This window comes from Pongo abelii, chromosome 11, assembly GCF_028885655.2.
Source record: "Pongo abelii isolate AG06213 chromosome 11, NHGRI_mPonAbe1-v2.0_pri, whole genome shotgun sequence".
Taxonomy (NCBI): Eukaryota; Metazoa; Chordata; class Mammalia; order Primates; family Hominidae; genus Pongo; species Pongo abelii.
Window position 1 is genome coordinate 58,520,909 of NC_071996.2, and position 72,089 is coordinate 58,592,997.

The following is a 72,089-nucleotide window of genomic DNA, read 5'->3' on the forward strand; positions in this document are numbered from 1 at the left end:
TTGGTACCTGCCTTAATGAGCTTACAAAGGTAAATAATATTTTAAATGCATAACTATGTGTAAAAAAGGGTAGATGGCAAAAACTACAAATGACTTTGGGATCCTGGGTAGGGCGGTAAAAGGGAACTGGTGCAGATAAATATTCAGGGAAGAGCAAAAATTTAACCTCAGCCTAGAATAATTGGATAGAATTGAAATGGGTAAAAAAGAAATGAAGAACACTCTCAATAAAGGGAACGAGATCTTCACAATTCTTATTTAGTGTCTAGAAAAAAGTAAGAGGCTGAATAAGAAGCCCTAAAGTGTTTAGGAGGGGGTGAGGAAATTACATTCCCTCTACTGAAAACTACAAATTGTTTTCTTCCAGGGAGGATGTGTGTCTTTTTATACTCTGCTTAGCAAGAAGGGAAGCATAGATAAATTTCATTAAAAATAAATATAAAAAGATATGTCTATATCAAAGGCATAATCAAGCATGGATCCAAAACATATTTGCTGTCTTTGAAACAAATGTTGAACAATTTACTTGTACAGAAAGGTTAAAAATTCTAGTTAACAGGTATCATTATGTGTGTAAAACAGCAGAGAAAACAGCAATACAAAATAACTAATATTTTTAAATGCCAGCAAAGATTAAAGATCTTTAAAAGGTATTTTCTAATAGATCTACTTTCGTCGACAAACAATTCATGTTTCATTAATGTTTATGTGGTTTGGATAAGACTTATGAAAGCCACCACTTAAAATTGGAATATAGATGTTTTTACATTTTTCTGACAAGTCATATATAGTGAATCAATATCAGTTCTCTCTTTTAGTGTTTGGAGTAAATCCTTAAATAAAGCAAAGGACCTTTAATTTTTATTACTTAAATGCTTAATGCATAGTTTAATTTTTAATGTGGACTTTTAGATGATGCCAATTTTTATTAAGGTTGACACACTCCCACTAGAATTAGCACAAATTAATATAAAAATCAATGAATCCCTTCTCTTATATTCCTGATGTGAATAAGATGCAGCATCCCCTCACATCATGAAATGAACAAAAACCATTCAATGAGAATGAGATACAAATAAGCATTATAGGCTGTTAAAACAGACAGTAGGGGTCTGAAGGTTATAATTTTGTTACATTTTTAGTATAATGTAACATCAAAGCTTGAATAATTTATTTCTTTTTTTCTTTCTCTTTTTCCTTATAGTCTTTTAAACCAACAGGATTAATGATAAATGGTATATGTCAAACTCTAATAACTAAAAAATCCCATGCCTTTCTGAAACAGTCTCCTATATCCAATGTCATTTGGGTATATGTGAGGTACACTGTACTCTTTGGATGGACTTTTAAAAAATATATATGCCACATTAAAAGAAAGAGACAAAATTGATGTGATATGTATGTGATAAAATATGACCAGAAAGAACCTCTCATTGCATTTATAGTGGATTGGCTTTAACTTGTATTTCTTTTCATGGTACATTTAAAGAAGTCTAACGTCTATTCTCTCTCCCTGAGCAATAAGCATTACCTATTTTACTTTTTGTAAGTGAATTACTTTGAGGATTTCAGTTGAGTACTTTACCTAAACCCCACAGATAGATGCCATATAATTGTTGCCACATTCTTGATTATCATCAAGATACATTGCCGTGATAACTTGAAATCCTTGGCAAATTTAATGGACATTTTATATAGTGCATCTTGGCTTGAAAATGTCAAGCAAAAAAAGTCAGAGCAACACCGTCTTTATAAGCTCTCCACTGAATGTGAAGGGCTGCCTAAGACACACAGCTCTGACTGCCAGGTTCCTAATCACAAAGCTAAATGACTCGGGTGTTATCAAACTTATTTCTTCCAGGTACTCAAGCACCAAAATGACAAATCATAGGGGTGGCTGTTAGCCTGAAGACACTTCTGTTCTATTATTTAAAGTCTGTTTTTTTTTTAATGTCTGAGATTTCTATGTGGAAAAAATAATGAACTTTAAGAAATGTCACTTTTACTAACAGAAATTATGGCTTGAACACCTGAATATGAATATTAAATACAAAAAAGTACATTTAAATAATGTTAAGGTTGTGACACAAACTGACAAAAGCAGCAAAATTCAAAGTTAAGGATGACACTCCACCTTAACTCACCCTGTTAAGAGGGGGAAAAGGGCAGCAGAGTGTACAGCTGGGAACGCTATGTTGGCCTTCATTCTCTGTCGCCTGATTGTGTCAGACGGTGTTTTACCCTCCATAATATTTAATTGGTTTTTGGCATTTGATTCCCTCTCTTTTGCTTAAGAGAATTTTTGGTGCCCGTTTATAAAATGTCATTTGGAAACCTACACATATTGATACTATACTTTTGGGGGTGACTCTTGAGAGGGATATCATTAGAGTTGTTGGGGTGTGTGTGTGTGTGTGTGTGTGTGTGTGAAGGGAGAGGGATATTTATCAAACAATGTGAGCATCTGGTATAAGAATAATAATAAAAACTAACAATTTTTAAGTGTTTGCTCTGTGCCAAGCATTATTTTATGTGTTTACAGGTATTAATTTCTTCAAACTTCATTTTTTAAAAAATCTATAAGGAAGTTACCACTGTCATCATCATTATCATTATACTCATTTTACAGATGGGAAATTTGAGTCACAGTGACCTTGGCCAAGATCACAAAGTAAATAACTACCAAAGTCAAGATTCAAATCTGGACTCCAAACAAGTTCTTAACCATCATGGCCAACAAAAATAAAAGTGACCAGGAATGTCACCAAAATTGAGTCAACACATTCTATTACAACAGCTAGTGCATGGCTGTAGCCAATTAATATATTCTAGTATTAATCAAGCAGAAATTATACATTAAGCATCTATTATATATAATGCATCAGAGTATGTGCTTTGGATAAATGGAAGGAAGCAACAAGAACTAACATTTATAAGAAACCTGATACATGCCAAACACTTCACTGAGTACCATGCATATATCTCACCTAATTGTTTCAAAATCACACCAATATTTGAATTACAATTATGGTTTTAAAAACGAATAAACTAAAGCTCAAAAAGATTCAATAACTTGACCAAGTCCCCACACAGTTCCGGGTGTTGCCCTATGTTATCTGTGCAAATTTTTTCAAGATACCTACCTTCTCTGACCCTTTTTTTTTTCACTTAATATAGAGACAGGAAAACAAACCTCCTGGGTTTATTGTGGTTCAATCAATCTTGATTTTTCCAAAAGAAATCTATTGCCAATCTATAAAACAACAAATATTTGCTTGAAGCCAACAATGTGCCAACTACCTTTTTTGGGGATTGAACCTTTTAAGAATAAATTAATGCTGGTCATAGTATATCATATAAACTGTTGGTGAAAAAAAGGTGATCAGTGGAACTTAGCTCTATGTCACTTCCACTTCTATTAATATCTATCAAACAAGATGGATGTGACATAAAAACATCCTATTATATTACTGAAAAGAATCCTGGAGTTTATCTCAGCCCAACTTCTTTGTATTGGTGAATAAACTGAGTTTCTCGCACCATTACGTAGCCTGCCTGAACTAAACCACGAATTAATACTAAGGTCTCTGAAGCCCAGTTGAACACATTTCTATTTCACCATTCTTTACTTTGTCATCAGTTGTAGAAACTATCTTTACTTTAGAAATGCTACACTGTCTCTTGATCATTTTCATCTAAAAAGTCATTGATGATAAAGTCATTGATAATTCAAAAGTCATTGATGATAATAATTTATTAGCTGGTAATTCTGTTTGCCACCACTCCAGATCCAGCTTCCAGCCTTTTCTGCCCTGTTTGGAGCAGTGGACTGACCCATGCAGACACCAGATGTGTGTGGAAGTCTCTATTTCTGTGCCTCTCCTTCAGCAGCACTTTCACCCTCCATGTTTCCTCTCCTACTGAGTACCAGCACAGCTCCTGGCTCTAGGTTGTCCTGGCCTCCAGGAACTTTATTTCCTCCCATGGCTTCTTCTGGCCTAAGAGTGATGGAGTCAATAGTGTTATTTTTGACCCATACTCAGGGAACCTCATTGTAGATGAAACTCATATCCTGACACATTAAACTTAGACATGGCTATGTGACCAATTTGGCCAATGAAGAGCAAAACAATTTGTGTAATTTCTCACGAGAAATTTTAAAGCCAACCTTTACCATGTTCTTATTTTCTGCTGTCATAATTAGCAGTGTTCTTATAGAAGAAGCTGCATCATCAGCCTGTGTCCTAGAGGGAAGACAACAGGAAGCAGAACCACAGCTGACCCACAATAACATGTTCAAAATAGAGCATGAGTTGGAAATAAGTGTTTTTAATTCATTTATTTGGAGTTTTTATTACCATTGCATAACCTACCTCAGTAGTTTTTAATTTTTAGCATCTACCAGAATGAACTAGAATGCTCACTAGTCCCACGTGCAGAGTTTCTGATTCAGTGGGTCCAACATAAGAACTGAGAATCTGCATTCCTGACTGATGATATTGATGCTGCCGGTCCAGGGGCCAGACTCTGAGAATCACTGTCCTAGTTGCTCGTGACTGATACAGATGGGATGATTTCATGCTATTAGTCTCATGTAGCCTCCATTGCCTGCTTTTGCTTCTTTAATACTGCCCACGCCTCTCTACAGAATGATTTTTATTAGATTCTCTTCAGTTGAAACCATCCAGGTGGAAATTCTCCTTCATGCTAGGAACCCAATACCTTGAAATAAACTTGTTCCTGACATTGTCCAAAAACTATGAACATATGTTATTTTGTATGATCCACACAATCACCTTGAAAGTTGATAGCACAGATATAACTTAGTAAATGAGGAAAAAGAGTTTCAGATAGACTGAGACTGGTCCCTCTGTGTGGCTAATTTGCTTCAAATCTTAGAGTGAATTTAGATGGCTCCTACTTCATATTCTTTTTATAACACGCTATAGACAGTGTTGTAATATAACCTATGAGTTTTTGTGTGTGTGTTTCCTCTTAATAGTGCATTTCTAATTGCATTTTACTTTTAAAATGATAGAGACTAGTTTCAATCCCCAGAGGGAGCAAAAACCATACTCTAAGCTTTCTTAGAAAGGAACAAAATAACATATGTTCTAGGGACAAATTTAACTTGACCAATAGTGAACTCAGCAAAGAATGGCAAGGCACTTAGCCATAGGATTTAACGATACCTAAATTAGTTTTTGGTCCCTGATTACCACAAACTAGGCATCAGGAAAATGCAGGAGGGTGCTTGATATTGAATTAGAAATTTTAATTATTAGTACAATAATCTTGAAGTCTTTCCATCAGGACCACTATTCACATATATGAATATAATAAGTTATGCTCTTGAAAAAGAAATCTTGAAACAGTTCACTTTTATGAGAAAAAAATGTAAAGGTGGATAAGCTTACTGGATGTGCTTTATACTTTATTTTTATTCAAATTTCTTTTTATTCAAGTTTCAGTATCAAATACTTGGGCTTATTATTACACAAGTGTAAACATGTGTTTAAAAAGATTTCCATTGCAATGGAAGATAATCTAAATGTTAGTCAATAATAAATTATGATACTTCCATTTAATGGATTGCACACTATATATTTAAATGAAAGAGTATATTGCAAAACAGCATGTACTACATGAGTTCAGTTTTTCAAATGTGTATGTGTATATGGGTACATACACAATTATACAATAAATATTTGGAAAAAATTCTAGTATATTTAGCAAAAGGTAAATAATAGTCATCTTAGGATGAGTAGTATAGATGGAATTCATTTTCTATATTATAGTTACATATTTTCTGATTTTGCAAATTTCTGGAAAAAATTAGGTAAATTTCTGAATTTATAAGTTTTCTAAATTTTGGCAATAAACAGACATTGCCTTTAGAATACCTGTATGACAGATGAAATATAATAGTGGTATTTCAAAAAAAATGAAAGAAAGAGGCAGATGTTATAAGGAGCTAAAAGTAGACACGCAAGAATATATGTTGGTTCACAAGTTTAGAGAGTAGTCTAGAATAATAAAAAATTAAAAATAACAACGAACAGCATCAATAATTTTATATTTATTAGGTTATTTTATGATAAAAATTCTTAACAAACTAGATATAGAAAGAATGTACCTCGACATAATAGAGACCATGCATGACAAACCCACAGTTAATAACATACTCAGTGGTGGAAAACTGAAAGCTTTTTCTCTAAAATCAAGAGCAAGCAAGCATGCCCACTCTTACCACTTCTTTTCGATATGTATTACTTTTTGAATATTTAGAAATTATTTTACAGTGTGGAGATTTTGTAAAATACAAAAAAAGTTAAGTAAAATTAAAATTAAATTACAATTAGGATTGTGTTTTGTGTTTAGATGTATACTTTTAATTAATATTTATAAATGAATCTACCAGATCAAAAGACATAATTATAGAATTTAGGCATTTACATTGGAACAAATGTTCTTTAACATGTTGGAAAAAAAAGATGCTACCTGCATAATTGATAAACTATAATTAGAAGAAAAGATTAGAAATATAGAGAATTACATCTCCAGAAAACCAGAGGAAGAGGTGACTTGGATATCTCTTGAACATTCCTCTTAGTTATTGACAAACTATCAGATTAAAAACAAAAAAGTAAAATCAAAAGAATTTAGTCAATATGTAAAATCTATCTTTTACTTAGAGTTTAGGTTTACTGCCTTACCTAACGAGGGCCAAAAGCTGCCATTGCTTTATCAGTGAAAGAGGTAGGAAATTTCAGTCAGGGAACAAAAAGCAAGGAGCAGAGAGCTTCTAAACAAGACTCTGAGCTTTCTATTTTTTGCTGTGTGGTAAGTTCCCTTCCAGGGTGCTGAATGGAAGCAACTGGCTTGCTTGTGCAGAAGGATTATCAGTAGTAGACATAGCTGTGCAGGTCTGGCACACAGTGGTTTGGTTTGGTTTGGTTTTCTCAATTTGCCAGCTCTCTAACCTCCCTCACCCCGCAGATCTTGCTCAGAGTCCTCTAATCCTCCTCAGAGAACACAAGAACTAAGCCTGGAGCCTACCTCTACCACCCTTACCCCCAAGGGTAACCTGCCATCACAGATAGTAAGGTTATTTTCTCTTTGCTGTTTTGAAACAATGTTTGGAAAAAATTTGAGAAAGTGTACATAGTAAGAAAAATTTGATCTCCACTTATATGAAACCCATGTCTACTGCTGCCTTTTGAAATCTTAGCTTTCATTATGATTCATACAAGCTAATGCAATGTTGGAGGAAATATCTTCACCACACCTCAAGAAGGAAGAATGTTGGTTTCAGAGCCCTACAGCATTTATCCAGATGTCAGGTATTGGCATGAGATTAAAAAGCCCAACTCAAAAAACACAATGAATACCAAAATAATTTTTAACTACACAAAAACTTAATTTGTGAAAAATTTCCTATCTCTAGGACTTGACTAAATAGAAAACAATAAAACACCTGAGTTAATGCTAGATTTTTCTATTTTGTAAACCACTCGATTTGTTCATCAATGATAATAATAAAATATCTAGGTTGGTGAATATTTTTCATCAAATGAGTGGGAAATATTTTTCTTTGATTATCTTATCCACTCATTCATTTGATTTACAAATATTTGTTAACTACCTGCTATGTGTCAGCAAGGTTCTAGGTACTCAAGACACAATAATAATCAGAAGTTACCAAAACCTAAACAAACAAACATACAAAAACCCTTGGCCTCACTGAATTTAAATTCCAGCATGGGATGCATGTCATAAACAATGGACATAATAAATAAATAAACTATCAGGATTTTAGAAAATGATACATGCTATGAACAAAAATAAAGTGAGATATAGATTATAAGTTCTTGGGAGATTAGCAATTTGAATAGTTGGTGAAGGCAAGACTTATTGAGGAACTGATAATTTGATCAATGACTTTAAAGAGGTGAGGAAGTTAGCCATGTGCTGTTTTTTTCCATAAGTTATTGGGGTACAAGTGGTATTTGATTACATGAGTAAATTCTTTAGTGGTGATTTGTGAGATCCTGGTGCACCCATCACCCAAGCAGTATATACTGCACAGTATTTGTTGTCTTTTAACCCTCACCCCTCTCCCACTGTTCCCTGCAAGTCCACAAAGTCCATTGTATCATTCTTATGCCTTTGCTTCCTCATAGCTTAGCTCCCACATATCAGTGAGAACATATGATGTTTGGTTTTCCATTCCTGAGCTACTTCACTTAGAATAATAGTCTCCAATCTCATTCAGGTCATTGCAAATGCTGTTAATTCATTCTTTTTTATGGCTGAATAGTATTCCATCATATATATATATACCACAGTTTCTTTATCCACTCATGGATTGATGGGCATTTGGGTTGGTTCCATAATTTTGCAATTGCGAATTGTGCTGCTATAAACATATGTGTGCAAGTATCTTTTTTTGAATAATGTCTTCTTTTCCTCTGAGAAGATACCTAGTAGTAGGATTGCTGGATCAAAAGGTAGTTCTACTTTTAGTTCTATAAGGAATCTCCACACCGTTTTCCATAGTGGCTGTACTAGTTTACATTCCTACCAGCAGTGTAGAAGTGTTCCCTGATCACTGCATCCATGCCAACATCTACTGTTTTTTGATTCTTTGATTATTGCCATTCTTGCAAGAGTAAGGTGGTATCACGTTGTGATTTTTATTTGTATTTCCCTGATCTTTAGTGATGTTGAGCATTTTTTCATATGTTTGTTGGCCATTTGTATATCTTCTTTTGAGAATTGTCTATTCATGACCTATTTCTCTTTGTTTTTATTGCAATTGCATTTGGGTTTTTGGTCATGAAATCCTTGCCTAAGCCAATGTTTAGAAGAGTTTTTCCCATATTATCTTCTAGAATTTTATAGTTTCAGGTTCTAGAGTTTTTTTAGTTTAGGTTTAAGTACTTTATCTTCAGTTGATTTTTGTATAAGGTGAGAGATGAGGATTCAGTTTCATTCTTCTACATGTGGCTAGCCAACAGCACCATTTGTTGAAAAGGGTGTCCTTTTGCCACTTTATGTTTTTGTTAGCTTTGTTGAAGATCAGTTGGCTATAAGTATTTGGGTTTATTTCTGGGTTCTCTATTCTATTCCATTGGTCTATGTGCCTATTTTTATACCAGTACCATGCTGTTTGGGCAACTATGGCCTTGTAGTATAGCTTGAAATCAGTTACTGTGATGCCTCCAGTTTTGCACTTTTTGCTTACTCTTGCTTTGGTTATGAGGGCTCTTTTTTGGTACCATATGAATTTTAGAATTGTTTTTTCTAACTCTGTGTATTTTGATGGGGATCCTGTTGAATACGTAGATTGCTTTTGGCAGTATGGTCATTTTCACCATATTGATTCTACTCATCCATGAGCATGGGATGTGTTTCCATTTGCTTGTGTCATCTATGATTTCTTTCAGCAGGTTTTGTAGTTCTCCTTGTAGAGGTCTTTTGACTCCTTTGTTAGGTATATTCCTAAGTATTTTTTTTCAGCTATTGTAAAAGGGGTTAAGTTCTTGATTCGATTCTCTGCTTGGTCACCATTGGTATATAGAAGAGCTACTAATTTGTGTACATTAATCTTGTATCTGGAAACTTTGCTGAATTCTTTTATCAGTTCTAGGAACTTTCTGTAGGAGTCCTTAAGGTTTTCAAGGTAAACAGTGATATCATCAGCAAACAGGGACAGTTTGACTTCCTCTTTACTGATTTGGATGCCCTTTATTTCTGTCTCTTGTCTGGTTGCTCTGGCTAGGATGTTCAGTACTATGTCGAAGAGAAGTGGTGAGAGTGGGCATCTTTGTCTCATCCCTGTGCTCAGAGAGAATGTTTTCAACTTTTCCCTATTCAGTATAATGTTGGCTGTGGGTTTGTCATAGATGGCTTTTATTACATAAAGTTATGTCCCTTGTATGCCAATTTTGCTGACAGTTTTAATCATAAAGGGATGCTGGATTTTGTCAAATGTTTTTTTCTGTATCTATTGAGTTGATCTTGTGATTTTTGTTTTTAATTATGTTTATGTGGTGTATCACATTTATTGACTCGCATATGTTAAACCATCCCTGCATCCCTGGTATGAAACCCATTTGATCATGGTGGGTTATCTTTTTGATATGTTGTTTGATTTGGTTAGCTAGTATTTTGTTAAGGATTTTAGCATCTATGTTCATCAAGGATATTGGTCTGTAGTTTCCTTTCTTGGTTGTGTCCTTTCCTAGTTTTGTTACTAGGGTGATGCTGGCTTCATAGAATGAATTAGGGAGGGTTCCTTCCTCCTCTATCTTGTGGAATAGTGTCGAAAGGATTGATACCAATTCTTTGAATGTCTGGTAGAATTCTGCTGTGGATCCATCTAGTCCTGGACTTTTTTTTGTTGGTAATTTTTAAATTACCATTTCAATCTTGCTGCTTGTTATTAGTCTGTTCAGGGTACCTAATTCTTCCTGATTTAAGCTAGGAGGGTTGTATTTTTCCAGTAATTTATCCATCTTTCTAAATTTTCTAGTTTACGTGCCTAAAGGTCTTCACAGTACCCTTGAATGATCTTTTATATTTCAGTGGTGTCAGTTGTAATATCTCCTGTTTCATTTATCAGTGAGGTTATTTGGATTTTCTCTCTTCTTTTCTTAGCTAATCTTGCTAATGGTCTATCAATTTTATTTATCTTTTCAAAGAACCAGCTTGTTGTTTCATTTGTCTTTTGTATTTTTTTGTTTGTTTGTTTCAATTTTGTTTAGTTCTGCTCTGATCTTGGTTATTTCCTTTCTTCTGCTGGGTTTAGGTTTGGTTTGTTCTTGTTTCTCTAGTTCCTTGAGGTGTGACCTTAGATTGTCTGTTTGTGCTCTTTCAGACTTTTTAATGTAGATGTTTAAGGCTATGAACTTTCCTCTTAGCACTGCCTTAGCTGTATCCCAGAGGTTTTGACAGATTGTGTCATTATTGTCAGTCAGTTTGAAGAATTTTTAATTTCCATCTTGATTTCGTTTTCGACCCAATGCTCTTTCAGGAGCAGGTTATTTAATTTCCATGTATTTCCATGGTTTTGAAGGTTCCTTTTGGAGTTGATTTCCAGTTTTATTCCACTGTGGTCTGAGAAAGTGCTTGATATAATTTCAATTTTCTTAAATTTATTAAGGCATATTTTATGGCCTATTATATGGTCTATCTTGGAGAAAGTTCCATGTGCTGTTGAATAAAATGTGTATTCTGCCTTTGTTGAATGAAATGTTCTGTATATATCTGTTAAGTCCATTTGTTCCAGGGTATAGTTTAAATCCATTGTTTCTTTGTTGACTTTCTGTCTTGATGACCTGTCTAGTGCTGTCAGTGGAGTATTGAGGTCACCCACTATTATTGTGTTGCTGTCTGTCTCATTTCTTAGGTCTATTAGTAATTGATTTACAAATTTGGGAGTTCCAGTGTTAAGTGCATATATGTTTAAGATTGTGATTTTTTCTTTTGGACAAGGCCTTTTACCATTATGTAATGACCCTCTTTATCTGTTTTAACTGCTGTTGCTTTAAAGTTTGTTTTGTCTGATATAAAAATAGCTATCCCTACTTGCTTTTGGTGTCCATTTGCATGAAATGCCTTTTTCCACCACTTTACTTTAAGTTTATGTGAGTCCTTATGTGTTAGGTGAGTCTCCTGAAGGCAGTAGATAGTAGGTTGGTGAGTGTTTATCCATTCTGTGGTTCTGTATCTTTTAAGTGCCGCATTTAGGCCATTTACATTCAATGTTATAATGGAAATGTGAGGTACCATTGGATTCATTGTGCTTTTTGTTGACTGTGTACTTTGTTTTTGTTTTGTTTTGCTTTGTTTTTTAACATGTATTTTTCTTTTATAGGTCCTGTGATTTATGCTTTAAAGAGGTTCTGTTTTGATGTGTTTCCAGGATTTGTTTCAAGATTTAGAGCTCCTTTTAGCAGTTCTTGTAGTGGTGGCTTGGTAACGCTGAATTCTCATAGCATTTGTTTGTCTGAAAATGACTGTATCTTTCCTTCATATATGATGCTTAGTTTCTCTGGATACAAAATTCTTGGCTGATAATTGTTTTGTTTGAGGAGGATGAAGATAGGGCCCCAATCCCTTCTAGCTTGTAGGGTTTCTGCTGAGAAATCTTCTATTAATCCAATAGATTTTCCTTTATAGGTTACCTGGTGCTTCTCTCTCACAGCTCTTAAGATTCTTTCCTTTATCTTAACTTTGGATAGCCTGATGACACATACCTATGTAAAGATCTTTTTTGCAATGAATTTTCCAGGTGTCCTTTGTGCTTCCTGTATTTGAATTTCTAGGTCTCTAGCAAGGCTAGGGAAGTTTTCCTCAATTATTCCCTGGAATATGTTTTCCAAGCTTTTAGAATCCTCTTCTTCCTCAGGAACACTGATTATTCTTAGGGTTGGTCGTTTAACATAATCCCAGACTTCTTGGAGGCTTTGTTCATATTTTCTTATTCTTTTTTCTTTGTCTTTGTTGGATTGGGTTAATTTGAAGACCTTGTCTTTGGGCTCTGAATTTCTTTCTTCTACTTGTTCTATTGCTGACACTTTTCCAGAGCATTTCACATTTCTAAAAGTGTGTCCAAAGTTTACTGAATTTTGGATTGTTTTTTCTTTAAGCTATTTATTTCTTTGAATATTTCTCCCTTCATTTCTTGTTTCATTTTTTGGATTTCCTTGCATTGGGCTTCTCCTTTATCTGGTTCCTCCCTGATTAGCTTAATAGTTAACCTCCTGAATTCTTTCTCAGGTAAATCAGGGATTTCTTCTTGGTTTGGATCCATTGGTGGTGAACTAGTGTGATTTTGAGGGGGATGTTGATGAGCCTTGTTTTGTCATATTACCAACATTGGTTTTCTGGTTCCTTCTCATTTGGGTAGGCTCTGTCAGAGGGAAGGTCTATGGCTAAAGGCTGTTGTTCAGATTTTTTTGTCCCACAGGGTGTTCCCTTGATGTAGTACTCTCCCCCTTTTCCTATGGATGTGGCTCCCTATGAGCCAAACTGCAGTGATTGTTTCTCTTCTGGGTCTAGCCACCCAGCAAATCTACCTGGCTCTGGGCTGTTACTGGATGTTGTCTACACAGAGTCCTGTGATGTGAACCATCTATGGGTCTCTCAGCTGTGGATACCAGCGCCTGCACCAGTGGAGGTGGTGGAGGGTGCGACGGACTCCGTGAGGGTTCTTAGCTTTGCTGGTTTAATGCTCTATTTTTGTGCTGGTTGGCCTTCTGCCAGGAGGTGGTGCTTTCCAGAAAGTATCAGCTGTAGTAGTATGAAGAGGGACCGGCAGTGAGCAGGGCCCTAGAACTCCCAAGATTATATGTCTTTTGTCTTCTGCTACCAGGGTAGGTAGAGAAGGACCATCAGGTGGGGGCAGGGCTAGGCGTATCTGAGCTCAGACTCTCCTTGGGCAGGTCTTACTGGTACTGCTCAGGCGGATAAGGGTGAGATTCCCAGGTCACTGGAGTTGTGTACTTAGGAGGCTTATGGCTGCCTCTGCTGAGTCATGCAGGTTGTAAGGGAAGTGGGGGAAAGCCAGCAGTCACAGGCCTCACCCAGCTCCCACACAAACTGAAGGGCCGATCTCATTCCCACTGTGTCCCCTGCAACAGCCCCAAGTCTGTTTCCAGACAGAGGGCGAGTCAGGCTTGAAAACTTGCCCAAGGCTTTCCACCTCCCAGCTGTGAAAGAAAAGGGCTTTAGTTCTTCCCCCGCCTGTGAAGTCTGCAAGCCGGATTCACACCCTCCCCCAAGTTCTGGCCAGGAGGCTTCTCGCCCCGCTCAAATTGTTATAAAGTTCAGCTAGAGAAGATTTTCTTTCCATGGAGTTTTACCCCCTGCTCCACTGGCCTCCCTCCTGATGGATCCCTATGGTGTCAGGCAGGAATGGGCTGCTTGAGGATTCAGCGAGATCCCAGGGCCTCCCTGCTGCCTCCTCCACCCCTGTATTTCGCTGGGCTCAGCTCTCTAACTTGACTCAGCTCCAAGTAAAGTTGGGAACTTCACTGGCAAACAGACTTCAGCTTCTCCAGTCGTGGAGTGTGTTCAGAAGAGGAGGGTCTCCCTTTTCCACGTCCGCAGTTGAGGCACTCACAGTATTTGGAGTGTCTACTGGGTCCTGCAAGAGCAGTCCGCTTCCTTCAGAGGGTCTGTGGTCCTCTCAGAATTGCTGGTTTGTCCTTGCAGTCAATCTGGAGCTAAAATTCACAATGCAAGCCTCTGCATGCTGCTCTGTCTGGAGATGCAATCTAGTCCTGCCTCCCGTCCACCATGATCCTGAGATCACCTCCATGTGCTATTTTAGAAGACATTTTATTCAGAAATAATAGAAGGTAGGGAGGCCAGTGTCGATAAAGATGAGTAAGAGGAAGAGAGGTAGGAGATGAGAAGGAATGATGATCAGGCTATGTGAGCCTTTGTTGAATACATTGAGGACATGGCCTTTTTTTCTGAAATGGGAGCAATGTGAAGGTTGTTTCATAAGTGTCCTTTAGCTGTAAAATTCCTTGTGGCATGGGAGTATCAGCAGAAACACGGAGACCAGTTATGAGGCTTTTGCAGTAATTTGGATGAGATAATGGGTACCCTGCCACCAGGATAAAGGTAACTTAAAATATTTTTTGCTGAATGAAAAATTTTTGGCCAGATTTTTAAGTCAGCATTATAAAAAGATTATAATTATAAAAAGATTGTCAATTAAAATTCCTACCATGGAAGTCCTCAGAAAAGGGCAAGTTGGAGATGTAGGCCAAGTTGTCAACTGCACATGCATCCTGGTATTGGGGTTCTGAAATGTTTTATCTTCCCCCAAGTGTCCCTCTAATAGTTTGTCATGGTGACATGGTGACCCTACGCAGTCATTATAAATATGCTCAGTACCTGGCAGGGAAGATAGGAGCTTACTAACAATTTAGATCCTATGAGTACAATGGAAAACATTTTAAATTGTGTAGTCAGGGCCTTCTAAATCAGAAGCTGGAGAAACAATTATTGCAAACCTAACTATTTTGGTTACAAGGAGGCAATTATAATAAAAGGAAATCTCCACCTGGATCATTTGCTATGGCTGTCCATGTACAACACAGAGTTTCTGCCATGGGGAGCATCTGTAACTCGTACTAAACACAGGAAGTTAGGGTGGGAGAGAGGTCTGAATCAAGATAAAGAGGCTACTGCATTCCCACATTTCTCAGTCTGTTTCATAAAATAGAAACTGTTAGAGAAATAAACAGTCATTTCCAAAAAAAGAGTCCTGGGAAATGATGCCTTCAACAAATTTAAATAAGTTTATTTCCATCAAAGCTTGTCAGAGCCTTTAATATGGTAATTTTCATCACAAAAATTCAAGAGTTTAATATTAATATAATATGTTCAATTTCTTAATGTTATTTGACAGTGTTACTCTACAGTAAATTCTTTTCAATCTTCTTTGTATCTTTCACCATCTAGCACCTCGCATCGTGCTTTGAGTAGAAAATAACAGAGTGAATAAATCCATCTTCCTAATTCTACAATTAACTTATTTTCTAATGAAGACTCCAAAAGTGTATGACTCAACCCTAATATCTAAAATATCACAGAAAAGCAGCATTTTCAAATTTAAAAAAAAGGGGAAATAGATGTGGCTCTAATTATAATGCTTTCTCTTTCCGTAAAGATCTTGAATCATGTAATTTACAAAATCATTTTCAGTAGTCTATAAATACTAAATAATAGTTAGATACCCATATATGTATATCTCTACATACATATACACATAGTCTTACAATTGTAACACAGCTTATACAAATGTGAGCTTAACTTCAAGGTATGGTTGCTTCAATATGTCATTCTTCTAAATAATAAGTACTTGAAACAATCAGTATACTTGTCTTTTGTCATTTAATATGTAAGGTAAATTGAGTAAGAATTTAACTCAATGTGATCCTAAGTCAAAATCAATGTTTTATTTATCTACTCCTGACAAGTATAAAGACAGAATGTGAATTAACTAGATATTTATCTATTTTATAACACACTTGCAATAAGTAACCTGAAACTCTTATTTGTCTACATTCTCAGTCCATTAAGTAGCTTCATTTCAAATAACTAAATAACTATAGATATCATCAAAAATCTTTGAACCAGTCATTTGGAAGCTTTTGTATGCCAGGAATTCTATTCTTCAAAAACATATATTCGGGATTGCAATGGTAACTAATCAGTTTACATCTGTGAGTGTTGTCTTTGTACACACACATTCGCACACTATAAATGTAGGGTTTTCTTCCTGAATATCCTGTCTCCACTATGAATTGAAATGAATTGATAGTGAAATTTTATTTTTAAAATTGTAAAAAATTTCCTATGCATAAAATAACAGCAAACGTTCTTTCATCTACTCTGTCAGGTTCATTCTATAATGAATAGTAAAACACCTTTTATTATGTAATTAGAAACAGGTTATTTTCAAAAAGAATTTTTAATTAAAAACCTCTACCAAAAAATTTGCCTTCTAAAAAGAAAAAGAACATTTAAAAGTTTTAGAAGCTCTAGCTAGCCCATCTGGCCAATATAATGGTCACAGGTGGACTCAAGAATATGTATATAGCTATTCCCAGAAAGGCCCCTGGAAACCTCTCCTCTGAGAGCCTGTCCATCTCTCAGTGGGGCGGGGGCATCTTCCTCTAATACACAGAGGCAGTGCTATATTGCATCAATTGGTGTCTTAGTCTATTCAGTCTGCTATTAAAAAAACTCATAAATTGGGTGTCTTATAAAAACAGATATTTATTTTTCACAGTTCTAGAGTCTAGGGGATCCAAAATCAAGGTGTCAGCAAATTCTGTGTCTGCTGAGGGCCTGCTTTCTGGTTCATAGACAACACTTTCTTGCTGTGTCCTCATATGGTCTAAGAGGCCAGGGGTCTTCCTCGGGCATCCCTGTCTCCTAATACCATCACTTTGTGGGGAGGTAGGATTTTGACATCCGAATTTTGGGAGGACACGAACATTCAGACCATTGCAATAGGAGAAGCACTCAATTAGATAGGTTTGAATGTGCACAAAGAAAAAGCAATGACTATTTTGATATTCATGATACTTATTAATATAGTTGATAGTACTTGGCATATTGTGGGTTTAGATATGGAATTTAATAACTTTATAAGTCACCTATAATCATAATTCCCCAAACTCTTTGAGGTAAAAAGAATTAATGGAAAAAAAGAAAATGAAAGGCTTTCTTTTTTTCTGATTTTGAACAGATGCACTTCAGAAAAATGGTGGTAGTGTCCTTTTGGTAAATCAGAATGTCAGCTGAGTATTTTTAAAAGTAAAAAAAAAAATAAAATCCTGGACTTTCTCTGAAAGGTTAAAATGGTTTAAGTAAATTTAGTCAAAGTAAATGACATCTAGTGAAGAATACAAGGAAACTATATTTATTTATAAATGCTTTCACTTAAATTCTAAACAAGCAATTTACTAAGCTATAATTTCAAGGAATTGTGATGTGATTCTGACAAAGAATATCAAGAATTTTAAATGGTAAAGAAGTGATGGGTGGACAAAGGAACACAGCTTGATAAAAAGATTAATCTACAGTCTCAGGCATCTTAATGTTACAATCTATGGTTATGAGTAATCATTTGGAAACAAAACTCCTCTAAGTGGCTCTTGTCCTTTTCCTGCCCTCACAGTACCTAACCAGCTGTAGCTGACATCAACGCAGGAAGTAGCCACATTTCTGCAAATCAGAGGCAGTTAAGAGAGACATACATTGTCAGCCATTAAACCAGCTTTTGATGTAGTATCAGGGTACAAGCTTTATCACTCAACACGTACATGAGGTTAGTTTAGTCATAGTGTTAAAGAATTATTTCATTTAGCAGATACTGACATTTAACCGAATAAAGTAAAAGTAAAATGAAATGCAATAAGTTAAAATAACACTATAAGTAGGTTATTAAGAATTAACACTGAATGCATCCAAACCTGTTTGTCCCCAAACATGTCTGACATCATGTTTACATGGTTATCAATGCCACAAACAGCAGAGGTCTGGCCTGGTGTAGGTCAAATACTGATAACTATTCAGCATTTGTTTTAAGGTAAGTTTGATTCCTTGGTTATATTTCCATATTTATTTAATCCTTAGCAAAACATGCTTTGCCTTTTTATGTCATCTTAACAATAGTCAAGTTCAGATATTCAGGATACTTCAAAACTTCTGTGTACGGTAAAAGATGGATTGTTCTATCTCTCCTTTGTGTAGTCATTTACTAACACCAGAGTCACCCCCTTTCACTCCTTAATCACTTAGACAACAGGCTCATTGCCACTCTCCCCAGCATTACTCTGCTTGGTCTGAGTAATGTAAGTGTCCACATCGATGGCTCTGTCAACACTCAGGTCCCTCATTCCTTTACTTCCACTCCTAGGCCTGTCTGCCATCCTCCTCTGCTGACTCAGATTCATGGGCATTCCCTAGGGGTTGGCAAACTATCTCCATGGGCCAGCTACTTGTTTGTTTTGTTTGGTTTTGTTTTTTAATAGACATTATTTTTAGAGTAGTTTTGGATTCACAGCAAAATTGAGGGGAAGGTATAGAAATTTCCTACATACTCCCCAACCCCCATCTGTACATTTGTTACAATGATGAGCCTACATTGATACATCATTATCACCCAAATCATAGTTTACATTAAGGTTTATTCTTCCTATTGTAGATTTTATGGGGTTGGAAAAATGTATAATAACATGTATTCACCATTATATTATACAGAGCAGTTTCAGGTCCCTAAAACTGCTTTGTGCTCTTCCCATTCTTCCCTCCCTCCCCACTAACCCCTGGCAACCACTGATCTTTTTACTGTCTCCACAGTTTTGCCTTTCTCAGAATGTCATAGACTTGGAATTATACTGTAGGCAGCCTTTCCAGATTGATTTTTTTTTTTTACTTAGTAATGTGCAGTTAAGTTTCCTCCATGTCTTTTTAAGGCTTGATAGGTCTTTTCTTTTTATTACCAGATAAAAACATTGGATGTATCACAGTTTATTTATCCACTCACCTACTGAACGATATCTTGATTACTTCTAACTTTTGGCAATTATGAATACAACTACGATAAACATCTGTGTGTAGGTTTTTGAATGGACATAAGTTTTTTACTCCTTTGGGTAAATACCAAGAAACGTTCTATGAACTGCATATTGGTGTTCCTCCAAAGCTTATATGATGAAACCGAAACCTCCAAAGTGATGGTTTGGAAGATGGGGCCTTTGGAAGGTGATTAGGTCATGAGGATGGAGCTCTCATGAATGGGATTGATGGCCTTATAAAAGACTCTTCAGAGAATTCCTTTGGCCCTTCTGCCATGTGAGGACATATCAAAAAGATAGCCACCTATGAACCAAGAAGCAGAACCTCACTGGACACAGAATCTGCTAGTGCCTTGATCTTGAGCTTCCCAGCCTCTCAAACTATAAGAAATTAATTAAGCCACATTGTCTATGGTATTATTGTTGTAGTAGCCTGAATGAACTAAGACAGAGTACGATTGCTAGATTGTGTGTTAAGAGTATGTTTAGTTTTGTAGGAAACTGCCAGCCAGTCCTCCAATGTGGCTGTACCATTTTACATTCACACCAGCAATAAAGGGGGTTCCTGTTGCTCTACATTCTTGCCAGCATTTGGTGGTGTTGGTGTTCTGGACTTCAGCCATCCTAATAGCTGTGTACTCATATTTCATTGTCATTTTAATTTGCATTCCCATAATGATATTGAATATGTTCTCATATCTTTATTACTCATCGGTATATCTTCTTTTGTGATGTATCTATTAATGTCTTTGGTCTATTTTTTAACTTATTGTTGAGTTGTAAGGATTTTTATGTATATTTTGCACAACAGTCTTTTATCAGAAATGCCCTTTGAGGATATTTTCTCCCGGTCGGTGGTTTATCTTTTCATTCTCTTGACAGTGACTTTTCCAGAGCAGACATTTTTATTTATAATGAAGTCCAACTTATCAATTTTTTTAATGAACCATGCATTTGATGTTGTATCTAAAAAGTCATTACCATGCCCAATGTCATTTAGTTGGTTTTCTATATTACCTTTTAAGAGTTTTGCATTTTACGTGTAGGTCTATGAGACATTTAGATTTATTTGGGGGAAAAGTAAGGTTGGTGTCTACATTTTTTTTTTTTTTTTGCATGTGACTGTCCAGTTGTTCCAGCACCATTTGCTGAAAAGACTATCTTCTCTCCATTGTATCGCCTTTGCTGTTTTATCAAATGTCAATTAACTATATTTATGTGGGTCTATTTCTGGACTCTCTATTCTGTTCCATTAATCAATCTGTTCTCTGACCAATACCACACTGTCATGTTTAATGTTGCTTTGTCACTTTATAGTAAGGTTTAAGGTTTGGTGGTGTTCGTCCTCTGACTTTCCTATTTTCCTTCAATATTGTGTTGACTTTTCTGGGTCTTTTGCCTCTCCATATAAACTTTTGAGTCAGTTTATTGATAACACCATAATATGTTGCTTGGGTCTTGATTGGGATTGCATTGAAACTATAGATCAAGTTGGGAGGAATGGACTTCTTAGCAATGTTGAGTCTTCCTATCCATGAACATGGCATCTCTCTCCGTTTGCTTAGTTTTTCTTTGATTTCTTTCATCAGAGTTTTGTAGTTTTTCTCATATAGATCTTATACATTTTTTTAAATTTCTACCTAGGTATTTTATTTAGAGGTGGTGCTAAAGTAAATGGCATTGTGTTTTTAATTTCAAATTCCACTCATTCATTGCTGGTATATGGGAAAGTGAGTGCATTTTGTATATTAACCATGTATTTTGAAATCTTGCTTTAATTGCTTAGCTCCTTGTTTTTATAAATAAAGTTATACTGGAACACAACCATGTGCACTAGTATTGTCTGTGGCTGTTTTCTAGCTACAACAGCAGAACTGAGTAAATGCAACAGAGCTTCTATGGCCTCCAAGCCCGAAATATTTATGTTACTGATAATAATTTTATTCTTTTTCCATCATCTTAATTGCATGCATCTCACTCTCCTGACTCAACCTTCTATCCTTCCAGCTTAGTCCCTCTAGACTCCTAATTCCAGCAATTTTATCACCCCTTAGGGCTTTCAATACATCAATCCAACACCCAGCTTCATTTTCAGTGACTTCTTTCTTCCATTTCTTACCCAGCTTCTACTCCATGATTCATCTTTGTAATCATTCCTTTTCATACATTCTCTTTCTTTTCATAATATTTACTTGGAAAAAATTTCAAGCATGGATAAATGTAATTCTCCATCTGCTTTGTGCCTAAAACTCTGCAGTTGACTATAACTGGAGAAAAACACAGAACCATGTTCACTGGTTTCTCTTTCACTTCGTGATAGCAGAGCTTAAATAAATTTTAAGTTTAAAAAGAAACTATTTTATTTCTCTAACAAATTCATTCTCCTCAATGCCTACTTCATACTTTCTGCATCCTCTTCAAAGTATCATACCTCCCCCCATGTCTCAACAAATGAGTGAAAATAGAAGTAATCAGAAAAGACATTCCACATCCTCCTACCATATCTACCCACTTACCAAAATCTGAGCTCTTATACTGTTGTTTTTTTTTTTTTTTGCTCAACATATTAAACTGTCTATGCTCCTATGTGAAAACTTATCCACTCAATTCCTTTTCCTTCTAGACAACTCAAGTATGTCATTACAGAAATTGTCCTTTCTCCTTCCCCCACACTATTATTACTCCCTCTCTACTGGATCATCCCCATCAACAACCAAACATGCTGTAATGCTGTAATTCCTCTCATTTTAAAATAAAAGCATTATCTTGGCTACATATTACCTTTCCATTTTTCTGCTTCCTTCTATTAACACTCCCTAAGAGTAGTCTATAATCAATATCTCTACTTCATTGTTTTCTCTGTTTTCTTGAAGGCAAGCTAATAAATTTTATCCCAAACACTCTACTGAAACCAGTCTTCTCAAGGCCACTGATGCTAATTCCAATAGTCAAATACAGCCCTCATGTTGCTTAACTTTCAGGATAATTAGCTTGGGTTTTTCCTTTGCAGACCCTAAGACAAGAGTTCAAAGGCAGGTAGTTTACTTAGGAATCATAGGAAACACTAATAGGTGAGTGGGAAGTGGTACAGGAAAGAAAAGCCAGACGATGAAGAGTTTATTATTAAAACAGCTATCACTGGAATTAAGTTCCATGAGGAAACACATAGAAAGAGTATGAACACTCACCTCAGCATTATTTCCACCTAAGGATCTAGAGAGCTGGGGTACTTATACAGTGGCTCCCTCAAGTCATTGGTTAAGGCCTTCTGAATGGCAGAGTTATATTAATTAACCAGCATTTCTGGCCTGGTTTATGCTTAGGCAGAGTGAATTTCCTTGGTTTTGGAAACAATCCTTAGGTACAAAGATGTGGAAATCCTTAGGTACAAAGAAGCTGAAAGTTGGCAGGAATGCTCTGAATAGCAAGGTCCAAGGATGTGAGTGAAGCACCTACGGCATCTGTTAAAACATGCTCATACTCCCTCTTGAAATATTTTCTTCAGGTGGCTAGAAAGAACACAGACTCCTGGTTTCCCTTTTACCTTTCAGGTCTCTTTTTTTGGTCTCCTTTGTTTCTTTCTCCTCTTCTAGCCAACCACTGAATGTTCTCTCTGTTATCTATGCACACTCCCAAGGTAGTCATATCCAGTTTCTATACGTTGATGTCTTCAAAATGTACAACTTTAACCTCAAACTTTAATCTCAAAACTTTAACCTAGATCTTCTCCTTATTTGTCAAACTGTCTACCTGACATCTTCACTTGGTTGTCCAAGAGTTATCTCAAAGATACCATGTCTGGGACTTGGTCTCCCTATCATCTTCTTTATCTCAATGGCATTCCCATTTTTCAAATTCCTCAAGTCAAAAACCTTGGAAGCTAGATTAACTCATTTCTTTCCCTCATACTCACATCCAATGCATCCGTAAATTCTATTAGATAAACATTCCAAATATAACTTAGAATCTAACCACTTCTCACCATCCCCAACATTAACAACCCAGTCCCATATTCTGTCAACTAAATAATTATAATAAGCTTTTAATGTGTTTTTCTCTTTTCATCTTCACTTCTCCCTCCCGACACACACACACGTATGCACATACAAATACACAATCTATTTTCAATATAGCAGATACAGTGATCTTTTTAAAGCATTAGTTAGATCAAGCAATTACTCTCTTCAAAACTCAATTTTTCTTATCTCATTGAGAGTAAAAGTTTGTCTTTATACAATCCAGTTTCTACTGCCTTAATGATCTCATCAGCCACCACATCCTTCTCCCTTACTTTGCTCTGGCAATTGTGTCCCTAACTATTACTGAAACACTAGTTACACTCATAAGTCAAGACCTATAAACTTGCTGGTCTCTTTGCTGGTCTCTTTCCCCCCAGTGTTGCCATGGCTCATGCCTCACCTCCTTCAGATTTCTGCACAAATGTTTCTGTAACAGTAACCACCCTATAAAAAACAAAACAAATAAACAAAAAAAACCCTACCCCCACCAGTAGTCCCTCTCCTCTTTCTCTGCTTTAATTATTATCTGACATATTATAGTGTGTATTTTATTTGTTTACCTGTCTCTCCTCACCTGAACATAAGCTCCATAAAGACAAACATTTTTCTCTGTTATTCACCACTGTATCTTCAGACCCTAAAATAGTGCATGTCACAAGGTTGGCATTCAAATAACACTTGGTAAATATGTGAAGGAATGCATGAAGAATAATTGAAATTAACAGTTAGCATTATACAATGGAACATGCTCATATTATATAATTATAAACAAATTCAAATAAGAGGAGCCCTGTCTATAACAGGAAACTTATTCTCAGGGTGAAGAACTGAGAAGGGTCTAAGATTTTACCCTGCTAGAAAGATAAAAAGTTTTCTTGTCATTTTCCTCAATGCTGGGAGAAAGCACAAGGCTCTGGATTCAGAGACAAAGGACTTTATAACTGTCAGCATGGCAGGCAGCATAATCTTCACGTTTGTGTTGGTTCCCCTTGGCCTCTAAATCACATGACAATGTTATAGAAGGGAGCCCAGGTAGATGCTGTGCACACAGTGTGTTTGTGTCATAGCTGAGGAATCCTGAGCCTAGGAAACCCCATCTTACAAGGGAACTGTTAGCAAACTTGCCCAAAGCTCTGCCCAGAGGGAGACATTTTCTTTTTATTCTGGATAGAAAATCAATCTGCCCTCTGCTATGGTCAAAAACACTGTCTATTTTCCAAGTTTGTTCATTGTGCAAACACCTTTGACAAGATATCCTGGAATAAAAATTATCACAGAATGTGCAGAAATGTAAGGGAATTGCCTTCCAAGCACATGTTTTCATTGTTGTATTCTACCAAACATTTAAAAAAGAAATTATACCAATTCTACATAATTTCTCCAGAAAAATAGAAAAGGATGGACTAAAACCCAACACATTATAAGTAGCCAGAATAACACACAAAACTGACAAGTAGAGAACAAGACATAAAACTACTGGCCAATACCCATTATGAAATTCACCAACAAAAGTTATTAACAAAATATTAACTAATGAAAACCAGCAATAAATTTCAAAAATAACACATTATGACAAAGTTGGATTGACTCAGGAATGCAAGGTTAGTTCAATATTGAAAGCCAATTTTGGTAATTCATCATATTAATTGGTACAGTTATTAATTGTACCAATTATTATGATTGCCTAGTTTTTCTTCTTTAGTCTGTTAACGTGATGGAGGCTGACAAAATTTAACATCCATTCAGGACAAAAACTCTTAGCAAATGAGGAATAGAATGAAACTTCCCTAACCAGATAAAGGAAATGAAAAAACAAAAATTTTTTAAAAACGCATACACAGCTAACATCATAAAATCAGTCACAAGGCAAGGATGTCCATTCTCACAGCCTCTATTCAATGTTTTATTGGAAGGCCTAGCCAGTGAAGTAAGAAAAAATTAAGTAAAATGCATACAGTTTAAAAATGAAGAGATAAAGCTATTCCTATACAAACCTGTACTTGACTATTTATAACAATTTTACTAACATCAGCCCGAAACTTAAAAACAAGGTGAATGTCCTTTAACAAGTAAATGACATTCTTTGATACATCCATACAATAAAATAGTATTCGGCAATAGAAAGGAACAAGGTATAGTTTTACACAATAACATGGATGAATCTCAAAGGCAGTTTTCTGAATCACAGAAGCCAATCTCAAAAGGTTATAAACAATATGATTCTATTTATATGTTATCTTGATGTGTATGCATATATAAACCCACAGTCTATTTTCAATATAGCAGATAGAGTGATCTTTTTAAAGCAGTAGTTAGATCAAGTAATTCCTCTCTTCAAAACTCTTCAACGGTTTTTTATCTCATCTTGACTCTGAGGATGAAGAACACATCAGTGGTTCCCAAAGGTTAGAAAAGGAGGAAGTGTTTGACTACAAATGGGCATCAAAAAGGAGTATTTGGGAGTAATAAAACCATTCTATATCCTGAATATTGTGTTAAAATTCATAAAACTGCACACCAAAAAATAAAATTAACTTATACACATAAATTTTCAAATGAGTTTTTAAAGATTAAGCATACATCTCACCTATGACCCATCAATTGCACTCTTAGCTATTTACCATGATAAGTGAAAACATTATGCCGCCACAAAAGGCTTATACTTAATTGCCTTATTCATAGTAACCAGAAACTGAAAACAGAATGGATAAACAAATTGTGATGTTTTGTATAATGAAATACTACTAAGAAATAAAAAAGAACAACATGAATGAATCTTAAAATTCACTTAAAAATATTATTAAGTGAAAGAAGCCAGGCACAGAACATATGCATTTATAATTCATCTTATAAATCATTCCATTTATAAGAAATCCAAAATCAAACAAAACTTTATATACATACAAAACTAGAAATCAGAACATTGATTGACTTTGTGCATATGAAAAAGGGGGAGGAATCTGGAATTAATTTCAAAAAGGACATGAAGGAAATTTCAAGGTGATAGGTATGTTCTATATATTGCTCTGGGTAATGATAATGTGGGTATATATCATCAAAACTCATCACACTAAACATGTATACTTAGATATAAAATAAAATAAAGCTAGAGGAAAAAACCTACATAAATTTTGAAATTAAATGGGGGGCACTCTAACAGCTTTATCCTTGTATTGATCACAAACATAAAATTGAGCACATGTGGAGGGGTGGGGATCAAAAAGTCAGCATTCATCATGAATGCCCTAACAAGTTATTCATTCTTTAAATGAAGTTTATTAAAATTACTCACCTTAATTAATTTCAACTTCTTGAGCTAATAAGAGCTGAATCCTGTTTTGGACATCTAATGTTGCCTTCTAAATTATATGTGAGATAACGTCACTACATGCATATGCAGGTGATTGCTTATAAAACACGTGCTATTTGTTTTGGCTATAAGAGGGAAATCCTGCATGGATTATTTGAAAAATATTTCCTTTTTTCCCTCTCTCTCTCTCCTTGATTTAAGGGTATAAAAATCTTATACCCATAGGCATGAGATTTTAATTTCCTTTATGTTAACTACAGCTTTTCAAGGTACTTCCAGTTCGTTGGGTCAAAAAGGAAATGAGAAGTATTTGGAAATAATTCATCCCTGTAATGCCGGGTCCTCCAGTGAATGGGGTACCTGCCCCAGAGCACCACCAGCCTAGCTTTCCTTCTCAGTGATGTTAAGTTGCCAACACCATTGTTATGTCAGTGGAGACAATACGGCTGCTGCCAACCCAAGAAGTCACACCCCCTCAATACTACCTCCCTTTCCCAGCAGAAATTCCCCTTAACTGTGGAAAGTTCTGCTGAGACGAATGTGTGTCAAAGGGAAAAGTCAGAGAAGAGCAAAGATAAGAATTGTACAATACAAATTTAAACAAATAAAGATGACTTACATCCTTTTGAAAAAAACAAGTAGTTAAAAAATAGCAGCCCGTGGGCCATGAATTCCCCCACCTGGACTTGAGGCAGTTATGGCTAAAATCTCATTTGTTCCTGCTGTGCCTGGATAGAAACTCCGAATCATCCTCCTCTCACAATGTCGGGAAAACGCTACCAACTGGTTAAAATTAGTATGCAAGGAAAAATTTATTTACCATCCTATGAGAGATTTATGCTAACTTTACACAAAAAATTTCTGAAAGTTATTTGATACCAGTATTGTTTATTAAAATAAACTTTAGGAGGCATTTAAAGGATTGGTTCTCACATATTTGGGTTACATAACATATATCTCCTGCAAAGACCAGATCAGACCCATTTGAAACCTGAGAGTGCTGCCTTAAAAGGAATTCCCAAATTTCCATAAAATAATTAAACTACTCCCTATCTTCCACTCCCTAACCACACCACAAACCTCAAACCCCACCCACCACAAACCTCATGCACACTTTTCCAAGATTTCTGTATTTATGTCAGCACACTAAGGTAATGTGAAATATAGTGTGGCCTCTAAAGCTCGAAAAGTGAGTATTAATGAAACTGTTAATTTAACATCAAACTTCTGCTCATACAAATTGTTCCCAATTGCCTATGGAGCTGCTCTCATTGTCAGTAACGAAAGCTTTATATGTAACCAAAGAGCAATGCACATCCTAAGAAACTTCAATCGCTTTAAGTGAGCGTTTTAAATTATAAGACTCTTTTCCTAGTTCTGCAAACAAAACATCTACTATGGCTTATGTATTTGGGTTTCTCAGGAAAATTCAAATTGATATTATTTGTAAATGTTAAAATATTCTAATTTGAAGAAATCATGTAAGGCATCAATTGGATACGACGTAAGAAAGCAAATGTTAGGTTCAATGAAAGATACACAAATTACAGTTTTAACTTCCAAGCTATTACAAATCCATCGTGCAGCATTTTCGTCTCAGATATACTACAAAATTAAAGATTATTTTACTTGCTGCAATTACACAAAAGCACAGCCATTATGAAGGTATTGTTTTTCATGCATGTAGTCTAGTTTTAAAGATTTGTTTATTTTGTTTTGTATTTAAAGAAAAGGCATTATCTGCTCAATTGCCTAGCAAGAAGGTTTTACAAATTTCTTTCAAGTTCCCATAGAAATGCATTGATTAGAGAATAATTTCTGTTAATATTTTCTTCTGTTCCAGACTCCTCTGCTTGCTTAAACTAACAGGGCACCTGCCCCTTGCCATCATTTTCATCTTTTGTTCGGCTCAGTAGGTTACCTAACTGGTGGATTTTATTGAGTTAAATCAAGCTGTCACTTCATCTGCCTGAAGGATGACTCAAATACTACACATAATAATAAAAGAAAAGTAGGATAAAATAATCTTGTCAAGCCAGAAAAACTGATTGCTTGAAGTTGTAGCCTTCAATCAATACACTAATTCCACAATTTATACCTTTTTCAATTGGAGGGGAAAGAAACCCTGATATGGTATTTCTTGGCTCACTGACCAACTTTAACCTTCTATCTATGTGAATGTAGGATTAACAAGGATTTTTGCTTACTGAAATCACCTATGAAAATAAGAAAACAAATGTGCACATTTGGGGCTCCAAATAACTATTAATTTCAGAAATGCAAGAAGTGCCCAGTGTTTATTTACTATGTCTACTAAAATGAAGATTTTCTTTAGCTCGAGGTGGATGGCCTTTACTATTTAAAAATAATTTAAAGCTAGAATCGGTGCAACAAAACACCTGAAAATTTGGCATGATAAAATCTCCTAAAGATTTTTTTCATTTGATCTATTTATTAATAGCTTATGCAAAAGAATAGATAACTAAGCAATATACCACTCTTTCTTTCAAATTGTATACTTGTTTGGTTTCTTACAAAATCTGTCATCTATGATAAAATAGTCATACCATTCTACTGAGCTATAGTTATGATTTCATATGGAGGATAATGAACTATTTTTTCACCTGTTATTATTGCTTAAAATAATCTATCATTTTCAAAAGCTTATGTTTGTTTGTAAATTGTAATTAATTTGCATACCTTTAAAATCAATAAAAACACTTCATTTCGAAATTCTGGACTCTCTTTAACTGTCAGGTTTCTGCTTTCCTTTCATAATTTCTCCCCTGCAGGCACCATCCAGGAAATAAAATTCTTTGTTTAGCAAGCCTTTTATATCTCCCTAAGCCACCTGCTTACCTTGAATTGTGGCATGCAATCAAGCAGGATCCCAAAAACTAGTACTTTTTCTTCTAGCCTACATCTTAAATGTATATGCGTGTGTACACCACAAAGCAACCTATAAGCTGAGCCACTAACATTTTGACCAAAAACATTTTTAATTCCAAAAACTGAGATGTGCTTGCCCAAATACTTTTGGTTTTAAATAAGTTATCTTTTTACATTAGCAAGAAGTAATATTTTTATTAAAATGAGAGCAATAAATTATATACGTAGTCTATGTATATTGCATATGTACATATATCTTAAATACACGTATTTCTTGCTGAAATAAGCTCTTTTAAGCCCGGGCTGTTGTGGAAACACAAGACTATCTTTGTCCTTCCAATATGCTTAATCACATCTCACTGCCAGTTTCAGCTTCTTAAGCCCAGATTTGAACTTTTGAAAGAACTGTGTGAGACCGTTCCGTCATGTAAACCATATGAGCAGGATCGTCGAATGCAGTAGAACACAGCAGATCCCCAAATGCTGCTAGCCTTTAAGAGAATAAATCAGAGTTTGAGATCGGTGAACAAAGAGCTATTTTTTTCTTTACAGGAAACATAAAGATACTTGTCTGACCCAGAGCTTATCCCCTCAAACCAGACCATGTCCTCCTACTTCTGTGCCATTTAGATGTGTTAAAAGGGGGAAGAAGAGGAAAAAAGAAGACAAAGAAAAAGACTAGAAATTTGAAGTTCTTCTCCTCCCTACACACCTACACACACACACACACACACACACACAGAAAACACTATTTCTTACCTCCAGTAAAAAATAAGCCAAACCATCTCTTTGAAAAGCTTACATTTACACATACGGAAACATATGTTCATTTTCAAGTGCATTGAAACCAGTACCAAAATTATCTAGCAAGTAAATTCCAGGATGTAATTAAAGGTCACCAATGGCTTCCTGTTTGTGCAATCCAATGGACTTGACTAATTCTTCATTCTCCATGATATTTCAGTAAAATTTCATTCAGTTGGTTAATCTCTTCTTCATTAAAATATTAACTCTCCTGTATACACTTTCACCTTATATGTATATTTTACTCTCTTTATATTCTCTTTGTTCCTTCCTCTACTTTCAGCATTCCACAAGATTCCACCCAGGGACCTGTACTTATATTAATATATATCCTTCTCCCTTCGATAATTCATTTAACTGTAAAGGGTTCCATATTGTGACTGAACTATGGACAGTGGTCAATCTAGAGTTCAGGCCTCGGTTCCTAAGAGTCACAAAAAGGTCAATAATTAAACACAGAGTCAGGCCAAGGAGACAGTGTGGAACCAAGACAAGTACAGGAGTCAGCAGTCAAAGATCAATTGGAAGACCAGGCTGACTAAAATAAAAAGGAAAGGATCATGCCTCTGACAAATGTCAAGATGGTAGGGTGGGCTTCAAACCCAAACAAGTAGCAGAGACCAGAAGCATGCATAGTCTTATATACCAAATACCTTAAAGAGGAAAATCCTGCTTCTAAGACTCTTCATACCAGGCAGAAACCAGTGACTGGTTTCCTAGAGATGGACACTAAGAATACGGGTGTCCCTACTGTTGCCTTTAAGTTATTCGAAACAATGAAAAGGTCCCAAGAATTTTCTCTTCTGTGCCAATATGTACCAAAGCTCCATCTCTAATCAGACCTCTCTACGTTTTCAGATTTTCAAAAGCTAGCTCTCGCTAGAGGCTCTGTTGTCACTTCAATTTGACAGAAGCTAAACATATCTTCACTTGAATTCTCTATTTCTGTCCATCATTCATTTATTTAACCAAATGTGTTAAGTGACCACAATGTGATAGGCAGTATTCTGGGCAATAAATGAACAGCAGCAAAAAAGGTGACAGAAATCTCTCCCCAGGTAGAGTTTGCATTTTAGGGTGTAAGAAAGACAGACAACAAACAAAATAAATAAGAAAAGTATATAATATGTTCAATTAGAATATAATACATATATAATAAAGTGTGGATATGGCATCAAGATAGACAAATAAATCAGTGAAATATAATAAAAAGTCTAGAAATAGATCTATGTGTACATATAACGTCAACTGGTTTTTGACAAAAATGAGAACGCAATTTAGTAAAGAGAGAATTGTGTCTCCAATAGATGGAGCTGGAAGAGTTAAATATTCATATGCAAAAAAGAACTTTAATCCATACCTCGCACCATGTATAAAAATTAGCTCAAAATAGACCGTCTGAATAGGATTATATTAAGAAATTGAATTAATAATTAGTAACCTTCCCCCAAAAAAACAGAATGAGGCCCTTGTGGGTTCATTAACGAATTCCATGACACATTTAAGGAAGAAAATATACTAATCCTCTACAATCTCTTCCAGAAGAAGAGGCAATACTTCCTAACTCATTCTATGAAGCCAGCATTATCCTAATACCCACACCAGACAAAAGCATCACAAGAAAAGAAAGCTACAGACCAAAATTTCTCATCAACATGGATGTAAATATCCTCAACTAAAGATTAGAAAATAGAATTTAATGATGTATTTAAGGAGTTATGTACCACGACCAAATAGGATTTATCCCAGGTATGCAGGCTACTTTGACATCCAAAATCAATTAATATAATTCAGCACAGTAACAGGTTAAAAAAGAAAAATCACATGATCACATCAATAAATACAAAAGAACATTTGACAAAATCCAACACTCACTCATGATAAAAATTCTCATTAAACTGGGAATAGAGAGAAAAGCCCTCAACTTGATAAGGAATTTCTACAAAAACAAACAGCTAATATACTGAGTGGTGGGAAATTCAAAGTTTCCCACTAAGATCAGGAATAAAGCAAGGATGTTCCTTCTCACCATCACTTTTCAACATCATAGTGAAAGTCCTAGTTAATGCTACAGGTGAAGAAAATAAAAGGTATAAATATTAGAGAGAAAAAATTAAAGTTTCTTTGTTTACACATGAAATGACTGATGATCGTCTTCGTAGAAAATCTGAAAGAACTGGCACACACACAAAAACTCCAGTTGCTAATAAGCTATTATGGCAAGTTTGCAGGATACAAGGTTAATACACAAAAGTCAATTGCTTTCTTATACACCAGCAGTGAACTAGTGTAATTTGAAATTAAAAACTCAATAATAATTACATTAGTACCCTCTAAAAATGAAATACTTAGGTATAAATCCGGCAAAATATATACAAGATCTACATGAGGAAAAGTATAAAACTCTGATGAGAGTTTTTTTAACTAAATAAATGGAGAGGGATTTCATATTCATGGTTAGGAAGACTCCATATGGTCAAGGTGTTAGTTCTTCCCAGCTTGATCTTCAGATTCAACACAATCCCAATCAAAACTACAGCAAGGCTGGGTGCAGTGGCTCATGCTTGTAATCCCAGCACTTTGGGAGGCTGAGGCAAGAGGATGACTGGAGCTCAGGGATTCAAGATCAGCCTGGGCAGCATGGAAATACCCCGTCTCTACAAAAATTTAAAAATTAGCCAAGTGTGGTGGTGCATGCCTGTGTTCCCAACTACTCGGGAAGCTGAGATGGGAGGATCTCTTGAGCCCAGGAGGTCGAAGCTGAAGTGAGCCATGATCACACCACTGCACTCCAGCCTGGGTGACAGAGTGAGACCCTGTCAAAAAAAAAAAACTCCAGAAAGTTATTTTGTGGATATTGTGATTCCACCAATTGTGATTCTAAAGTTCATATGGAAAAGCAAAAGACCCAGAGTAGCCAATTCAATATTGAAGAAGAGCAAAGTCAGAGGACATTCCCTACCTGACTTCAAGACTCACTGTAAAGTTGCAGTAATTGACATAGCATGGTATTGGCAAAAGAACAGACAAATCAATCAATGAAAGAGATAGAGAGCCCACATAAGTAGACCCACATAAATTTGATCAATTGATCTTTAATAAAGGAGCAAAGGCAATATAATGAAGAAAAGATAATCCTTTCAATGAATGATGCTGGAACAACTAGATATCCAGATGCAAAAAGATGAATCTAGACACAGACCTTATACCCTCAACAAAAATTAACTCAAAATGGATTTAAAATGACTAAATGTAAAATGCAAAACTATAAGATTCCCATGGGAGATATCTAAATGATCTTGAATTTGACAATGACTTTTTAGATACAACATGAAGGCACAATTCATGAAAGAAAGAATTGATAAACTAGCTGGACCCCATTAAAACTAAACATGTTGCTGTGCAAAAGACATTATCAAGAGAATAAAAAAGACAAGCCACTAACTGTGAAAGAAATATTTGCGAAAGACATATCTGGTTAAGGATTGTTAGCCAAAATATACAAAGAGCTCTTAAAACTCAACTATAAGAAAATAAACATCTGATTTTAAAATGGGCAGAAGACATGAATAGATAACTCATCAAAATATACAGATGATAAGTAAGAAAATGAAAAGATGCTCCCCATCATATGTCATCAGGAAAGGGCAAATTAATGGGTACAAAATTACAGTTAGACAGGAAGTATAAATTTTAGTGTTCTATTACACAGTAAGGTGACTATAGCAAATAATAATATCATGTATATTTAAAGATAGCCAGAAGAGATTTTTAATGTTTTTATCACTAAGAAATGTATCCCAGAACTTTAAATTAAATTAAATTATTGATGTTTGCATTTATGCATAAAATTCTATGCATTTATGAACCTGCCTGTACTCAGCACATATTTTTTCAATGAATGTATGAATAAAGAATATATAATGTTGAGAGAAAAAAATGATAAATGTTTAAAATAATAGAAATTATAATTACCCCAATTTGATTATTACACTACAGATACATGTGTCAAAACATCACATTGTACCCCATAAATATGTATTAGGTTGGTGCAAAAATAATTGCAGTTTTTGCCATTGACAGTAACGGTAAAAACTGCAATTACTTTTGCACCTACCTTATACAATTATTACGTGTCAATTATAAATTTAAAAATAAAATTTAAAAACTGAGATACCACTATACAGCTATTAGAATGACCAAAATCCCAAACACTGTCAATACCAAATACTGGCAAGGATTTGAAGCAACAAACACTCTCAAACATTGCTGGTGGGAATGTGAAATTGCATAGCTTCTTTGGAATATCGTCTGGTAGTTTGTCACAAAACAAAACATATTCTTTCATATCATATGATCCAAGAATTCTGCTCCTTGGTATTTACCTAAAAGAGTCAAAAATGTACTTCCACACAAAAACCTAAACATAGATGTTTATAGCAGCTTTATTCATAAGTGCCAAAACTTAAAAGCAACCAAGATGCCTTTTGGTAGGTGAGTGGATAAATAAACTATGATACATCCAGGTAATGGAATATTATTCAGAGTTAAAAATAAATTAGCTATTAAGCCATTAAAAGACATGGAGGAAACTTAAATGCATGTTACTAAGTGAAGAAGGTCAATCTGAAAGATTACAAGCTATATGATTCCAACTCTATAACATTCTGGAAAAGCCAAAACTATAGAGACAGTATCATTGGTTGTGAGGGGATAGAGGGGAGGGAAAGATAGGGAGAGCAGAGAGCATTTTTGGAGCAGTGAAACTACTCTATAGGATAAAATACTTGTGAATATATATTATCATAAATTTGTCCAAATCCATAGAATGTACAACATCAAGTGTAAACCCTAATGTAAACTATGGTTCCATTAATAATAACCTATCAATGTAGGCTTATCAATTGTAACAAATGTCCCACTCTGGTGCAAGTGGTTGACAGTCGACGAGGCTGTGCATGTATAAAAGCAGACGGCATATGGGTAGTTTCTGTATCTTCCCTTCAATTTTGCTTTGAACCTAAATATTCTCCAAAAAATAATCTATTAAAAGATTTAACTAATAAAGAATCATAGACCAAAATATCTCTTAATACTGTAAAATTCTGGAAGAAAGTGTAAGAGAAAATTTTGTGATTAGGTTAGACAAATATTTCATAGATATAATACCTAAAGTAAAATTGCTAACTTCATAAATTTTATTTTATCCAAATTTAATATTTCTGCTTTTCAAAAGATGTTGTTAAAATAATGAAAATACAAGCCACAAAATGGCAGAAAACATTTGCAAATACTGTACCTGATAAATTACTTGTATTTAATATTACTTGTTTAAAACCCTCAGAACTCAAGATGGATTAAAGACTTAAATGTTAGACCTAAAACTATAAAAACCCTAGAAGAAAACCTAGGCAATACCATTCAGGACATAGGCATGGGCAAGGACTTCATGTCTAAAACACCAAAAGCAATGGCAACAAAAGCCAAAATTGACAAATGGGATCTCATTAAACTAAAGAGCTTCTGCACAGCAAAAGAAACTACCATCAGAGTGAACAGGCAACCTACAGAATGGGAGAAAATTTTTGCAATCTACTCATCTGACAAAAGGCTAATAGCCAGAATCTATGAAGAACTCAAACAAATTTACAAGAAAAAAACAACCCCATCAAAAAGTGGGCAAAGGATAGGAACAGACACTTCTCAAAAGAAGACATTTATGCAGCCAAAAGACGCATGAAAAAATGCTCATCATCACTGGCCGTCAGAGAAACGCAAATCAAAACCACAATGAGATACCATCTCACACCAGTTCAAATGGCAATCATTAAAAAGTCAGGAAACAACAGGTGCTGGAGAGGATGTGGAGAAATAGGAACACTTCTACACTGTTGGTGGGACTGTAAACTAGTTCAACCATTGTGGAAGACAGTGTGGTGATTCCTCGGGGATCTAGAACTGGAAATACCATTTGACCCAGCCATCCCATTACAGGATTATAAATCATGCTGCTATAAAGACACATGCACACGTATGTTTATTGTGGCACTATTCACAATAGCAAAGACTTGGAACCAACTCAAATGTCCATCAATGATAGACCGGATTAAGAAAATGTGGCACATATACACCATGGAATACTATGCAGCCATAAAAAAGGATGAGTTCATGTCCTTTGTAGGGACATGGATGAAGCTGGAAACCATTATTCTCAGCAAACTATCGCAAGAACAAAAAACCAAACACTACATGTTCTCACTCATAGGTGGGAATTGAAAAATGAGAACACTTGGACACAGGAAGGTGAACACCACACACCGGGGCCTGTCATGGGGTGGGAGGAGGAGGGAGGGATAGCATTAGGAGAGATACCTAATGTAAATGACGAGTTAATGGGTGCAGCACACCAACATGGTGCATGTATACATATGTAACAAACCTGCACATTGTGCTCATGTACCCTAGAACTTAAAGTATAATTTTAAAAAAAAAGTAAAAAGAAAAAAAATAAAACCCTCAAAACTCAACAATAAGCAAACAACCCAATGAGAAAATGAGCAAAAGATGTTAACAATACTTCAGCAAAGAGGATACAGGGATGACCAATAAGCAGATAAAATTATATTTGACATCATTAGTAATTTAAGAAATTATTAATAATTTAAATATGAATGGATTAAAACTACAATAATATATCACCTCAGATATATTAGGACAACTAAGATTAAATAATCAGCCATACAAAATGTGGGTGAGAATGTGGAGAAAATGAAACTCTTAAATGCTGCTGGTAGGTATGCAAAGTGATAGAAACACTTTGGAAAACAGTTTGTCAGTTTTATAAAAAGTAAAATATTCAACTACCTTATGAGCTAGCCATTCTATCCCTGGGTAATTACTTAAAAGATATGAAAGCCTGTAGTCATAGATAGACTTGCACATGAATGTTCATAGCAGCTTTATTTATCATTACCCAAACCTGGAAACAACTCAAATGTCCATCAACAGGAGAATGGAAAAACAAAAACTGGTACATTCATTTAATGGAACAGTACTCAGCAGTAAAAAGAAATGGACAACTGATGCATACAACAACATGGATGACTTTCAAAATAAGTATGCTGGAGAAAGAAGTAAGACCCAAAACAAATAAATAAATGAGAAAGAGTGCATATTCTATTGCTCCTTTTATATAAAATTCTAGAAAATCCAAACAACCTATAGTCATAGAAAGCAGATGAGTGGTTGCCTGGGAAATGCAGATGGATGAAGGAAGAACATGGGGAATGGAGTGCAAGGGGCAGGAGGAAACCTTCGGGGTTATGCTTGTCTTCATTACATTGATTGCAGTGATTGTTCCATGGGTGTATATATGTGTCAAAACTTATCAAATTGCATACTTTAAGTATGTACAGTTTGTTATATATCAATAAAGTTGTTAGAAATAAATATAAGAGAAATGGAGAACAATTAAAATTGATAGTAAGCATGTGAGCAAAAGAAGCCTGACATGATATGACTATTTTTTTATCATTCTTTTGAAAACAAACTATGCAGAGATAAAGATAAAAGTAAAGATGTAATTTAAGTGGTTAATGCAATAAACTAGGCATAATATAATCGTTGCTTGTATCCAGATGATAGAAGTGTAGTGGAGAGAAGTAATCAAATTCTGAACATATTTCAGAATAGCATCCACAAATTTTGCTCATGGATTAGATGTATAATGTGAGAGAAAAAGATGACTCAAAAATGACCCCAAGGTTTTTGGCTTTAACAATGGAAATAATTTAATTGATAAAACTATGAGAATAAATAAGAAATAAGTCCAAACACTGAATCCTAGGACATATCAACACAAACAGTTTGAAAAGAAGAGGAGAATCAACAAAAAAGACTGAGAAGGATTAGCAAATATGGTGCGAGAAAAAACAGTAGAGTATGGTATTCTGAAAGAAGAGTTGAGTTGAAACTGTGTTTCAAGAAAGGAATAGTAAGAAAGGAGTGGCAAGTGATAAGAAGATGAAGAGAAATGAGGATTGAGAACTGACCAATCTAAACATGCAAGCAACTCAGATAGTTTTACCAGATAAACTTGTATTTAGCACTTAAATGTCAGGCCTTGTGCTATGTCCTGGAGGATACAAAAAGCATATAACAGGAAAGGCCCCGGAAATTGGAGATTGGAGCTTTCAACAGGTAGAGAAAGGAAGATCTAAAAAGCAAAGACAAAGATCAATACAGAGCTATCCTGGACCTCAAATTGTTCAAGAATGCTTAAAATCATAAAAAAGAAATAAGGAAAGACTCAAAGGCAGATAGGTGCAAACCCAAGACATAAATACACACAAAAAATAGCAAATTTAGTGACAGCAATTTATTTATTTATTTATTTATTTATTTATTTATTTATTTTTATTTTATTTTATTTTTTGAGGTGGAGTCTGTCTCTGTCGCCCGGGCTGGAGTGCTGTGGCACGATCTCGGCTCACTGCAAGCTCCGCCTCCCAGGTTCACGCCATTCTCCCGCCTCAGCCTCCCGCGTAGCTGGGACTACAGCCACCCGCCACCACGCCCAGCTAATTTTTTGTATTTTTAATAGAAACGGGGTTTCACCGTGTTAGCCAGGATGGTCTCGATCTCCTGACCTCGTGATCCGCCTGCCTCGGCCTCCCAAAGTGCTGGGATTACAGGCGTGAGCCACCGCGCCCGGCAGTGACAGCAATTTTCATAAGAACTTGAGAACATGGCAGGGATGCACAGAGAAGCAAAGTCGAATTTCATTCATTCGTACCCTCAGAAAGCACTTATTATGCACATAATAGATGCTAAAAACTAAAGATATAAATCTATGCCTGGGTTCTGACATGTCATATTCACATACTACCTGTCTTATTTTCTTATTTTGTTCTTTAAATCAATTCACTTAAAAAAATTACCTTTTTAACTTCTTATATCATTGACAGAAACTAAAACCAGTTACCCTTGCCCGCATACAAAATACAAATTCTAGTAATGTATACCAGAAAATAAATTCCTCAATGAAAAGAATGGAACTACTTAGGATTGGTTGATACTATTAACCAAAATGTCCCTTATTTGGGGATATGAGTCTATGTCAATAGGATTATTTACTTTTTTAAATTCACTGCTAGTAAGTACCAAGAAACGTCAAATACTGGGGGTGTATGGGAGAAGAAAGTGTAAAAGATACTTGTCTTTCTTCTCTGAATAGTTGAATCCTGAGAATTAATTCCTAAACAAATGGTGTGGCATTGCTCAATAAATTTTGTGTCAAGAAACCATCTAAAGCGATCCCAGAATTGTTCTTCTTCTGAATATGTTAAATAATTTGGAACTATACAAAAAGTAGTGGGAAAGTGTTTCTTATTCATTCACAGCTATATAAAATTTCATTTGAAAAAATATTAAGATGGGTGTTTATCAAGTCTTTCAAGTGTCTTTATGGAATTTAAAATACTTTCAGTGAATATTCTAGATGGCTATATAGCCAGGATGTTCAGATGACCAAACAGTTTTCAGCATTTGTTGGTTGTCTGAATGGAAAAATAAGATTTGGGGCCTTATTTCCACTGCCCTGGCTATGTGATGTCTGAACACATTAATAATAATGGCTATCATTTATTGACTATTAACTATGTATCAGGCACTTTTAATGGTGCTTTACATATAACATCTTGTTTAATTCTCACAACAATAATATTATGTGAATCTTACTATTAACGCAGCTTTACAGTTAGAGCAAATTGCTTTCAGAAGAGTGAAGTGATTTTTCTGAGATCACACAACTAGTATGTTGTAAAGCCATGACTTGGGCAAAAATCTGCTTCCAGACTCTCTCTTAAGCCCCAGAATGGCTGTCTGGGAATTGGATGCTGCAGTTCTTCCTGTCTTCCTAGGGCATTTGGTTGCAGATTTTAAGCACCTGATCTTGGATGTGTATTTCACCATTCTCTTTAGGCATTTGGGTATTCTGGCCCTCAGGAACATCCCGAGGATTCTCCTGATCAGAAATCCCAAGTGCAGCCTAAGAGAGGAGAAGTATATAAGAAGAGAGTGACGGGAGAGGTTGCCATCGGCACTAATGGTCTGTAGCAAGGAAAAGAAAATCACCAACATAGTAGTTGCCTCACTCCATCACACACTTATCCCTCTCTCATTCATGTTCTTTCCCTTCCTCTTTCTCCCAAGGGCTCCCCACGTCATGTCTGCTTGTCTTTCTAGCCATGTCCACCTCTTCTCCAGATTTTGTACCAATTTAAGGAATCCTTAGTCCTGCCAGGCCTCAAGTAGTAAAAAAATTGATCATACTTGGGCAATAATGTACCAAGTGAAACTGTCTGTCAACATAAAAGAGTTCTATGTGTGGAGTTTAAAAATATGATAGCTGATTGTGGTGTTCATTTCACAATGTATACGTATATCAAAACATCAAGTTGTATACCTTAAATACATAAATTTTCTATTTGTCAATTATACCTCAATCAAGGTGAAAAAATATATTAAGATTTTTTAAATGATACACTTTTAATGAGAAGAGAAGAATCTAAGAAGCCACATTTTTAGAAGTCTTTTAATACTTATTAAAGAACATTTAATAATCCTTAATGATAGATTAACATAGAAGTCAAAGGAAAAGGAAAAAAAAAAGCCAAAAAGACCTGGCAGAAGTTTTCAGTTAAGTGTCCTGGGGACGGGAAGGTTTGGTGGTGGGTAGAGTTGATGCATTGATATGTGTGCTTTAACACGTTTTATAAAACAACATCATTATTTGTATTTTGAGATTTTATCCAGAAAGTTTAGAAATTGCTTTATGTTTTATTTTGAAGGGAAAAAAACCTCAAATTTGTTAAAATTTGATTTTTTTAGCTAGTGATTTTGATTACTATTGCCTTGTGACTTTATGATGTCTTTGCTTATATGTAAACAGCCAATCTGGGTTGCGTTTGAACAAAACCTCCTACCTACAGCCTTCCCTGCTTAGCCCAACTCTGTTCTTACATATCTAACAAAACTTTCTTTGGGAAACTTTTTCTTGAAGTTGGAAAGTATGTATACTCTAACATGAATCTAACATAAAATACAAATATGAAAATTAACGCTGATAAAAATCTTTGTAACTACACAATACCCTTTAAGAGTCTGAAAGCATGTTATCAATATTAGTCAAATTTTTGGTAACAGTTGCATTGAGTTAAAGTTCATATACCATGCAATTTACACACATAAAGTATATAATTCAATGGTTTTTAATATATTCACACAGATTAGCATACAATCAATTTTAGAACATTTTTGTCACCTCAAAAAGAAACTCTTGAAAAGATGCTTTTAGCTATCACCTTTCAATCTTCCTATCTACTACCAAGCCCCCACCCCAGCCCTAAGCAACCACTAATCTACTTTCTATATTCATATATTTGCCTCTTCTGGACATTTTGTGTAAATGGAGTCATATAATATGAGGTCTTTTGTGTCTGGTTTCTTCAAATTAGTATAACGTTTTCAAGAATTATTCACATGGTAGCATGTATTACTACTTCATTCTTTTTCATGGCCCAGTAATATTCCATTGTATTGATATAACACATTTTGTTTTTTCATCATCAGATGATGTACATTTGGGTTGTTTCTCCCTTTAGGCTATTATGAATCATGCTGCTATGAATATTCATGTACAATTTTTTGCATGAACATATGCTTTCATTTTGCTTTGATATATACCTAGGAGTGGAATTATTGGGTAATATGACAACTCTGTTTAACTTTTTGAAAAACTCCCAGCCTGTTTCCTAAAGTGACTGCATCATTTTACATTTCCACCAGGAGCATATGACGGTTATTTTTCAACATCCTTGCCAACATTTGTTATTAGCAGACATTTTGATTATAGCCATTCTAGTGAATATGAAGTGCTATTTCATTGGGGTTTTGATTTCATGTATAATGCCTTAATTATTTAATATGTCAGTAATAATATTAATAATAATTTAATTTATTAGTCTCTGATGAGTAATGATGTTACGTGTATCATTGCATATTGTGCATATTGGCCATTTGCACATCTTTTTTGGAGAAACGTCTATCTAAATCCTTTGCACACTTGCAATTGGGCTGTTGTATTTTCATTATTGAGTTGCAAAAGTTCTTTATATATTCTAGATAAAAGTCTCTTATCAGACATATGATTTGCCAACTTTTTTTCTCACTAAATTGGTTGTCTTTTCACTTTCATGATAGTGTCTTTTGATGCACAAAAATTTTTAACATTTTCTTTTTTTGCTTATATTTTTGTATTTTAGTTTCCTGTTGTCACATGCATACATGTTATAATTGTTCTCTCTTCCTGATAGATTGACCATTTAATCATTATTAAACGCCCCTTTTTATCATTAGTCACATTTTTAATTTTAAAGTGTATTTTGTCTGACATTTGTATAGCCACTCCAATTTTCTTTTTTTTTTTTCTTTTTTGAGATGGGGTCTCTGTCTGTTGCCCATGCTGGAGTGCAGTGGCGTAATCTTGGCTCACTGCAACCTTCACCTCCCCAATCCAAGCAATTCTCCTGCCTCAGCCTCCCAAGTAGCTGGGAATATAGGCACGTGTCACCACATCCAGCTAATTTTTGGTAGTTTAGTAGAGACAGCATTTTACCATGTTGGCCAGGCTGGTCTCGAACTCCTGACCTCAAATGATCCACCCGCCTAGGCCTGCGAAAGTGCTGGGATTACAGATGTGACCCACCACACCCGGCCCCAACTTTTTATTGTTCAGTTTTTGCTACTAAGAAAAGATTCACTTTGGATACTAAATACATTGAGTTTGGCTTACAAGCTTACTCGTCATTTATTGCCTCCCCTAAACAATAAAAGTTGACCTTTTATGAGATCTTTAATGCTTTCGTGGAACTTGTGAAATAAAAAATGCCAATTATTTGGCCCACAGACCAGTGAAGTTAGAATCTCAAATAATAGAGTTTAGGTACATGAATATCACCAAACTCTTCAAATGATTCTTATTTCTACTGATATTTGATGGCAATTTTGCTGAAGATTTAATTACACAAGTACAAGAGTCTTTATTATGGAAGTTTTGTTTGTGAGGGTTACACTTTGTAATTTTCTGTTTGGGATCAGTTAATTAATCCCCCTTCCAGATTATGAATTCCCTTCAGGAACAAACCTACATTTAGCAATTAAGGAATACGAATGATTCTCTGCCCACAAGTACTCAAGAATGATGAACAAGAGGTAAACAGCATTCCAAGCAGAGGCCAACTAGAAGTATGAAACAGCTAGCTTGATTGGAGCACTGTAATCAGTTAGACCATAAGAAGTGGGATATGGACAAAATATACTATTGTAGAGATATTTAGGGCCTGGTCACTTTGCAGCAAGCGAAAGCATTTAGATGATATACTGTAAATAGTACCTTTTAGAAGCGTTACTTTACTGACGGATTGGAGGCTTAAGTTCCTAAATATTCCATAGAATATTAGACAAGGGTATGAATATAGACACGACTGAAATACAGAAAGGAAGGTAGATCATAAGAATGTTAAGGCATAAAATTACACTAATTACATTGAAGATAAAACAAGAGGGAGTTTACTACCATGAATCCAAAGTTTTTTAAAATGACTTGGATATTGGCTAATTCATTAACTAAAATTTACAAAGAAAAGAGCTAAGGCACCCAAAGACTAAGCTTAACAATGTGTGTGGTTTCACATTTGGATTCCGAAATAAGTAAATATAACTAATGTCTCTGATCTAGCTGTTGGCCCAAAATCAGACTGACTGATTTATAATTTTTATTTTTAAAAGTACTATGCAAATTTTGGCCTTTTTCTTTTGTGTGTAATAGTTATCCAGTGCTGTGAAACAAATTCCCCTAAAACTTGGTAGCTTAAAACAGTAATAAATATTTTGAATCTCACGGAATTTCTCTGGGTTAGGAATTCAGGAGCAGCTGAGTTGAGTGGTTCTGCCTTAGAGACTCTAATGATGCTGAATTCAAAATGCTGACTGGGGCTATAGTTTTTGGACTTGGGCTGGACAATCTTCTTCCAAAGTGGCTCATTCCCATGACCAAAAAGTTGATGCTGATTGACGATGGGAGGATGTGATTACTTGCTATGTGAGTCTCTCCATAAGACTGCTTAATTGTCCTCACAAGATGTTTGCTGGACTCCTCTAGAATGTAGGATACGATCTGAGAGACAGAACCAGGCAGAAGCTCTATCCTTCAATGGCCTAGACTCAGAAGTCACATGGAACCAAGTAATCCCGAGGTGTTGAGGGAAAGACCTGGTGGGAGGTGATTGAATCATGGGGGCAATTTCCCTCATGCTGTTCTCATGACAGCAAGTGAGTTCTCATGAGATCTGATGGTTTAAAGGTATGACACTTCCTTATCCCAGCCCCGCTCTCTCCTGCCACCATGTAAGACATGCCTTGTTTCCCCTCCACCTTCTGCCATCATCGTAAGTTTCCTGAGGTCACCCAGCCATTAGAAATTTTGAGTCAATTAAACCTCTTTCTTTATAAATTACCCAGTCTCAGGTATGTTTTTGTAGCAGTGTGAGAATGGACTAATACAACAGGCATACCTCCAAGATAGTGTGAGTTCAGTTCCAGACCACAACAATAAAGCAAGTACTGCAATAATGTGAGTCACACAAATTTTTTTGGTTTCCCAGTGCATACAAAAGTTATGCCCATACTGTAGTCTATTAAGAGGGCAATAGCACTATGACCAAAAAATCAACATACATACCTTAATCTAAAAATGTTCTTTAAAAAAGTGAACAAAGTGAAAAAGTGAGCACATGCTGTTAGAAAAAATGGCACTGGTAGATTTATTCCATGCAAGGTTGCCACAAACCTTCAATTTGTAAAAACTGCAATATCTGTGGAGTGCAATAAAACAAAGTATGCCTGTATATAACTCAGATGACTCTAAGCATACTTATTTGAATTATAGACAAAAAGAGATGGAAGATACATGTGAAGATGCATGTAGTAACCTAAACGTAAGTGATCAGGATTTGCAGCTGATTTGGTGACAAAAAATGAAGCAGAAAAAGATCTCTGCAAAATATTATACACAGAATCACCAAAATCTCACTCTTTTTTGAAGCCTTTCCATACTAACCTCAACTTTGTATGATTTCTCCAATGATTCCATCACATATCATGTCTTAAAGTTGAACTTTACACATTTATTTCATTGTGTGTCTGTTAGTTTTTGCTGCTGACTTAGTGACTTAAAACAAAAACAGATTTTTATTTCTTACACGTCTGTTGGTGATCTGGCAGTTCTGGCATGCAGTAACTTTGTCAAGGACTTGATGATCTAGTTTGTACTCACTCTAATGCCTGAGGTTCTGGCCAGGATGGCTGAAATGTTTCAGCCTGTCTTTATACGTGGAATTTCATCCTCTCAGGTGAAAGCTAGCTTTCAGCTTCCTGAAAGCTCTCACTTGGAGCTCTCAGGGTTCCCAGCAGTGAGAGAGCATGAGTCTCAATGTAAAAAGACTTTTCAAGGCTCTGCTTGAGTTATGTTTGCTAATGTCCCATTGGCCAAAGCAAGGTACATGGACAAGCCCAGATTCAGTTGGGGGAGAAATAAAGTCCACTACAAGAGAAGCAGCAAAGTCACATTGCAAAGAGATGTACATACAGGAATGGGGGGAGTTTTAACGATCTACCACACCGGCGTTTCTTAATATTGTTTATTTGTGCACATTTTCTTGACGTTTGGCACTCTAGAGTTTAGGAAATGTCTGCAGCAATCAACAAAGTGACAGAAACACCATAGTCAGTGGGAATTCAAGAAATGTTCCTTGATTTGGTAACCCCCACAAGTTTGCCTTGAGTTTTCTATTAAGATACAAATTTATTCTTTTCTGGCAGCACCCTTTAATATATGTCTCTTCTTCATCATACACCAAGCCAGCAAGAGAGATAATAATTGGCTTTCTTCGTTATTTTCCATCAAGTGATCCACACTTCTTGGATTCATTTACTACTTAAATTAATCGGTCCTCAAGTTTTCTATCTTGTGGGTTTAATGCATAACATGTATGTCCATTTTTACTTTCTGATGGTATAATAATACTAGCAAGCACACACAGACACTAGTCATTTAAGTGTTTTGTAGCTTATTAGTGAGATTGTACTTGGTTCCTTTAAGAATTTTCACTGTTACTTTTTTCCCTTTTGTTTCCAGCTTGTTTTGGCTAACAGAATTACCCATAGCTGCTTCAGGCTGGTCATTCCTTCTGGGAGAAAAACCATATGGAATGCTGACAAAAGGTGCTCGTATTTGACCAGGTTTCTTAGGTTGAATGAATTTGACCTGCGGGCACCTGATGTTGGGGCACCAGCCTACAGATGTGTTTGCAAGAACTGGAAAACTGCCTCTCTTGTAAGGACTAGTGGGTGGTGATGGAAACTTTTACTTGCATATAAGAATCTTCTTGGTAGATGTGAAAGCACAGGTTAGTAAGCCTGGAAACATTGCTAGTGTTTAAATTCTCACTTGAGTAGGGTGAAAGCAAGTCTAGGATCCCTTAGCCCAAGGATCACAACATTGGGCATGTTATTCTGTCAACCAATGAGCAAGGGATAGAATTGTTATTGTCCAGAAAGCTGCCAGTAATGAATTTTTGCACTTTTTAAAGAAGCACTTGGAGGAACTGAAGAATATCCAGAGAAAAGCAATTAGGGGAAAAAAAATGGATGCTGGGAGTTTGCAGAGGAGTTAAGGCTACTTAACCTAGAGGGGAAAATAAGTCTGAGAGGTTTCTACATTAATGAATTTAAATTATAAAGAAGGTGTTGAGCTGCCATTCTCCAACTCCATATATCACTGAACTAAAGAAAAAAAATAATCTTGACTGGCAACAAAAGACATATCAATGAAACGTAACCCCAACATTCTTGACTCTAAGGATTGCTAAACAGTAAATGGTAGCAAATCTACTTAGTAAGTAATAAAGAATAAAACCACTGGGTTTTTATACCATATAATTCAGGTTCAAGGGTGGTAGCTAGACTCTATTTCTTTATTTATTGGCCAAAATTATTGAACCTCTACGATGTGTCACTGTGTGTGTCAGAAAAAAAGACGGCATGGGCCACTTCCTCAGGCTTCTCCCCAGGCCTAGGACATCTTCTGCACCCGTGATTTATTTTTTTATTTGTAGTTATTTATTTATTTTGAGATGGAGTGCTCTGTCGCCCAGGCTGGAGTGCAGTGGCGCTCGGCTCGCTGCAAGCTCCGCCTCCTGGATAAACGCCATTCTCCCGCCTCAGCCTCCAGAGTAGCTGGGACTACAGGCGCCCGCCACGACGCCGGGCTAATTTTTTTGTATTTTTAGTAGAGACGGGGTTTCACCATGTTAGCCAGGATGGTCTCGATCTCCTGACCTCGTGATCTGCCCGCCTCGGCCTCCCAAAGTGCTGGAATTACAGGCGTGAGCCACCGCGCCTGGCCGCACCCGTGATTGCTACTCACCTGTATTAAACATTTCTCTGACTTCTTGGTTACAATACGATATTAGGAACATATGCCTACATATTTTTTCTTTCTTTCTTTGTTTTGTGACGGAGTCTCACTCTGTCGCCCAGGCTGGAGTGCAGTCGCACAAACTCGGCTCACTGCAACCCCTGCCTCCCGGGTTCTAGCGATTCTCCTGCCTTAGCCTCCCAAGTAGCTGGGACTACTAAGTAATCAAACAAAAACTTGCACATCAATGTTCACAGCAGCACTATTGATGAACCAAAAGGTAGAAACAATCTACATGTCTATCATCTGATGAATGGAAAAACAAAATGTGTTATATCAGTACAATGGAATATTACTCAGCCATAAAAAAGCAATAAAGTACTGAAACATGCTACAATATGGATGATTCTTGAAAACATTATAAGTGAAAGTAACCAAACACAAAGATCATATATTGTATAGCTCAATTTGTATGAAATATTCAGAATGGGCTATAAAACAGGTGACAGAATTTGACAATGGATAATATTGCTGCGTCAGCAAAAGAGGAACAAAGAATGACTTCAATTTCTTTGGTCTGAACAACTGGAAAAATTGAGTTGCCATTTGTTAAGATGAGGAGGAGTGTAAGAAGAGTAGGTTTGGGGAAAGCTGAAGAACTCAGTCTTAGAGATGTTAAGTTTGAAAGACTAGCATGCACTCAAGGGGCTATGTAGAGTAGATAGCTGGATACACTAGTTTGATATTCAGGGGAGTGTTCTGGACTCATAGCACTTTTTAAAACTGTGAGACTTGAATGAGATCACAAGTTTTTCTTGAATAAGAAAAACTTCTCTCTTTTTTTTTTTTCTTTCATTATAGCCAGCCTAGTGGATATGAAGTAGTATCTCACTGTAATTTTTGATTTGCATTTTTTAATGATTTTGAGCATATTTTCATGTGTTTGTTGGTCATTTGTACGTCTTCTTTAGAAACGTGTTTATTTAAGTCTTTGTTCATTTCTGAACTAGATTTAAGTTTTCTGTTTTTGGAAAACAAAAATTTTTTTGAATAAAAAATTATAAGAATTTTTTATTACATTCTGCACACTAGACCTTAATCAGATAAATAATTTGCAAATATTTTGCCCCATTCTCTAGATTGTCTTTTCACTTTCTTGATAATGTCCTTTGATTTATGAGATCTTCTAATTTTTATGAAATACAATTTACCTATTTTTATTTTATTGCTTGCATTTTTGGTGTTACATGTAAGAATTCATTGTCAAATCTAAGGTTATGAAGGTTTACTCCTAGATTTTCCTCCAATAGTTTTATAGTTTCTCTGATCCCTTTTGGGCTAATTTTTATGTATAGTGTAAGGTAGGAACAAATATAATATATTTTACAAATAAGTAATTTGTGTTTCCTACTAGAATGTAAGCTTCACCAGGACAAAAATGCATTTTGTTCAATCCTCTTGCAAGCCTAACCAAAAGTGAATTGTGCATAATAAAGGCACATTATTTGTGAAATAATAATGAATAAATTAATCATCCAAAGAATGTTCCAAGAGGAAAAGCAGCTAACATGATCTTGGATTAATATATTACTATTTATATTACTATTCATCTCTAATGAACAAAGTCCAATGAATTTCATCATAGTGCTATAACAACATGCCATAAAAACAATAGCTCATTTTGGCTGGGTGTGGTGGTTCACACCTGTAATCCCAACACTTTGGGAGGCCGAGGCAGGTGGATCACAAGGTCAGGAGATCGAGACCATCCTGGATAACACGGTGAAACCCTGTCTCTACTAAAAATACAAAAAAAAAATTAGCCGGGCATGGTGGTGGGTGCCTGTAGTCCCAGCTACTTGGGAGGCTGAGGCAGGAGAATGGTGTGAACCCAGGAGGCGGAGATTGCAGTGAGCCGAGATTGCGCCACTGCACTCCAGCCTGGGCAACAGAGCGAGACTCCGTCTCAAAAAAAAAAAAAAAAAAAAAAAGAAAGGAAAATAGCTCATTTCATTCTTACTCTATGATAAGTGATATGGTTTGGCTGTGTCCCCACTCAAATCTCATCTTGAATTGTAATTCCCATAATCCCTACATGTCGTGAGAGGGACCCTGTGGGAGGTAACTGAATCATGGGGGCAGTTACCCCCATGGTGCTATTCTCATGATAGTGAGTTCTCATGAGCTCTGATGGTTTTATAAGGGGCTTTTCCCCCTATTGCTTGGCACTTCTCCTTCCTGCCAGCATTTGAAGAAGAACATGTCTGCTTCCCCTTCTGCCATGATTGTAAGTTTACTGAGGCCTCCCAAGCCATGTGGAACTGTGAGTCAATTAAACCTTTTTCCTTTATAAATTATCCAGTCTTGGCCAGTGCTTTATAGCTGCATGAGAATGGACTAATACAGTAAATTGGTACTGGGTAACGGGATGCTGCTGGAAAGATATCTGAAAATGTGGAAGCGACTTTGGAACTGAGTGACAGACAGAGGTTGGAACAATTTGGAGGGCTTAGAAGAAGACAGGAAGTTGTGGGAAAGTTTGGAACTTCCTAGAGACTTATTTAATGGCTTTGACCAAAATGCTAATAGTGATATGGGCAATGAAGTCCAGGCTCAGGTGGTCTCCGATGGAGATGAGGAACTTATTGGGAACTGGAATAAAAGTGACTCTTGCTGTGTTTTAGCAAAGATACTGGCAGTATTTTGGCCCTGCCCTAGATATCTGTGGAACTTTGAACTTGAGAGAGATGATTTAGAGTATCTGGCAGAAGAAATTTCCAAGCAGCAAGGCATTCAAGACATGACCTGGAGTATTCTGAAAGCATTCCGTTTTATGTATTCACAAAGTTATGGTTTGGAATTGGAACTTATGTTTAAAAGGGAAGCAAAGCATTAAAGTTCAGAAAATTTGCAGCCTGACGATGTGATAGAAAAGAAAAACCCATTTTCTGAAGAGAAATTCAAGTTGGCTGCAGAAATTTGCAAAAGTAACAAGGACCCAAATGTTAATCACCAAGACAATAGGAAAACTGCCTCCAGGGCATATCAGAGGTCTTCATGGCAGCCCTTCCAATCACAGGCCCAGAGGCCTAGGATAAAAAAAAAATGGTTTCATAGGCTGGACCCAGGGTTGCTTATTGCTTTGTGCAGTCTTGGGACTTGGTGCCCTGTGTCCCACTGGTGGCTTAAAGGGGCCAAGGTCGGGCTCACATCATGGTTTCATGGCATGCTTGGGGTGCAAGCCCCAAGCCTTGGTATCTTCCACATAATGTTGAGCCTGCGGGTGCACAGAAGTCAAGAATTGAGATTTGGGAACCTCCACCTAGATTTCAGAGGATGTATGGAAATGCCCGGATGTCTAAGCAGAAGTTTTCTGCAGGAGTGGAGACTTCATAGAAAACCTCTGCTAGGGCAGTATAGAAAGGAAATGTGGGGTCAGAGCCCCCACACAGAGTCCCCACTGGGGCACTGCCTAGTGGAGCTGTGAGAAAAGGGCCACCATCCTCTGGGCTCCAGAATGGTAGTTCCACCAACAGCTTTCACCTTGCTCCTGGAAAAGCTGTAGACACTCAATGTCAGCCCATGAAGGAAGCTGAGAGGAGGGCTGTACCCTGCAAAGCCACAGGAGCAGAGATACCCAAGGCTGTGGGAGCCCACCACTTGTATCACCGTGACCTGGATGTGAGACATGGAGTCAAAGGAGATCATTTTGGAGCTTTAAGATTTGACTGCCCCACTGGATTTCAGACTTGTATGAGGCCTGTAGCCCTTTCATTTGGGCCAATTTCTCCCATTTGGAATAGGTGTGTTTACCCAATGCCTACACCCCCATTGTATCTAGGAAGTAACTAACTTGCTTTTGATTTTACAGGCTCATAGAAGAGACTTGCCTTGTCTCAGATGAGACTTTGGACTTGAACTTTTGGTTAAAGCTGGAATGAGTTAAGACTTTGGGGGACTGTTGAGAAGGCATGATTATGTTTTGAAATGTGAGGAGATAAGACTGGGGAGGGGTCAGGGGCAGAATGATGTGGTTTGGCTGTGTCCCCACCTAATTCTCATCTTGTAGTTTCCATAATCCCTACATGTCATGGGAAGGACCCAGTGGGAGGTAATTGAATCATGGGGGTGGTTATCACTATGCTGCTGTCCTCATGATAGTGAATGAGTTCTCATGAGATCTGACGGTTTTATAAAGGGCTTCCCCCTTTGCTCGGCACTCATTCTCTCTCCTGCCGCCTTGTGAAGTGGTGCCTTCCGCCATGATTGTAAGTTTCCTGAGGCCTCCCCAGCCATGTGGAACTGTGAGTAAATTATTAAACCTCTTTCCTTTATAAATTACCCAGTCTTGGGCAGTCCTTTATAGCAGCATGAGAATGGACTAATACAGGAAGCTAAAACAGTTGAAGTTATTTCAAGTTTCTTTTTCTTTACAATTTAAAGAAAATCTCATTTAACATTTGCAGTTTACTTTTTTTTGTGTCTTTTGTTTTGGTTTTTTTTGAGACAGAGTCTTGCTCTGTCACCCAGGCTGGAGTGCAGTGGCATGATCTCGGCTCACTGCAACCTCCACCTCCCGGGTTCATGCCATTCTCCTGCCTCAGCCTCCTGAGTAGCTGGGACTACAGGCACCTGCCACCATGCCCGGCTAATTTTTTGTATTTTTAGTAAAGACAGGGTTTCTCCATACTAGCCAGAATGGTCTCAATCTCCTGACCTCATAATCCGCCCACCTCAGCCTCCCAAAGTGCTGGGATTACAGACACGAGCCACTGCAGTTTACTTTTAAAGAGATTTATATCAAATTACATCTTGATTATCTTGAATTTTAAAGTTCCATAGAAGGACCAAATGGCCAATAACTATAATTCAAATGGTTCAGAGCCATAAAGAACAAATAGGTAATTTTGAAATTTCACCCATTGTAACTTGGTCATTAACGGAGAATGTGTAAATGTGTAGCACAGATACTATGTGAGGTACTGGTGGAAAACTAAGGCAACATAATCCTCAAACTAATGGTTTATAGTAAGGAAGAGAGACACACACAAAATATAAAGCTATGCCATTAATATTAGAAAGAGTGAAAATGCACACTCCATTCCACAAAACACTACTATTGGACAATCAAAAACACAGAGTGTCCAAGAGATGGTGCAAGATAGTTATTTCTTCCAGCAGTTGCCCATCATTCCCAGTGAGTCTGTTTCCTTTGGACATTGAGGAGCTTTTCTTTCTCTGATGTCTCCTCTCCTTGTCCTCCTAAATCTCCCTACACTTTATTCCCTGTTTGTTCCACCAGGGTTCTGTGTCTTCCTCCACTATGCTTTGGCCCATGTAGTTTCTCCTGTCGCAAAATGAAGAATGGGGAGAAGACTTAAGGACTCTGGTGAAAGAGATGAAGGAAAAGTGTTCTTCCTAGTCCAGTGTCCACTAAAAATAATCTATTTATAACACAAACCAAGCCCTTTACAGCTGAGGTTGATTGTCTCTGTTGCATAATTCCTCTGTTATACTATCAAAATGTCTTTTCTCTGCCTTATCAAACTAAACAAAGAATAAATAAATGAAGCAACTCTATTATTATCCTAGTTCTGTATAGCCCAAGACTTCAGAAATGGGACAGATATGTGCCCTTTCCCAGAAAAGTGAATTGGGGTATCAGAAAAATCTCATTTTCACAATAAAAGCAATTTTTAATACTACTAGTGTAACTCCAATAAATGATGTCAAGCTAAAGTTATTTAGCCTAAATCAGGGCTGACAATCTGATGGCATAGGCTGACAGAGCCATATTGGTTGGTCAGCCCATGGTGGCCCTGATTCATTAGTGACGAGACACAGAAGCTGATAAACATTTTCAAAATCCTATGTGACTAACCCCAGGAACACAGTTGTTAGAGGAGATTTTTCTAGAGTCAACAAGAAACAAAAATTGAAACCAAAACCTTACCAGATGGAACTAACTTTTAAAATTATTGCTAAAACTTTAATTTGAGTGTAATGTAGTATACCTATAAAAGATCTCATTTACCTCATTTTCTGTGGAAATCCCCAAAGCAATTTTGTTAGCACTATGTAACTAACTCACTGAGTCAGTGAAAAACCATCTAGCTCTCTGCTTTCTGTACACAGTGGAGAAATATAATACATTTGGAAAATAAAATGGATTCCAACTCAGAGCAATAAAACTAATCCTTCTTTAATTATTGAAAGCGCAATGTATTCAAAATCCAAATGAACCTTGAAAGTAGATCAATAAAATGTAAAGAGCTCCAATTACACAAATTACTGAACTTCCATAGTGGGCAATCCTCTTTCAGAGTTAAGAAAACAAAAACAGCACACAGGTTTGAATAAAATCAGATCACTTTTAGCTAGCTATAAATAATCTTATTACCACTTTATCGAAACCTCCTAGATAATTGTTTTATATTTAGGTTCATATAGTATATGGAAGTGACTGGTGCACACGCAAACACACACATACACAATTTTAAAACTACAAACTCAGAATTGAGGGGTGGGGGATAAGTATCTTTATTAAAAAAATAATAATAATAGGAAAAATTAATACCTCCCCCACCCCATCTTACCAAATAATAGCAACTTTGTCTCCTCTGGTTATAATCATCCATTTCTGGTAAATATGCAAACGATTCAAAGTTCAGCTCCCTTTCAAGGCACCTCTTTTCCTTCTCAAGTTGCGAGGAAAAGCTGGCCCCAGCTCATGTCATTGAGAAAGGGGCCTTTCATCCCTGTGCCCCACTTCCCTTTCAGTGTCTCATCCTGCTAGCCTGTGGGGGGTAAGTGGCCTCTGTCCTCACCGGCTTCAGTGCTGAAGTGGCTGCAGTTTCACTCATGGTCTGACCTCTTTTTAGAGAAGGGAATTGTGATTTATCCCAGAAAACTTGCTTGCCTCCTTGCTGTTCAGGACCCCTCTTCTTTTCTCATTGTCGTTACAAATCTTCTTTGCTTTGCCTGGCTTCTGTTTAACTCAGCAATTAACATCTTCCTTCTGCATTCCCCTACTGAAGGTATGTGGGAAATTTTCAAATTCCTTCCATCACACATGGAAGGAGGGAGACTCATGACAGTTCTCTTTGGCCCCTCTTTGCCTAAACATCTCATGCAGCCGTTTCTGCTCTATGATGAGCAGATAGCCAAGGATACCACATTCGGACTTTCAGTTGAGCAATGTACAACACCAGGAGCACAGTTGAGATAGGTTAGAATTTAACTAATACTCCCTAGAGTTGTGTTGTGCTCACAGTACACAGCAACCCATCATGATAGTTTTCCTCCCAGAGTTTCTAGGAGGAAAGGAGGCACAAAACCCCACCGCGTTTAGCTTCCATCTCTGTATATTGTTTTCATCTCTTCCATCTTTCTACAACCACCTTCTCGGGCCACGGCCAAAGAGAGCAACTGATATAAAGATTTGCGCCACCTTTTAATGTCTTTCTTTCCACTCAGTTCTTCAATTTTTTTTCTTTAAATGCCATAACAAAAATACTTTTCCCCTGCTACTTGGATAAGAACCTCTCTTACATTAGGACTTATAATCTGTATACATTATAATGTATAATAAAACACTAAGGCATCAGGTTTTGCTCCTGCTATATAAAGGCAAACTTCTGGAATTTAGAATGACATTTTCTTTCTCAACAAAGCTTATTTTTTAAAACTCTTATTATCTTACATGACAAAATCACTTTTGCAACTTAGGCCTGAATAATGACTTCTTTGCCTTCTCTGAGTGACCCTTGTGCTCCAGGGATAATGGACTCACTGGGCAAAAAGACTGATGGGATATGAAAAATAAGGTAAATATTTTTACTTTATATATATGCATTTTTAAAATATTCATTATATGGGGTTTAAACTTCTTAAGGATAATGTCCGTGACAAATTTATTTTGTTATTAGCCAAAATATATATAATAGGCCTTCAGTGAACATTTGAGTAAACCTGTGAATTAAATAAAGTTTGGCTTGTTTGTTTTTTAATGAAATCTAGACTCTAACCTTAATAAAGACTGAGTACAGAAGTTGCTTCTTGGTTAAATGGTGTGACCCTTAATGTGTATGCCAATAAGAAACGTATTTGGATGAGAAAGGCTAGAGAAAGAAATTTCATGTGAAATCCAAAAGAAGAGAAGACACTCTGTGATGGTTAATTTTATGTGTCAACTTGATTGGGCTAAAAGATGCCCAGATAGCTGGTAAAACATGATGTCAAGGTGTGTCTGTGAGAGTGTTTTCAGAGAGACTGGCAATTGAATCAGTAGACAGAGTAAAGAAGATCTGCCCTCACCAATGTGAGTGAGTATCATCCAACACATTGAGGACCTAAATAGAACGAAAAGGTGAAGAAAGGACAAACTCTCTCTCTCTCTTTTCTTGACCGAAACATTCATCTTCTGTATTAGTCCATTCTCACGCTGCTAATAAAGACATACCTGAGACTGGGTAATTTATAAAGGACAGAGGTTTAATGGTTTCACAGTTCCACACAGCTGGAGAGGCCTCACAATCATGGTGGAAGGTAAAGGAGAAGGAAAGTCATGTCTTATGTGGCAGCAGGCAAAGTGCATATGCAGAGGATCTCCCCTTTATAAAACCATCAGATCTCATGAGACTTATTCACTATCATGAGAACAGCATGGGGAAGACTCATCCCATGATTTAATTACCTCCCACCAGGTCACTCCCACAATACATGGGAATTATGGGAGCTACAATTCAGGATGAGATTTGGGTGGGGACACAGCCAAACCATATCATCTTCTTTTACCCTTGTACTTGGGAGCTCCTAGTTCTTAAACCCAACCAGGACTTATGCTAGCAGTCCCTCAGTTCTTAGGCCATTGACATTGGACTGAGAGTTATACTATTGGCTCTACTGGTTTTCAGGCATTTGAACTCAGATTGAATTACGCTGCCAGCTTTTCTGCTTATTCAGCTTGCAGAGGATAATTATGGGTCTTCTTGACCTTCATAATCACAGGAGCCAATCCCATAATAAATCTCCTCTTATATATCTATATCTATATCATCTATATCTATATCTAGATCTAGATCCTATTGGTTTTGTTTGTCTGGAGAACGCTGACAATGCACATTGTTACGTCTAAGACTTGTGATTCCAGAGAACAAGGAAAACTGAAAAATTAAACATAACTCAGAAAGACAACTACTTGTTCTTCCTCTAATCTTGATAGATCTCCAAGTGGACAAGGCTTTTGCAGAAGAAGGGCTATACTTACAACATGGCTAACAGGGCTTCCCTGTTCTTCTCATCAAACGCATCGCACTTCTTTCTGCTTTAGGAGGTTTGTATTATACTTGCAAGTTTTTGCATAGCTTGTTGCTATTTACACTGCAGATCTTTCCTCAAATTTTACCTCCTCTGAAATTATTTCCTGACCACCTGACACATTATAATCCTGTCCTCCTGTATCCTGACCCCATCACTCTGTCATATCACCCATTTTGGTTTTTTGTACATCTACTAGTTTTTCATGTACTAGTTACTTTTTCACTGTGCTTCAACCCTCCCCAACTCCCATGTGACCTTGGCAATGCAATATGTTTACATCTTACTGTTTCATTCTGTAAAATGTGATAATAATATCTACCTCAGAGGGTTGTTTAGAAGGTTTAAATAAGATTATGTATTACATAATTCATGTAATACAATTAGGACAACATTTGGCACATAGTAAACTCAAAAAACATTAGCTATTGGTACATGAAATAATGAACAGATAAAAAAGCAACCATTGGGCTACCTTCCAAAACTATATGTAGTAAATATTACATAAAGTCTTTGTATCTCAAGCCAATTTCTTCTTCATATCTCAGTTTAGAATCTAACCTACACAAAATGATTTTTTATAAAGGCAAAATTGCAGTTATTCCTTTTTTTGCAATTAAACAGGAATTTTCCTCTGCAAAGCACAGGGCGTGAGATTCAGTTCTTCACCCATCCCCTCTCCAGTCCCCATATTTCTGCTTGCATCAAATGTTAATGGCTCTGTTAATGACTGTATGTTATCCTCTTCACAGGGCTTTCTAAGAATAATAAGTTAAGACAAGGTGGCTTACTTTATGGGAATCACAGTGCTTGTTTCAAGAAATTATATGATGAAGGAAGTTTCAGTAGGACCAGAGGATCTTTTGGCTGCCACTCGACTACAGCACTGAGATGCCTGCTTATAAAGTTGGTCCAGACTAAACTGCTTGGAAAATGTGAAAATAATTCATGATAAACTGAAATGTAATGCCTTATCTAAGACTCAACACAAGCCCTGTGCTATCATTTTAATTCAACATATAAAATGCTCCAGAAATGTATAGATTTTGACCTGAGATTATTTCGAAAATAATTAAAAACTGTAATAGGCTACCAGATTTGGCACAATTTAGTACATCCTGATGATATGCTGAAGAGAAACATTGTATATTCGTAATAGTAGATAGAGAAGAAGTTATAGAGAATCATTTACAAAACAGATTTATAATCCTGAATCTGTTCAATCGAACTAAGATCACAGAGACTTCAATAATGTTCTAAAGTCTAGAATGTAGAAATTTTGGAACTTAGCTAGAAAAAAAACAGCACTTAAAACTATGATGAAAGAACATACTTTGTTAGAAACAATAAGGTATAAACATAAAGAATAATTTCTTCTTTTGGTCATAGCTGCCAAAGGACAAAACAAAGTTTAACAAAACAAAGGTTCTGAACTAAAGTATAAAGTATAAAACAAAGGGTTTTATTAACAAATGTCTAGAATGTAGTCTAGACATGTAGAAATTTTGGAACTTAGCTAGAAAAAAAAACAGCACTTAAAACTGTGATGAAAGAACGTATTTTGCTAGAAACAATAGGGTATAAATATAAAGAATAATTTCTTCTTTTGGTCATAGCTGCCAAAGGACAGAACAAAGTTTAACAAAACAAAGGTTCTGAACTAAAGTATAAAGTATACAACAAAGGGTTTTATTAACAAATTATATTAAGTTTAAATTAATTTATTCTATATTCCAAACTATCACATGCTGTCTTTTACTTAACTTATTAAGTCATTTTAAAAGTCAAGACTAAAATTCTGCTTAACTTTATTGATGAGACCTTACATCTGAATATTATTTTAGCTCATCTACTGAAATTCATTAAGGTGATGACTTTTCTCCTTTTTCCATTCTCATTCAGTAACGCAATTTTAATTCTCGACATTAAAAATAACGCCCTCTATGGGCAGTGGAACTCAGTGAAGTGTTAGCAATCAGCAGACTCCCAGCTGAATAGTACCCTAGATGGGGAAAATGAGCCATTTCCCCTCTTCCCCAGCTTATACTGTCAGTTGCCTTTCAACACAAAGAGATTACATTAAAAACAGGAAAGTATATATATGCTTGTTTTTCCCCTAGCCTCACCAACACCAAAAATACCCATACTGACTACATTTCTAAATGACAGAGTTGAATACATAACAAAATATTTTGGTAGACCTGGGTCTTTAGTAATGCATTACAGTGTTTGATACAGTAGTTAGATATAGCTTATTTTTTGGAAAACTTCAGTTGTTCAGTAGGTATAATTTTGGAGCTTCTATAGGCTTTCCTTCTTTATAATCCTTTTACTGATACTTTCATTATTTCATTTACACTTCTTACAACGTACATCTATTGTTTCTGTCTCTCCAAGATTCATTCATTCTCATTCTTCTGGAAATGTACTTGGATGTTTCCTAGAGAGCTATCTTCCTTCATTCCCAGTTCTTGTGATTCAGTTCATAGTGACCCTCCTCCTGAATCCAAGCATAGACACAATACCCACAACAGAGCACCACATCCCACTGCCAACACAAATTGATGTGGAAAAGGACCTGTGATCCAGACATTTACAAACAGCATATTCTGTCTGCTGGCCAGAACATTTGAGTTAAGGATGGACACAAGACCCAAGTAAGGCAATGAGGCTCAACTCCAGAACTTTTGGTGAGTACACTGGAATGGAGATACATTTTCCATTTGGCTGAGATTTGTTTTCTTTTGTTTTGTTTTGTTTAAAAAAAAAAGAAAAAGAAAGAAAGGCCGGGCACGGTGGCTCACACCTGTAATCCCAGCACTTTTGGGAGGCCAAGACGGGCAGATCACGAGGTCAGGAGATTGAGACCATCCTGGCTAACATAGTGAAACCCCGTCTCTACTAAAAATACAAAAAATTAGCCGGGCATGATGGTGGGTGCCTGTGGTCCCAGCTACTCGGGAGGCTGAGGCAGGAGAATGGAGTAAACCCAGGAGGCAGAGCTTGCAGTGAGCCGAGATTGCGCCATTGCACTCCAGCCTGGGCAACAGAGCAAGACCCTGCCTCAAAAAAAAAAAAAAGACAAAGACAAAGAAAGAAAAGAAAAAGGCAGCCTTGATTTCCTGAGAGCCAGCTTAACCTTCTGTAGGAAGAATTGTCTAAGAAGCCAAAACAGAGAAAATCATTGGCGAGAGATAGTCTGAATTCTGATGACATTATTTGAGCACCTATATCTAGCTATGTCTCAATACATTCTGCCAAATTTTCAGTTACAGATATATACTAATATTTCTTTTTTATGCAGCATATTTCAATTGGGTTTTATAGCACCTGGAACTTAAATATTTCTCTCAATATATGGCTCCATTGCTTCTACAGAATGAACAAAGATCACTGAATTATTTCAATAGAGAGTAGATTGGAAATTTTGCTTGTTAATCAAGAGATCATTTGAGAAAAAAGTATGGTAACCTAGGGTGTGATGGCTCAGGAAGAAAGCTATTATAATTTTTCTGGGTAATGACATATTTTAATAGCATTAATATAAATAAATAAGTGGGTATATGTGATCAAGTCATGAACTGATTCTTCAAAAATAGGTTCCTTGTAAACAGAACCCAAACAATTCAGCAAGTTTCAATTGAGCATTGCGATAACTGCCAGATTTAAAACTACACAGCTCAGTCAACTCATAACTTGGTTATATTTTCAAATCTCTGTTTATTCATTCATTCATTCATTTAAGAAATATTTATTAGGTACCAATTCTGGGCCAGTCATCTTGCTACTTGCTGAGGTCATAATATCTACGTAGACTAATAAGGACTTATTTTGGCTCATGACCCCAATGGGTTATTTTAGTATTCATTGGTACTTACATTACAAGATAGATAAGATGGGGAAAAAAGGAGATGAAAATCTTTTCAGTTAAATGTCATCACTTGTAAATGATTTTACTGGTGGCTGAGTGGAAAAGTACTTTTAAATGAATGAACAATGTGAAATTTGGAGATTATTTGTCATTTCCATTTTCCTTTAATTTTCTTCTCATCTATTCTAATAAATCATTGCTAATTGGCCATATTCCAAGTGAACAGATTTGCCAGAAAACCCAGGTTATGATGTTCATTATAAGTATTTCAAAAATTGTCACCAGTCACATATTTTTCTCTACACAGGAATTGGAAAGTGGACAACTTATAAAATCATCTGTATAATTCAAGACAAGTGTCCTAATTATTGATGCAAAATAGGGTTTTTGATTATCATAACAAGTTTGACTTTGAGAAATTCAATAAAATCAAGCAGATTTTTGAATATTATATTATTAAACCATGCTTCCAGGAACCCAAAATTTGAATCTTCAGAACTTCACCCCCAACCATACGAGGGAGGAAGTTATTTAGTGCTAATGGTTGCAATCATTATGATTTAAAGGCAAAGAGAAAATACTGTAAACAAAGCAGGAAAATATTTTGGTGTGTAGCATAAACATGCAAACAATTATCTTAAAATGTAATCTTCATGTGACTTATTAAAGTAGATTACATTTTAATGTGCATTGCAATTTGCACATTATAGAGAGCACGCTATATGCAGCGTTAACTGTGTGACCAGCCTGACAACCTGCACAACTGAAGATATAAAAAAAGAAAAAACCCTCTGCTATCTTTCTCTAAATGGATGTATTTGGTGTTGATAGTCAGATACAGTTTTCACCTTTATCCCAGCTTGTTTCTGACCCAGTGGGTTAGTGTTAATCACCACTGTAGGCACCAATAATTTCCCCATATGTGGAATTTGATAAGTTAGAGTACCCACTTCAATTCAAGAAGATTCCAGCTGACTATCCAGTTATCGCTATGGACAGCTTCAAGCACATCCATGGCTGGCCTTGTATTCTTAGCTTTATCAAGCGCTTTGCACTTTTTGTCTTTTATCTCTTAATTGAGACCTGACTGCAAAAAATGCCTATCTCTTCAACTGGGTTGCATTAAGTATTAACGTTAACTGCTTTGGGTACTTGAGGTACAGAAGAGAAAAAAAAAGCCTTAAGAAGCTGTGTAGAGTGGAAAATCTTCCCAAATCCCTATTTATTTATAAGTTGTATAAATGCTACAGCGTTTTTTTAAAAGTAAATAAATCTTTATCTCTTTTCCAGATTAAAAACAGTGTTTGTATTACCAACTGGAAGAAAGTTTGTGAACCCTCCATCGTATTTGGCAGTAATAATAATCCCACAATTCTGGCCAAAATAGATAATATTTAGGAAGAGTAAATAATTCAAAAACAATAGATGAGAAGAAAAACTTTGTGTTTTATGTCTCTGGAATGTCTATGGACTGTCTCTTTTCTATAAGATATGAAAATCGGTTTTTATTTGAGCAAAGGGTGCACAAATCCAAGGATTCAGGAATGCTTGTACAGGTTCTAAGTCTTAAAATTTCCTTTTCTGAATATTTTCCGTTTCTAAATATCACTGAATTTGTACTATTTTGTGAACTCATTGAGAGCTCTATCTAGGCCTTTTCATCTTTCTAGCTCAGCTTCCTGCATACAGTAGACATTCAACTAATGCTCCCTGAATGGAATGGCATTCACTCACTGAATGGAATGGGGCCTTGCTGTGACTTCCTATGAAATCTTCCTGTGACTTCCTCATGTGTTCATCTGTGAGAGATGTCAAATTCTGCTGTCACCGTGGCACCTATGACATGTTCTTCCATGATAATACAGAAGTAATAATTAGAAAATACATGTCATGAACAAAACAATAGCATTAGACAGTGGCACTGAAAAACCAAAACTCTAGAAAAAAAGTAATTTGCTAGTGAGGGGCCTGAATGTCACTAATTGAAACGGTGCCATTCAATTTTTATACTGACAGCTAAAAACTCAGAATAAATGCTAGGTATTACTGATTAGATGTCCCCTCAATCAAAATATGTTTAACTAAATCTAAGTCTAGATGAGAAACATCTCCCTAAGAATCAGATTAAAGAAATGGCACATGGACATCATGATAAGCAAAGCTCTAAAATAAATATAAGCCAAGAAGATTCAAGAAATCATAGGAAAACAAATAAGATTGTCATTACAAACAAATCAATATTACTAATATTACTAATATTTAAAGAGGAAGTACCTTTCCACCTATTGTGTGTAATTCCAGTTAAAAATTTAGTGGGACCATCAACTGAAGGATGCATAATAAGAGGTGTCTATACTAGGCAGACTTTGTTTTGAGATTTTGATACGTAGTCATTAGTTCCCAAGTCCATGTCCCAACCAGAAGTATTGTCTGGATCCCAGGTAAAGTTACTTGTTACCAAAGAGCTATCTAGACCTGAGAAGGGGATGAAAAGAAAAGCGAATCAAAATTCTAAAGATTAACAAAATGTTAATTCCAAATGAGAAGAAATTTTATCCCCAAACACCTCAGTTGGTACCACAGCACCACAGGATGGAAAAACTTAATGTTTCACACACTCATTCATTTCTCCAATTTCTGAGGTCCTTCTGTGTGGAGCAACAGGATAATAAAATGAACATGCTATTCCTGCTGTTCTCTAGGCTTAGTTGGCAGAGAACACTGCTTGTATTTAATATTGGGAATCATTAAAATCTGAACAAGGGAGTTTTATGAATAGTGTTAATTGATAGTGAATAACACAACCTATTCATCACCTATACCACCTACAATGGAATCAAGATTTTCCTCCAAGTTTCCTAATTTGCTCCTTGGTCAGATGCATTTATCTTCCCTTGTGCCCACCCACACCAAACCCCAATCCCTACAAGAATTACAGTGCAGCATCACTAACATTCACTAGTAAAACCTACACTTATTATGAGCATCAATGATACTGTTAACAAGGGCTTAAAACTTTTTCTGTAGACATGGAGAATATGTCAAAAGAAGTATATTTTCCTTTTGCTTTTAACTGAAAATTCTAAAATTCCCCCTCCCCGCTTTAAAGGAAAGACCAAATACTCTCATTTTATTGTTTTCTTATAGGCTCATAAAATTTTAGCTTTGTGTTACTTTTTCAAAGACTCTATTAAACTTGATACATGAGACTAGCAGGCTGCCACAAACTCATAAAAATCTGTTCAAAGAATTGCTGCCTAGTGGTGGAAATTGAATGGCAATTTCTAAGAATCAAGCTAATGGCTTAAACTATAGAAAATGTGAAGCCTACTAATAGATAATTTAGGATTTCCCCTCTCCACCCTCCACCCCCCACCACCACCACCACTGGAGAGAATGAACATGAGCTTGAATAAAATTGCACCAAGATCTTATTAATCTTCTGTCTGTAAAAGCTCAATTTTCCTAAGCAATGGGCTCTGGTACACATACCACATTAAAATCTATGCTTAAAATGTTCTCTATATTTTGGAGCTAAAAGTTCTACACCTTTTGACTATGTGAACATTGTATTATTGTCAGTTTCAAGAGTTAAATATTCCAGCAGGAATTTGTTACTACACAGCAGTACATAACGCCTGAAAACCTCCTGCACCAATATTGCTCTCAAATTGGCGGCAAGTGAACAAGGGACATGAAGGATGCTTCAGCACAGTAACCTATCCTTCCTTCTCTCCTGGGAGCCACTTGGCCAGCTTTCATCCTCATAATTATAATAAATTTGACATTTCATAGATAATATTGATTTCTGTATTTTAGCATTTCACCATAGGTGACAGTCTAGCGTCAAGAATGAAATTTCTATTGATCTCCTGCGCATTAATCTCTCATGTGTATGTGATCATTTTTATAAGACCTTTTACTGCACATAAATCAATATTTCATATTTCCAGCTATGCCAGAGGAGATGTCATATTTGTAAACTGTGAGTTGACACCTGCAATTCCTTCCTGTTCAGCTTCAACTGTTCAGTAACAGTCGATTCAGGGTTGGAAAAAGATCAAGCTCAAGAAACAAGGTAGATGAAAGGCATAAATGTAGACTAGAGTAATTAGCTTAATGAACAAAGAAGACAAGTAAGTGAAATAAAGTGAAATAATGTTTCTCCTATAAAAATTGCTTCTGTGGACAAAAGCATCTGTAAAACAGCTTTTCATGCTTTCTAGGGAGCTGATACTGGATTTGAATGTCTGTGTTAATAAGGAACTCTAAAATGCTTTTAAATAATTGAGTAAAAAGACCTATTAAATCTTGTTGGATAAGAAACTCATCATAACTTCAACAATGTTTAACGTAAAAGTATATGATCTTCTTATCCACAACACCAATAGAGTACAAATGCAGATTAAACAGTTTTCAGAACTTTGATGTTTCCTAATTTAGCAAGCAATTTACAAAATAAGTAAATTTTCATATTTGATAATTTTTCCATTTAAACAAATAAGATCTTTGAATTTTATGTGACTATAGTGATTAATCAAAATAGAATCGTATTATGAACAGAATGTGAGTTCTTCTTGAAATAAACTTTAATGCAGAGTGGGAACTAACAAGTATTTTTAAAGAGTAAATTATTCATTCTAAAGAGACACTACTCATAGGTATTTAAGGATCTACTAAAGTATTTATTTTGCCAATTTCAATGGCATGTAAAAATTATTGTGAACTTGCATATAATCTTGCCGGACTTGGCTATGCTTTATCATTTCCAAAGCTGTTTTCTACTTATTAAATAATTGGAGTTTATCCATTATGTATTTTAAGAGCTTTGGGGATGAATAAAATCACTGGACACAAGCTGATCTATGTGAATGTTTGTTTCCATCTATAAATTTTCCCTCACTATTCTTACTTTTTCTGATAAAGGTCATTAAATGCAAAAGTCAATTTGGACTAGTCTAATATAACTGGAAAGGTATGGAGAGTAGAATCCTATTCTGTACAGCATTAACATTTATTCTTTACAAAATCGCTGTTCCACATATTTAGAGAAATTCAGAACTCCAAACTTTATGCTATAAACATTTTCAGAATCTGACAAAGATGGTTTTAATTCAATATAGTGTTTGCTGGCTCAAAAAGAACTACTTTTTCCCAGATAAAAGTGGACTTGGAAATGTCCACCTTCTAGCAATTTCCTATAGTCACTATTGACACTCTATTATTTCAAATTATATGTCGTTTCACTAGAAGGAAATGCTGCTCTTGCTTATTTTTTAAAGGCCAATCCTTTTTGCTGGTTTCTGAAACATGTTCATGGCCATAAAATATGTCAGCAAATGACTGTTTTAACGTGATGACAGACACATTATGGGAGTGTGACTGACTAGCGTATGAGTGACTATATTTCACAAGTTGTGTCAGTTTTTGACTGAAGGAGCACAATTAAAAAAAACAACTAGGCTGAATAGTACGGTATTACTAAAGAAAAGTCAGCAAGTAAAGTGTATCTTTACAAATACTTCAGTTTTCTCAAGTGTCACAAGAATTAGTAGTGAGCTTTAAGCATTGTACAATTTATTGTGTTTTAGAGCAAATTAACACTCAAAAAGCTGGGCTATGTGTACTCAAAACTTTAGAACTTTGATTATTAATATCTAAGTTGACTAGGACTGGTGCTCTCATTTTGACTTAATTAACTTTCATTCTACAATTTGGCACTTGTTTCTTTTATTATTATTATTATTTTTTTATTTTATTATTATTACACTTTAAGTTTTAGGGTACATGTGCACAATGTGCAGGTTAGTTACATAGACACTTGTTTCTTTAAGGTGAAAATTTCTGAGCTTTGAAATCCCAAACCTGAAATGACCACCTATATTCCTTGCTAATATCTCTTCTTTAAGCAAGTTAAATAAAGAACTAGAGATTAATTCTCTTAGGGAAAAAATATTCCCCCAATGATGTGAGCAGAAACTTTCAGCAGTGTTAAGATAGATGAAGTAATGCTTTCAAAATTATGGAGGATATTTTTAAAATAGTGTTTTAATTTGTGCTTGATAATTTTGCTATTTCTTTTAGTCACTTTCTTGCCTCACACTTGTGAGTTGACTTCTATATTCCAGAACCCATCAAGATTTCTACCAGACACAAAACATCATTACATCTGCTCTCATTCTTTCCCACTCTATTGCCTACATATAATATTTACTGCTTTTAGTAAGACTGGTTTGTCATCCACTTGTTTCCCATGCCCTCCATGGATACATTTTGCCATTGCAATTAACTATACTATAATTTTAAGCATTTGCATTTCTTCCTTTTCCACAAATTGAGATACCTTTTTTTTCTGTTAATATTCCCAAACACACAGTCTCTAAAACCATTAACCAAATAAGCAAATCTTTATGGAATGAATGAATAGATAACACAATCAGTGGCATATTTATAATATGATGTTTTAAATTAAGAGAGGTCATTAATTCAATGATGTGGATTATACAAAATAATCCATCATTTTATTTTAACAACTGTCAATTTAATCTCCTTAATATCATTTTTATAAATCAAAAGATACTTGGCCTCTAGAAGGGGCTCTGTAAATCATCCAGACAGTATAGTACACGAAAGTTTTTAGGTCTTGGCGAAAACAGGGGCAACATTTTTTAAAATTTATGTGTGCTGTATATGTTTAGTAATTTTAAAACATACATGCTGTTAGTGTTTCAATATGGAAGAAATAAAGATTCTGATTATTACATTCAGAGTATATTTCTAAAATCTCATAATTCTAGAATAACAATGTATTTTTTCCACATAAGATATGAAAAATATATTTTTTCTTCATGCTAACTTTCTAAATATAGATATTAACTGAACATTGTATAGGTCTAGAGAAAATTTGGCTTAATATTTCAAATAAACTTTCCTTTATTTAAAATTTAATAATACATAAGTCAAAATTCCAAGTTCTAACTAAAAAAATTGAGAGAAAAAATGTACGGAAATTATTTGAACTCAGGGAAAATCTTACAGTGAAATTTAAAAATGTCAAGAAACGTCGATCACAGAATTTTACAGCCAGAATCATTTTGATTATTTAACACCAAATAGTGACCTCTGTATAAATTATATATTTAAATCAATTGGTATTAAACCAAAGGATCCAATTTTTAAAATAAATTTGATGTCCTAAAATTAAGAGACTGACATCAATTTTATCATGAAAAATTCCATTATAATCCCTACTACTTGAGAAATTATCTGCTCAATATTGACATGGACACTGAGAAGAAAAATACTTTTTGGCATAAAATTAGGAAGAATAAAATTATTATTATGGGAGGCTTCATATTCAAAAACAACTAAAGCATTTTAAAATACACCATTTACAATAACAAAAAGAGAGTTAACTGCTCGGATCCCATTGAAGTTCATGAAGTTGATATACTGTAGCAATCAAAATTCTCAAGATTAATATTTCATGATAGAATACCTGGATTTAGGGCCAGGCGAGGTGGCTCACGCCTGTAATCCCAGCAATTTGGGAAGCCAAGGCGGGCCAATCACCTAAAGTTAGGAGTTTGAGATCAGCCTGGCCAACATACAGTAGTAAAACCCTGTCTTTACCGAAAAATGCAAATATTAGCTGGGTGTGGTAGCACACGCCTGTAGTCCCAGCTACTTGGGAAGCTGAGGCAGGAGAATCACTTGAATCCAGGAGGTGGAGGTTGCAGTGAGCTGAGATCACGCCACTGCACTCCAGTCTGGGCAACACAGCAAGACTCCATCTCTCAAAAAAAAAAAAAAGTAAAAAGAAGAGAAAGAATATCTGGAAATTCTTTATTCAAATAAGAAAAAATATATTGAATAACAGGGACTGAAATATATATATATATACACTATACAAGTATCTTTACTAAAGGATTCTTATGGGGTATATTTATCCAAAAATATCTTCCATTGTTAAGTAATCAATGTCAACCACAGGTATTAAGGAAAACATTAGATTCGAATTTCCATGGAATTTTTTTAAGTGTTTTAAAATTAAAATGGTAAAGCATGTAAAGACTAAAAAAAATTGATCGAGATAAATATATAAATTAAAGGGTTCAATGGATATGTTTTTATTGTTGTTTTATCAAGAATAATATGGAAATTTGTATAATGCATAAAAACGGAGAAAAAGGAAATGATTCACTCGCGTCCGCTGGTTCTTCAGAGCTAAAATTGTAAGTAAAAGAAAGAAGATTGATTTTGATTACAATCAGAGCACAGTATAGAATATTTTGTTCATGTCTTACTCATAGAATCTTTTTAAAATGTTTTCACTTTGGTTCTGATCTCCCAAAATTTAAAAGATAAAAAGAAAACTAAAGAACATGGAGAATTTACCCAAGTAAGGCTGAACTTAAAAAATAATTCTAGAGAAAACATGATAAAGTATGTATTACCAGATAAATCTATATGCCAAAATATGATTAAAAGTAGTAGTCAAACCTAAAGAATAGAAGACTATTGAAAAGAAGTATCATTCTTTTTAAGAATGATAAAGACCTACTTTCTTCGCTTTAGCTTAGCTCCCTTCTATTCATTGCATTTTCTTAGGAACATGTCTATTCATTCTCCTAATAAGGTCCTCTCTGTGAAACCTTTGAAGAATTTTTCTTTCAAACTTTTATTTGAGATTCAGGGTTATATGTGCAGGTTTGTTACAAGGGTATATTGTGTGATGCTGAGGTCTGGGGTACAACTGAACCCGTCACCCAAGTAGTGAGCATAGTACCTGATAGATAGCTCTTCAATCCTTGCTCCTCTCTCTTCCTCCCCATTTTTATAGCCCCCAGTATCTATTGTGAAGAACATTTTCTATGATGAATTAGGAATATCTTTATTCCATTTTACAGTCCTGCTTAACAAAGTTTCTTATTGTAAGGCCAAAGTTATAACCAAGAAGATTTTGTAAAAGAAGAACATTAAGAAAAAAATTGTTAGAGAAATAAAATAAATCGGTAAAAAGAAGAACCTACAACCCAATACAAATGGATAATGGAAATTTAGAGTAACAGGAAAATAACTAATAAACTTTTAAGGTGTTCAAACTCATTCACAGTTAAATAGTTAAAATAGGATACTAATTTTTGCCTAACCAATTGGCAATTTATGTTTATTGATAACCATAATGTAGAGAAATTAGACTCCTATACTCTACTGGTGAGCATATACATCAGTGTTACTTTTTAGGAGTAATTTGGTAATACCTTTCAAAATGTACCAGTACCATGCTGTTTTGATTACTGTAGCCTTGTAGTATAGTTTGAAGTCAGGTAGCGTGATGCCTCCAGCTTTGTTCTTTTGGCTTAGGATTGACTTGGCAATGTGGGCTCTTTTTTGGTTCCATATGAACTTTGAAGTAGTTTTTTCCAATTCTGTGAGGAAAGTCATTGGTAGCTTGATGAGGATGGCATTGAGTCTATAAATTACCTTGGGCAGTATGGCCATTTTCACAATACTGATTCTTCATATCCATGAGCATGGAATGTTCTTCCATTTGTCTGTGTCCTCTTTTATTTCATTGAGAAGTGGTTTGTAGTTCTCCTTGAAAAGTTCCTTCATATCCCTTGTAAGTAGTATTCCTAGGTATTTTATTCTCTTTGAAGCAATTGTGAATGGGAGTTCACTCATGATTTGGCTCTCTGTTTGTCTGTTATTGGTGTATAAGAATGCTTGTGATTTTTGTACATTGATTTTGTATCCTGAGACTTTGCTGAAGTTGCTTATCAGCTTAAGGAGATTTTGGGCTGAGATGATGGGGTTTTCTAGATATACAATCATGTCATCTGGAAACAGGGACAATTTGACTTCCTCTTTTCCTAATTGAATACCCTTTATTTCTTTCTCCTGACTGATTTCCCTGGCCAGAACTTCCAACACTATGCTGAATAGGAGGGGTGAGAGATGGCATCCCTGTCTTGTGCCAGTTTTCAAAGGGAATGCTTCCAGTTTTTGCCCATTCAGTATGATGTTGGCTATGGGTTTGTCATAAATAGCTCTTATTACTTTTAGATACATCCCATCAATACCTAATTTATTGAGAGTTTTTTGCATGAAGGGCTGTTGAATTTTGTTGAAGGCCTTTTCTGCATCTATTGAGATAATCATGTGATTTTTGTCTTTGGTTCTGTTTATATGCTGGATTACATTTATTGATCAGAGATACAGATGAATGGAACAGAACAGAGCCCTCAGAAATAATACCACACATCTACAACTATCTGATCTTTGACAAACCTGACAAAAACAAGAAATGGGGAAAGGATTCCCTATTTAATAAATGGTGCTGGGAAAACTGGCTAGACATATGTAGAAAGCTGAAACTGGATCCCTCCCTTACACCTTATACAAAAATTAATTCAAGATGGATTAAAGACTTAAATGTTAGACCTAAAACCATAAAAACCCTAGAAGAAAACCTAGGCAATACCATTCAGGACATAGGCATGGGCAAGGACTTCATGTCTAAAACACCAAAAGCAATGGCAACAAAAGCCAAAATTGACAAATGGGATCTCATTAAACTAAAGAGCTTCTGCACAGCAAAAGAAACTACCATCAGAGTGAACAGGCAACCTACAGAATGGGAGAAAATTTTTGCAATCTACTCATCTGACAAAAGGCTAATAGCCAGAATCTACGAAGAACTCAAACAAATTTACAAGAAAAAAACAACCCCATCAAAAAGTGGGCAAAGGATAGGAACAGACACTTCTCAAAAGAAGACATTTATGCAGCCAACAGACACATGAAAAAATGCTCATCATCACTGGCCATCAGAAAAATGCAAATCAAAACCACAATGAGATACCATCTCACACCAGTTCAAATGGCGATCATTAAAAAGTCAGGAAACAACAGGTGCTGGAGAGGATGTGGAGAAGTAGGAACACTTTTACACTGTTGGTGGGACTGTAAACTAGTTCAACCATTGTGGAAGTCAGTGTGGCGATTCCTCAGGGATCTAGAACTAGAAATACCATTTGACCCAGCCATCCCATTACTGGGTATATACCCAAAAGACTATAAATCTTGCTGCTATAAAGACACATGCACACATATCTTTATTGCGGCACTATTCACAATAGCAAAGACTTGGAACCAAGCCAAATGTCCAACAATGATAGACTGGATTAAGAAAATGTGGCACATATACACCATGGAATACTAT

The 72,089-nt window shown here is 35.8% G+C and overlaps 1 long non-coding RNA gene across 1 annotated transcript; it reads right to left on the reverse strand.

Moving 5' to 3' along the window:
• Window positions 1–1,299: 1,299 nt before the first annotated feature.
• On the reverse strand, window positions 1,300–29,558 carry LOC129057997 (uncharacterized). The gene is made up of 3 exons (XR_008522810.2): window positions 26,427–29,558; window positions 23,709–23,771; window positions 1,300–3,998 (listed from the first exon to the last, which is right to left on the reverse strand). It is a non-coding gene; the product is annotated as an uncharacterized LOC129057997 (long non-coding RNA).
• Window positions 29,559–72,089: the final 42,531 nt, after the last annotated feature.